Source organism: Quercus lobata, chromosome 5, assembly GCF_001633185.2.
Source record: "Quercus lobata isolate SW786 chromosome 5, ValleyOak3.0 Primary Assembly, whole genome shotgun sequence".
Lineage (NCBI taxonomy): Eukaryota > Viridiplantae > Streptophyta > Magnoliopsida > Fagales > Fagaceae > Quercus > Quercus lobata.
In genome coordinates, this window is record NC_044908.1 from 83,353,139 (window position 1) to 83,425,227 (window position 72,089).

Consider the following 72,089-nt stretch of genomic DNA (forward strand, 5'->3'; position numbering starts at 1 on the left):
TTCTTGCCCTATCGAGGAGAAGGAAGGACTTGAGCCTTTGTGTCCCTTGTCCTGACCGAGCCATTCTAAATCTTGGAGATACCCAAGGCTTCTGAATGGGATTTTGTTCCCTCACCCTCATCCCAACCATGATTATTTCGCTCCCAAAATCTCAGTCACTCTTGTATTAGGGACTTTGGGAACATTTGAGGAGATAGAAATCTGAAAATTCAAGACTCTGCAAATAAGGATGGACTATCTCTCACTGCGCGTCTTATATAGAGGACGAATCTGGAGGCAATCAATTTGCTCTGAAACCCTAGGAAGGAATTTCAAACGAGATTAATCTCATTCGAATTCCAAAGTAGCCTTCAGCCGTTGGATTTATGTCACCTCGTGAAAGAGCCCTAATTAAAGCGCGCCTCGTGTATCGAAACGACAGAGATGTAGTTGGGATAGATTAAAAGAATATCCCATAGCCAGGAACGCGCCTCGAGCAAATGAAGAGACTCTGGCATTAATGGAGGGCAAGGCTTAGGAAATCGTGACAGAGGCCCGATGTCACCAAATCCCTCCTGTCCGTCCGAGGAGCTGAACAGTAGGATTTTGAGGAGCTATTGTGGGGGGAACCCCCAACACACCGGGAGCACCAAGAAAAACTCCTCGGATTCTGCCGAAGACTAATCCTCTCTGTTAAACTTGGCCCATGGGAAATACCTTGATGGTCGTCATTCACACACCAAAACCCAGTTTTGTAACCCACCCTCTACAAATTCATTGTCTAGGTCTCCTTGGGCCGGAACCACCTACCTGTTGGGCCTGGACCCCGAGTCGAGACCTTACAAAAGTAATTTATAAATTTTAAAATACTTTGTATAAATAAATCAAAATATTAAAATTACTATCCTAAGTCTCCTAGTTAGAATTGCATTATGCTTCATGCACTCTCACACCACCACAACTCGTCTTCTTGCACCTATAAATTCACTCTTGCTCCCATTTCCCTTGTAAACATATCAAGCAACAACTCGTCTTCACCTATAAATTCACTCTTGCTCCCATCTCATATCAAGCAATTTTCATCTCTCTCTCTCTCTCTCTCTCTCTCTCTCTCTCTCTCTCTCTCTCTCTCTCTCTCTCTCTCTCTCTCTCTCTCTCTCTCTCTCTCTCTCTCTCTCTCTCTCTCAATAGCACACATTATCATCGATATGCATACAGAGATAAGAGACTTCATGGTGACTGTGAGCAAGAAAGAGGTGGTGGTGGCAGCACAACGTAACTCACTTGAAGTTAGTTATCTGAATTACATATGATGAGATAAATATCATAAAAATACATAAAGAAAATAAATTAAAAATATTTGTGCTTTTTTCTCAATTTTGAAACATAATAATAATTTTTTCTATTTTTTATTTATTAAAAGTCTTTCTTCTTTATTATTTTTAAACATTTGTTTCATTGGTTTGAATCTCTAAAAGAAACTAATATAGTAAGTGTTTTTTTCTTTTCAAATAAACTTTGATATAACATTTTAAAGACTAAAATCACTCATGAATTTATATTTAGGGAGTAATAGCTTATTTTGTATATTCACTTCTCCCAAATGAACTGAGACAAAACTGACCTTGAAATTTTTCAAAGCTCTGCCGTTAAGAGCATTAGTATTTGTGATGTTAAATTGCTAAAATGCTATTTTTAGCACCACAAACTACAAAAATTGTGCTACATTGGTGGTGCTAAAGCCAAACAAGACATCATATGCAATTTGGAAAATTATTGCAAAAGGTACCCTTCTACTCTACTCTTTTTTGCTTGCGTACCTAGCATCATGTGAAGGTAGCTTTCATCAACTTTGCAAACCAAAGCATCTTTAGTACACACATGGTGCATGTATTAGTGATATGAGGTGCATAGTCCACCCAAAATAAATACTCACATTTCATGGCTTACATATTCACTGGACTGATGTGATATGACAAACAAAAGCATCCTCAATACACGCATCCAACAGCGGAGCCACATTGGGACCAAAGGTTTTGTCCCAAGCTCTCCCAATATATATATATATATATATATATATATATAAATCTTGTAAATTATAATAACTCATCTAAATTTTTTTTAATACATTCTACATGAAATATAAACTATAATAAATCATTCTTAATTTGATAAAGACATATAATATATAAAATAATTTAGTTTATGATTGGTTACTTGATTATATTCTTTTATGCATAGAATGATTGTTTGTCTAAATATTTTGAATAGTTAACCTGTTAGTAATTTTCTAATCTTAATCATATTATACTTAATAGGTTTTTGCTAAATGGATAGTTACAATGAGTAATGAGAGATTTGAATACTAGATATTTCTATATATTGGAAACACAAAAAGATATCAACCAGTAGTAGAGTTATAAAGTTTTTGACTATTATACCAAAATAAGAAATTATAATAATAACATAAATTTCTCATAAAATTTGAAACTCGGAACACACCTCAAAACATGTGTTCTATCAATTCTTCATAGAGCTGTATGCTTTGTTTGTTTTAGCAATGATGTTTTTTAGAAAATGAGTTATTCTGCAAAATAACATTTTCTATAAAACTGTCCCATTTTCATATGTTTGCTAGCAATCTTAAATAAGTTGAAAAATAACATCTCAACCTCCCTTGTTTAGCTTGCTGTGAGATAGAATTGTTTTCCAAAAAAAAATGTGGAAAACAATCTCTAAAAATAAACCATATTTTTTATATTAAGTAAAGATAGTTTTCTTTAGACTCATTTTTTCTGATGCTACCAAACATTGGAAAATATGGAAAATTATCTTTGCACAATGTTTTTCACTGAAACAAATAGAGCGGTAATCCACTATCCAAATATGTGTTCTACCGTAGGTAGGGATAGTAGCACTCGCACACAAACAAACAAAGAATACCTCACAACTTTCCTAAGTCTGCTTTTGAACAGTTTATTTACTTGTAATATAAACTCTAAATTTAAAAAATAAACTATCTTATTCTAAATAAGCCAGTTTAATTGTTAATATGTCACTTTAAAGTCAATAAATTGAAGGCAAATAAGAAGGTTACAATTTCTTGCTAATGTTTTATTGTTGAAACTTGAAACTTAGTTAAAGTAATATATAAATTTAAAATAATTTTTATAAAAAAAAAAAATCAAAAAATTAAAATTACTATCCCAAGTTTGTTGGTTAAAATTGCATCATGCTTCATGCACTCTCACACCACCCCAACTCTTCTTCTTGCACCTATAAATTCACTCTTGTTCCCATTTCCCTTGTAAACATATCAAGCAATTTTCATTTACATGCACTCTCGCTCCCTCTCTCACACACACAATAGCACACATTTTCATGGATATGCATGCAAAGATAAGAGACTTCATGGTGACTGTGAGCAAGAAAGAGGTGGTGGTGGTAGCACAACGTAACTCACTTTAAGTTAGTTATATGCATTACATATGATGAGATAAATATCATAAAAATACATAAAAAAATAAATTAAAAATATTTGTGCTTTTTTCTCAATTTTGAAACATAATAATTATTTTTTCTATTTTTTATTTATTAAAAGTCTTTCTTCTTTGTGATTTTTAAACATTTGTTTTATTGGTTTGAATCTCTAATAACAACGTAACTCACTTTAAGTTAGCTATGTGCATTATATATGATGAGATAAATCTCATAAAAATACATAAAGAAAATAAATTAAAAATATTTGTGTTTTTTTTTCTCAATTTTGAAACATAATAATATTTTTTTCTATTTTTATTTATTCAAAGTCTTTCTTCTTTATTATTTTTAAACATTTGTTTTAATGGTTTGAATCTCTAAAAGAAACTAATATAGTAAGTGTTTTTTTCTTTTAACAAATAAACTTTGATATAACATTTTAAAGACTAAAATCACTCATGAATTTATATTTAGGGAGTAATAGCGTATTTTGTATATTCACTTCTCCCAAATGAACTGAGACAAAATTGACCTTGAAATTTTTCAAAGCTCTGCCGTTAAGAGCATTAGTATTTGTGATGTTAAATTGCTAAAGTGCTATTTTTAGCACCACAAACTACAAAAATTGTGCTACATTGGTGGTGCTAAAGCCAAACAAGACATCACATGCAATTTGGAAAATTATTGCAGAAGGTACCCTTCTACTCTACTCTTTTTTGCTTGCGTACCTAGCATCATGTGAAGGTAGCTTTCATCAACTTTGCAAACCAAAGCACCTTTAGTACACACAAGGTGCATGTATTAGTGATATGAGGTGCATCTTTAGTACACACATGGTGCATGTATTAGTGATATGAGGTGCATCTTTAGTACACACGTGGTGCATGTATTAGTGATATGAGGTGCATGTACCAGTGATATGAGGTCCATAGTCCACCCAAAATAAATACTCACATTTCATTGCTTACATGTAATCATTGGACTGATGTGATATGACAAACAAAAGCATCCTTAATACACGCACCCAACAGCGGAGTCACATTGGGACCAAAGGTTTTGTCCCAAGCTCTCCCATTATATATATCTTGTAAATTATAATAACTCATCTAAATTTTTTTTAATACATTCTACATGAAATATAAAATATGATAAATCATTCTTAATTTGATAAAGACATATATTATATAAAATAATTTAGTTAATGATTGGTTACTTGATTATATTCTTTTATGCATAGAATGATTGTTTGTCTAAATATTTTGAATAGTTAACGTATTAGTAATTTTCTAATCTTAATCATATTATACTTTATAGGTTTTTGCTAAATGGATAGTTACAATGAGTAATGAGATATTTGAATACTAGATATTTCTATTGGAAACACAAAAAGATATCAACCAGTAGTAGAGTTATAAAGTTTTGACTATTATACCAAAATAAGAAATTATAATAATAACATAAATTTCTCATAAAATTTGAAACTCTGAACACACTCCAAAACATGTGTTCTGTCAATTCTTCATAGAACTGTATGCTTTGTTTGTTTCAGCAATGATGTTATTTAGAAAATGAGTTATTTTGCGAAAAAACATTTTCTATAAAACTGTCCCATTTTCATATGTTTGCTAGCAATCTTAAATAATGCTCTGTTTGTTTTGGTATTAACGTTTTCTAAAAAATAATTCATTTTTCAGAGGGCATTTTCTGAAAAACTATCTTATTTTCTGGTGTTTGGTAACAATCTTGAAAATGAGTTTGAGAATGTTTTATGTTGTTTGGTATCTACAGTTTTTATAACATTTCTTGTATAATATGGGTATTGTGTAAAACCACCTAATGTAATCAATATAAATAAATAAATAAAACTAAGAATGAATTTGGTTTTCAAACTAAAATTTTGACAATGGATACAATTAAAATTAGCTATCCAAATTTCATGATCTCAAATACTCATCTTACTCATGTATATGAATAGTAACGTACATAATATATTTAAACCATACTTCTCATAATTCAAAATAACTATTATAACCTTAAGTTCCATTTTAAATAGTTCAAAATGCCACATAGGCCAAATAGTTTTACTGGCAAACTAATCCAATACAAATATTTTGATAAATATACAAAAATTGTTATAGAACGGTTGACTGATTTGTGAGGAGAAGAAAAAAATAAAAACCTTATTAAAGAACATTGTTATAAAGGGGAGAAGAAATAGGGATAAAAAAGAGAAGAGAGAGAAATCTATGAGAAGAGTAGAGGCCAAAGGGGGTGATAGTGAGGATGTGAGAAGAGAGAAAAAATAAAAGAAGGAGAAGAAGTGAGAGTGTTTATTATGAGAAAGGCTGAATGAGCGAAAGAAAATGTTTTTTCCTAGGTTAGAAGAAAATAACATTTATAGGAGCTATGCACTGTGTGAGAGAGAGATTGTTTTCCAATTTTTTTTTTTTTTTTGGAAAACAACATATAGAAAATATGCCTTATTTTTATAAGAGTTTTCCATTGACTAAATATAGTTTTCCGTTGACCAATATTTTTTACACTACCAAACACTGGAAAATGTGGAAAACTATCTTTATAGAAGGTTTTCCAGTGAAACAAACAGAGCGTAAGTTGAAAAATAGTCTCTTAACTTCCCTTCTTTTACTTGCTGTGAGATAAAATTGTTTTCCCAAAAAAAAAAAAAAAAGTGGAAAACAATTTCTAAAAATAAACCATATCTTTTATGTTGAGTAAAGATAGTTTTCTTTTGACTAATTTTTTTGATGCTACCAAATACTGAAAAATATGAAAAACTATCTTTGCACAATGTTTTTCATTGAAACAAACAAAGCGGTAGTCCACTATCCACATATGTGTTCTACCGTAGGTGGGGATAGTAGTGCGCACACACAAACAAACCAAGACTACCTCCCAACTTTCTTAAGTATGCTTTTGAACAGTTTATTTACTTGTACTATAAACTGTAAATTTAAAAAATGAATTATCTTATTCTAAATAAGCCAGTTTAATTGTTAATATGTCACTTTAAAGTTAATAAATTGAAGGCAAACAAGTAGGTTACAATTTCTTGCTAATGTTTTATTGTTAAAACTTGAAACTTAGTTAAGGTAATATATAAATTTAAAATAATTTTTATAAATAAAAAAATTCAAAAAATTAAAATTACTCTCCTAAGTCTATTGGTTAAAATTGCATCATGCTTCATGCACTCTCACATCACCCCAACTCTTCTTCTTGCACCTATAAATTCACTCTTGTTCCCATTTCCCTTGTAATCATATCAAGCATATTCTCATTTACACGAACTCTCTTACTTTCTCTCTCACACACAATAGCACATATTATCATAGATATGCATAAAGAGATAAGAGACTTCACGGTGACTGTGAGCAAGAAAGAGGTGGTGGTGGCAGCACAGTTTCCAAATCAAGAGCATTGGTTACCACTATCTAATCTAGACATGTGTCTTGTGCCTCCATTGGATTTTAGTCTCTACTTTTGTTATACGAAGCCAACCTGTGGAGACAACTGGACATTTGTGTCAAAGGTTGAAGTTCTAAAGAAGGCATTGGCAAAAGCTTTGGTTCCATACTACGCTCTTGCTAGTTCCAAACTCTGTGGGTGAACCTGAGATTCTTTGCAACAACCGTGGGGTAGACTTCATTGAAGGTTTTGCAGATATAGAACTTCAAAACCTCAACTTGTATAGAGCTGATGAGACCATTGGCTGCAAACTTGTACCCAAGAAGAAGAATGGCATGCTGGCTGTTCAGGTTTGTAGAAGAACACTGGCCCTGGAGATTTGAGGCTATCCTAGAATACATTAATTATTTGATCTTTTCTGATCATGGTAGTAGTTTTTTCTACTGTAACTAATGTTTGTGCTTGCAGGATGCAGGAAACTAAAAATTAAAGCAACTTTGTTTTGAATCAATTTTTAAAAAAATTTTATTTAATATATATATAGAAACTTTGTTTTGAAACAATTAATTTTTTTAACCCCCACCCCTCCTCCTCCCGCGTCTCACACATAACAAGTTATTGTAAGGAAAAATCTCTTGAAGGCAATCCCAAAATGTTAGTAAGATGTTTTGGAATTGGGATCTCATGAATATCATCATAACACCTTAGGAACCACTTACCGTTGATAGATCAAATGATATTAATCTAAAACTTAGAGGAACTCAAAAGTATTTTAGATTATAAAAAATAAATAGTAGATTTTATTTTTATTTTTTTGTTAAATCCAAATTACACCATTTAAGTTGGATAAATTGTCATTTTTGTCCTCAAAGTTTTTTATTTATTTTATTTTTTATTTTTATCATTTTAGTTCCTAAACTTTAATAGATATGTCAAGTCTATCATCTTTTTTTTTTTTTATCTTCTACATTTATGTCCATAAAATTATTATTAAGTTCAATAAAATGACGTCATAAAAACTTTAAGGATGAAAAGTCACAACTAAAGGGGTATACTGTTGATTGTAGGGTTTTCCCCCTATTTTTTTGGTTAGTCTTTTGCTAAACTTATGCCATGAAACCTCCTTGTAGGCTACTGGGTTCAAATGTGGTGAACTTATGGTGGCATGCACTTTTGGCCATAAAATAATGGACGGATACTCAGCCGGCATGTTTCTTATCTCATGGGCTGAGATTGCTCAATCTAAACCTTTCTCTTCACTACCAACATTCTGCCGATCATTGCTCAATCCTCGAAACCACGGTTCCTTTGATTCTTCGCTTGAAAACTTGTACATCCCTATCACATCGTTCCACCCAACCAAAGAGCCAAACCTCAATAACTTTGTTAGCCGCATGTACATTGTCAAAGCCAACATTATCAACCAAATCCAATCACTAGCCAGCACCAATGAATGCAAAAGGACTAAAGTTGAGTGTTTCAGTGCACTCCTATGGAAAATTATTGCCAAACGTGGTACGGCTGACAAAAATATATCCAAACTGGGCTTTCTTGTTGATGGAAGGACAAGAATTGGCTGTGGAGACAAAGAGAAAACAAAGATATTGGCTTCTTACTTTGGAAATTTGGTCCCTTCCCTATGGAAGCAAGACCGTAGATGATCTTATTGACAAACCATTGAGTTGGGTAGCAAATGAAGTTCATGGAATTGTGGAAAGTGCAATCACGTCTGAGCATTTCTTGGGTTTGTTAGATTGGGCGGCGGCTCATCGTTTAGTTCCCAGTTTGCCAAAGATATATGCCTATGGGAGCAAAGAAGGTCCTGCTCTTGTGGTTTCATCTCTTTTGAGGCTTCCATTATCAAAGGTGCAGTTTGGATGGGGAAGACCAACATGTGTGTCATGCTATTTCCCATGGGGTGGAGATGCTGGGTTTGTGGTGCCAATGCAAAGCCCTTCTGGAAATGGTGATTGGGTCGTGTACATGTACATCTTGAAAGAGGAATTGGAATTGATCGAACGTGAAGCTGGTCATATGTTTAGGCCTTTGACTTTGGGATACTTAAATGAATTTGAACAAGAACCTCTCGTTAGATCAAAAATGTGACTGTTTGATCATGTTCACTAGTTATCTTATATTATATTATGCAAACGTGTCATGTATTGATTTAGAATAAATTTATGCATTCATATGTAACAATATATAACAACTATATATGATTATGAATATGAATAAAAAATATATGATTATGAATAAAAACCAACCTAAATGATAATAATAAAAAAGACCATGAATGTTATATTATGTTCATATGTTAGAGGCTGTTTTAGATATGAATAAGTCTTTATATATATATATATATATATATATATATCAAGTTCCTGCTTCTTTTTAATAGCAAGGATAACCTCAAGTTAGCCCATGTGAATTTTGATAAGTTGGCTAATATAGATTTATAAGTTGATAAGTTGGCTATTATAGATTTATTAGTGGTGAAATTGTAATATTTTTACGGACAATGTTTGACTTCAAACATGTTTGGAGCCATGGGTTCCTTTAATAACATATAAAAAGATGACATTAATTTTTGTCATGTGCAACACATGTATGCTAAAAATCCACAGATAGAACTCACCTCGGAAAACTGCTTAAAAGGGGATGGTGTCAAGAGCTTATTAATATATGGTTAAACTTATACTTAATCTATGTGAGATACTAGGATCATAACATACCACCACGCTCCGTAGTTTATGTCCACGACAGCTCACTCTAGCGACACTGACCCGATGATAGCCCTTTCTTTTTTGGTTGGTTCCACTCACTTATTAATTATTTTGATTTAGCCTCTTGGTTGCCCCTTTTGAGATCCGACCACAAAATCAAAACTCATTTGATCCCATACTCAATGAACTATGTCCAATTACTCGACATAGTGGTTAGCACTGATAACAAATGTTAAACCTATAGACCTTTGAAAACCAGCTTGCAAAGAAAGGGTGCTCAAGAGCTTATTAACACATGATTATACTTATACTTAATCCATGGAGAACACTAGGATCGTAACAACATAACTCACTTTAAGTTTGTTATGTGCATTACATATGATGAGATAAATATCATAAAAATACATAAAGAAAATAAATTAAAAATAGTTGTTCTTTTTTCTCAATTTTGAAACATAATAATAATTTTTTCTATTTTTTTTTTATTAAAAGTCTTTCTTCTTTATTATTTTTAAACATTTATTTTAGTGGTTTGAATCTCTAAAAGAAATTAATAAAGTAATTTTTTTTTTCAAATAAACTTTGATATAACAAGGCTACATGTGTATATTCACTTCTGCCAAATGAACGAGGCTACATGTGTATTGTTCTATATTTCCATTCAAACCCTTTACTCCACTCATCCTTTTGGTAATAACAAGGTACAAACTTCCTCAATGATCGTGGGCTGGACCCATTTGACCTTCTTTAGGCACTAAAACCCAACCCACCAATGTTGTGCTATATAAGTTTTTGAGGCTACACAACTTTACACATCATTATTCTAATATATCACTATATATTAAGAGGATTTAAAAAGTTAGTTATTACTTCAAAAAATGACAAATCTAATTAGAAAATCTTATTCCTAAAAAATAAAAATAAAATGAGGTTAAAATCGTAATTTAACAAAATTAAAAAAACATAAAACTTTTAGAGAAATCTCTCTTTAACTTCCCACTAGATGAGAAAGTATATCTTGTTTCAGGAGTACTAACTCAATGTCTAGTTGGTGTTTCTAGGCCCAATTAAAAATTGACATTTGTTAAAAAAACACACCAGCATATGCTCAAAATTAAAAAGACAAAATTGACCTTGAAAATTTTCAAAGCCCCGCCATTAAGAGCATTAGTATTGGTAGTGTTAAATTGCTAAAATGCTATTTTTAGCACCAGAAACTACAAAAATTGTGCTACATTGGTGGTCCTAAAGCTAAAAATTTTAGTGACAAAGTTATAGTAAACTGCCATCTTTGGCAGTTTACTATGGTAAAAAAGGTATAATTTTTTTTTTAATTCTTCTCTCTCTCTCTCTCTCTCTCTCTCTCTCTCTCTCTCTCTCTCTCTCTCTCTCTCTCTCTCTCTCTCTCTCTCTCTCTCTCTCTCTCTCTCTCTCTCTGTGTTGCCTCTTCGTTTGGGTTTAAGGTGGTGGTGGTGGGTGGATCAGTGTTGGGTGAATTGGTGTGGATCAGTGTAGGTCATTGTGGGTTCGTGGGTGGTGGGTCAGTGTGGTTGTGTTGATGGTAGGGTTTGTGGGTTGGTGTGACTCTGTTGGTGGTGGGTCGTTGGGGGTTTTGTGGTGGTGTTTGGTCTGGTTTTGGCTTGTGGCTGCAGTAGTGGTGGATGTGGGTGGCAGTGGGTATAGGTTTATTGGTTCGTCACAAGGAGTGGGTGGTAGGGCGATGGTGGTTGTTCATAGGGAGGCGGTGGGTATGGGTTTGTTAGTTTTTGTTGGTAGGGGTTGTGGGTGTGGCAGTTCACAATGGTTGTTCACACTTCACAGATAGAGGAAGAGAGAGAAAAAGATAGAGGAAAAATAAAGAAATAATAAAAAAAAGAATATTTAAATGAATTGCTAAAAAAAATAGAACCATTAATGTTAAGTGTATTATAAAGTGTGGTGTTAAAATAGAGAAAGTAGTTTTTTGAGTTGCTAAAAGTTAAATTTTTTAAGACCAACAATGCGGATGCTCTAAGAGATTTCAACCAACCTCATGGGAGGTGCACCAAACACACTTTAAAGTTCATATTTAAAATTCCATCTATACTGTAATTAAAATAGATAAAAAAAAAATTAAAAGAGAAAAGAAAAAGGAAAAAAAAAGAAACAGAAAGATTGTCTCATTCATGGTCTGTCCGTATTAATTTCTTCTACTTGTGTTACAAAGTTTACTCTAATATTAACCTTGCAATGTGGGGAAAAGTTTGTATTCCAAAGTTTCTAACTTGTTCAACTTATATCTCATTTTTCTTCTTGGAAGGTAGGAGGAACCTACTTGGAGTTATCCTTTGTGATTTGTGCAACTATTCTCTCAAAGAATTACGATCTTAGAGTTCTTGGGATCGAGAGTTTACCCTAAGAAATCTAATTCTTGTAATTTAGATATTTTTTCAATGTTAATATGATTTTCGCCAAAATCTTTGAAAGGAATTGTCCAAACTACTATTATTTCAACTACCGTTTTTACAGCTAGCTATTATTCTAGTTTCTCTAGTTAGCCACAGTTCCCAAATGAAGGGTTGTGATTTTTACGATCCTGTTTGTGTTTGGATTAATGCCCTAATTTTTTTTTTTAGAATGATTCAAGCCCTAACTTATTTGTATTCAAAACCTAAAATGTTTCTACTGTTTCCTTAATGCAATTATTAAGGTGTAAAGGAATTTTTTTTTTTTTTTTGAGAAACAAACACAAACACAAGAGAGAGAGAAAGGGTTCTAACACAAAAAATAAAACTTTGATATAATATCTTAGGTGATGTGCTTCAGGTTCTTTGAAAAATCAATATTTTATCTTATATTTTGAGTTAGATTAAGAAATCATGTAACATTGTATCAAAGAAAAAAAAAAATCCTATTCTTGTTGCTTCCAATTCCAAAGACATAAAACAAGTTGAAGAAAGTGCAGCCAAACACTTCCCACACGTAGTTCAAAAAAAAAAAAAAATTCCACTTTTGTGTGTGCAGATTTATCCAAAGCCACCCTCCCCCTCTTTCTATGTTAAACAATTACTTAACTTAGAAGTAAGAAGTAATTTTGGCAGCTGCCAGATGAGATTTCAACCAACCTCATGGGAGGTGCAACAAACACACCTTAAAGTTCATATTTAAAATTCCATCTATACTATAAAATAGGAAAAAAAAAAAGAAAAGAAAAGAAAAGAAAGAATGACTCATTCATACCCATTATACATGTCTAATAAGACAGGTCATTAGCACCTTTGTTGTTGTTGTTGTTGTTGTTTTCTCCTATTTTTTTTTTTTTTGTTTGGGACTCATGGAATATATATTCTTGCAAACAAACTTGAGAGCAATTGACCGGAAAGCCAGCTAGATCTTAGAACATAGATATTTTCTTGATTAATAAGGCTATTATTTCTCAATCATTTGCACTCTCTATGGTCAATATATTCTAGTCTTAACACAGGTTGTTTCATTAATCAAGCCTTTTTGTTCTACACGTCTCCGTCATGTCAAAGGCAATCTATTTTTACTTTCCATGTTGTAAACTTGTAATGAGAGACGCAGACTAGGCGTTGAATTTTGTGCAATCATGTGTTATTGTCAAATTTGGTCTAAAACTGGTTCAAAGATGTGTGTTTGAAAAATTGAAAACCACAACTAGAGTTAGTTCAAAGACTTCCAAAAATATGCGCAAGAGCCCAAATGATTTAGTACTTTCTAAATTTAAAGGAATTCAATAAATGATACATTTAGTTAATAAATATTAATTTTAAGGTATATTTTAGAGGAAGCGATCGTAATTAGTAATATTTCCCCCTTTTTTTTTTGTTGGAGAGACTAATTCTTATTTTGGAATCTATGACTAATCATACCTAGTCTTGATATCTTTTAAAAGCAATTATCACAAGTTCAAGGGTAAGAATCAACATCATCAAATAAAATTTGATATATTTTTTTAATCTTTTATTACATTTTCAATTAATCTAATTATTATTTTTAGCTCATTAAGCTATTTGATAATGTCTAGCTTTCTAAAAAAAACCTCAATATTTTTGTTATTGTAAATATAATTACATTTTTTCAAAATTTATATTTATTTTTTTCCAACTATTGGTAACCAAAAAAAAAAAGTTAAATTCATAGATAAACTTAGCTAAAGTCAAAATCCCTCCATTTTAGTAAATTACAACACTTAACCGTTACTACTTGTGAATTTCAATTAACTTAATTGATAAAGTTTTTGATACTTAGATAAAAAATTTAAATTTCAATCTCCGTTTATATCAAAAATCAATTAATATTTTGATCTGATAATATCATATCACTGCGAGTAAGTTAAAACTTTTTAAAAAATAAAATAAAATCACTATTTTACTACTTAAAAAAAACAGAAAGGGAAAGACGAAAGAAAAGAGAGAAGTATGACTTTTTTTTTTTTTTTTGAAAAGGGAGAAGTAAGACTAGTAGACTAGTAGCAGAGTAGAGGAAATAAAAGGTAAAAAATCTAAAATGGATTCAGAATAGACCCAACTGGAGCCGAGTCGTGTGCTGCCTTGCTCTTCCTCCTTCTTCGCCATCTCTCTCACCTGAGCTTTTTTGCTTTTCTTCCAGATATTTTTTTTCCTTAAGTCCATATTTACCCTCGGATCCACCACCCAGTCCTTTCGTGTATATATATATATTTCTCGCCGATCCTCGATCTGATACTTTCAGTTATCCAAATCGGAGAGAGAGAGAGAGAGAGAATGTCTTCGGCGAAGACGGCGCGGCATAGAGGCTCGTCGGCGACGGCGTCGAAGGAGAACGGCGCGAAGGTTGAAGAAGGTCTCAGCGTCTTCAAGTCCGATAAATTCGACGCCGATGTTTTCGTCCAGTCTCGTTGCTCTCTCAACGAGAAGGTTCTTTTTCTTTTTCCTTTTTCCTCTTAATCTCTGTTTGCTTGATCGGATAACGAAATCGAATCGGAATTGACTTTCTCTAACAATGAAATTCTATCATTTTCCTTTTGTTTACTTCAGTTTAGGTTTCAACAGCTACAATTAGAATTGCAGTTCTGATTTTATGGATTTTAGCTTGTTAGGTTTCGATTTCAAGGCTCTGTACTTGGAAGCAAAATTATACAAGTAGAATTTAGAAGTTCATCTTTGCGAAATTTTCTCTAGCATTGGCAATTTTCATGAAAATTGTGTTTAAAAAGAGTTCTTTGGCATGTTGATTTTTGGCGTTGTTGTGAAGCTATTTGTGATTAGAGAATGGAACTGAATATGATCTTATCTTATACACACAAGATCGATATTTGTGTATCCGTCGCTGTTTTGGCCTCATCTTCACATTCCAATTCAAGTGAACAAGCTAGATGAACTTAAATTTAGTAGTCTCCCATATAGATTTTCGGCACAATCTGCATTGTTCGGTTGAAAATTTCATATTGATTGTCTTCTGCCTGTGTGTATGACTGGTACAATGCATTTGTCAAAGCATTGAGCATTTGCTTATCGCCTTTGGATTAGACATGCATTTTTTTACTTCATTTTATACATCTATCAATAAGTCTACGGAAACAACTTTGTTGACATGGTGTATTGTGATTGGTGCATAATAAAAGCAGTGTCATGGTGGACCTAGGTGAAAGTGATGTTGCTCTAACTATAACAGGCCATGTTGATAGTTATGAAAAAAAAAAATTTTAATTTTGATAAGTAAATAGTTTTGAAACAAAGTTGTGTTCCTAGCATTATGTGTTTTTTTTGGGTTTCATCATAGACTATACTAAAAGGAAAGAATGGGACCAAGCTTCTTAAAGATCTGTATTATGCTCTGTATGGAAATCTGATAATAGAACTTCCATTTTGAAATAAAATTGCTTCTTTTACGCTAGAAGGGCGTTTGATTGGCTTTTTTTTTTTTCCAAATAGGGATTGACTTGTAATTTAAGAGAACTGAATCATGTGGGATTCAACACTAGAAATTGCAATGGCACATGTTATTTTGGTAACCCTCATAGCTCTGCCCCTACTTGGATGGCTTGGGGTTTCAAAATTTATCCTTAGTTAGGTTTACCTTGGCTTTGATTTTTGGTTTGTGAAATTTAAAGAAAAATGTTATAGTAAAAAATTTTATTTTTTTCCTACACATGGTTAGACATAATATAACAACTATAGCCTATGTCTAGAAAATCTAGACAGCACCTTTAAATGTTTTTAACTTCAGAAAAATCTAAATGAAACTAATAGAACGATATAGTTATGCCAGACTTAAGTTCCAAGGTTCGCATTGTGGTTGGACTTTTTATTTATTTATTTAATTTTATATTTCTTTGTGCTTGCATTCGCTTTCTTAATTCTCTTGAAGTCTGCATTAGTTAGTGAATGGTCCATATTAATTCCTTTGTAGGTGATTAATCTAAATGATGTTTGTTACTAGGCATATACAATAATCAACATGCGCAACAAATTTTGCTGTTATTAAGCTTCTTTTTATCAAACCTGATGCCACATTCTAAGATAACTTGACTTTTTTCATTTAAGATAATAAGTGCAATCTCTTATTATAAATATCTGCTGCTATTCATAGGAATTAAAGCAATTATGTTCAAACCTTATGGATCTGAAAAAGGCTTCTGCTGAGGAAATGCGGAGAAGTGTCTATGCTAATTATGCAGCGTTTATACGGTGAGTTGTTATTTAATTGTTTTCTAGAAATCATGAAGATGTCTCTAATTGATTTCGTTAAATGCATTTTTCTGAGCTCTCTTGCTGAGTTGATTAACAATTTTTTTTTTTGTACATAGCATATTTTTTGTTTTGCACTTATCATTCTATTCACAAACATTTTCATTTCCTCAGTTAGATTTATCTTTATTTTTTAGTATTTCTCTTTTCAGTTAAGACCTTTCTCATGGTATATTTCATGTGTTTTAATTTGCAGGCGTAAACTCTCATGACTTATTTGGTGCTACCCCTAACACAAATGTACTCCATAATTGATGTCATTTCATGTAGTGGTCATTTGGATTTTCAAGTGTTATTAAATGAATCAAAAATAAGATTGAGAAACTAAGATATTTTAGAAAGAACCAGTGCACCATAAGAAATGTGGATGTTTTGAAACAAGTATCTTAAGGGGAAGGTTAGAGAATTCCAAAACTATTAAGGTTAATATTACTTTGTCTTATAGGGAGAGTTAGGATTAATGTTTTGAAATTTGTTATTTTTTTGGTTTCTTTAAGATTTTTCTTGAGTTACCCCTTGATAAATTTTCCTGTCCTTTTTGTTATGATTTAAATCTGAATCCCTAATTAGAAATCAGTAATGACTGTTTTATTATTGAGTGAGCATTTATTTGTCTGTTAATTAATCCATACTTCTTACAGCACATCAAAAGAGATATCAGATTTAGAAGGAGAGCTTTCTTCCATCAGAAATCTGCTATCTACTCAGGCTGCATTAATTCATGGTTTAGCCGAGGGAGTACACATTGATTCGTTATCTACCTCTGTTTCAGAAGGTTCTACAGTTAATGGTTTATTAATTTCTGAAGGTAGAGAACCTTCAGAACTGGAGAAATGGTTAATAGAATTTCCTGATCTCTTGGATGTTCTGTTAGCTGAGAGGAGAGTGGATGAAGCTTTGGCTGCTCTTGATGAAGGAGAGCGTGTAGCTTCTGAAGCAAAAGAAAAGAAAACTCTGACCCCAGCTGTACTCATGTCTCTACAGGCTTCTATTGTTGAACGTAGGCAAAAATTAGCTGATCAACTTGCTGAAGCTGCTTGCCAGCCTTCTACACGTGGTGGTGAACTTCGTTCAGCTATATCAGCTCTTAAAAAGCTTGGGGATGGCCCTCGTGCTCACAGTTTGCTACTTAATGCACATTTACAAAGATATCAATGTAATATGCAGAGCCTTCGCCCATCAAGCACCTCATACGGAGGAGCATATACTGCTGCTCTCTGCCAGCTGGTGTTCTCTGCTATTGCTCAAGCTGCAAGTGATTCGTCGGGCATTTTTGGTGAGGAACCAGCTTATTCTTCTGAGCTTGTGATGTGGGCTACAAAGCAAACGGAGGCTTTTGCTCGTCTTGTTAAACGACATGCATTAGCTTCATCAGCAGCTGCTGGAGGTTTAAGAGCTGCTGCAGAATGTGTTCAAATAGCATTAGGTCATTGTTCATTGTTAGAAGCTCGTGGCTTGGCACTTTGTCCTGTGCTTTTGAAACTATTTAGGCCTAGTGTTGAACAAGCACTTGATGCTAATTTAAAAAGAATTGAAGAGAGCACTGCTGCTCTGGCTGCTGCTGATGATTGGGTACTCACTTATCCTCCAACAACTACACGTCAATCTGGCAGGCCTTCAAGTGTATCCCTTGGTCCAACAGCATTTCAACATAAACTTACAAGTAGTGCTCATCGGTTCAATCTGATGGTCCAGGTGAACTAATGATTCCCAACTAGGTTCCAATTAATTTTTACATTGCATTGCTCTGTGTGTGTACATATCTGTGTGTGCATGCATAAACATGATTTTTATTTTATTTTTAGATAAGTAATTGACTTTTATTAAAACTGAAAAAAAAAAAAAAAAAAAAAAAAAAAAAAAAAAAAAAACTTGTACAAGAAGTATACATGTTTTAAGAAACGGAAAGATACAATAGAAGAAAGGAAAACTAAAGAAAAGAGTTAGCAAGATTTTTAATGTGCTATCTTTTTTTTGGGGGCGGGGGAGCAAGAATTTCATTGATCCTATGGTTTTATATATATATATTTTTAATAATTTGATGGAGGGATGGGGCTTCAATTTTATGGATTTAAGTTTTACTGTATCATCCACATGCTCTTACAGGATTTCTTCGAGGATGTTGGACCACTGCTAAGTATGCAGTTAGGAGGTCAAACATTGGAAGGTTTGTTTCAAGTGTTTAACTCATATGTGAGCATGCTCATAAAAGCATTACCAGGTTCAATGGAGGAAGAGGCAAACTATGAAGGTTCTGGAAATAAAATTGTCCGAATGGCTGAGACTGAAGCTCAGCAAATTGCATTGCTAGCAAATGCATCATTATTAGCAGATGAACTGCTCCCACGTGCGGCCATGAAACTTTCTCCACTTAGTCAGGCTACTTACAAGGATGATGCACGTAGAAGACCTTTAGATAGACAAAACCGTCAGCCTGAGCAAAGAGAATGGAAGAGGCGGCTTGTGAGCTCAGTTGACAGATTAAAAGATACATTTTGCCGTCAACATGCTCTAGATCTCATTTTTACAGAGGAAGGAGATAGCCATCTCACTGCAGACATGTACATAACTATGGATGTAAATGCGGATGAATTCGAGTGGTCTCCATCTCTAATATTCCAGGTGCTTTATTTGTGTTCTCTCAACCTCTTATCTCTGCTAGTCAACTGAAAGATAAATTTATATGGAAAAACTATAATTTTAAAGTCAGTAACCTCCTTTCTGATTTATTTCTCACTTATTGGGGCTGAACTGGGCCACTGGATCCTGATTAGGCTATGTCTTTGAAATTGGTAACATATACTACACTCTCTACTTGCAATCATATTTATGTTGTCCTTCTGTAAGTTCTTTTTCTATTTTTTGATAAGTCCTTCTCTAAGTTCTTATTTCCTATGATGTTAATATTTTATAACTTAAGTTTCAAAATCTTCAAATCTAAAATATAGGAATTTGCTAGAGTAACAACCTTCTCAATAAGTTGAACGGATTTATAGTGTCACAGTGATTGGTAATCATCTTTAAATTTATTTCTTGGCATGAAGAAATAGTTCATATTTTTGTTACCTACAGAGAAAAAGAAGGTGATTTGCATACCTTGAAACTTGAATCTTTATTTGTTCAGTTTTTAGGTTCTTTCATCATTAATTATGATCATACTGGTAATAAAAGTAACACTGTAGTACATCAACAGAAGGGCTTAGTTCCAGATTCAGAGTGATCGTATTTCTAATAAATCTTGTAACGCAATAACATTCCTGGGGAAAAAAAAAAAAAAATGAGCTTTCTTGCTTTGCTCTTGTAGTTGATTCTCATTTGGTAAAAGTTCTATTCAAGTTCTGCATTTGGGATTATGTTAGTGAAGGTCTGTGCGCATTTTGGTGGCGTGTAAGGTCTAGTTTGCTACATATGGAAAATATGTATATTAATATTAGTGAACCAACAGCTCCTTAACCCAAGTGTTTACTCATAATATGATAATAATTACCTACTCTAAAGGAGAACCATTATTATTTGATATACCTAAATTTTTGAGTTTATGCTTTGAATGTCTATGTAAATTGAGAAGTCTTCTAGTCTCTACTTGGTTTTTGGATTGAAAAATTTCTGATGTTACTTTGTTACAACCAGGAACTCTTTGCAAAATTGAATAGAATGGCTACCATAGCAGCAGATATGTTTGTTGGCAGGGAAAGATTTGCCACATTGCTATTAATGAGACTTACGGAAACTGTCATCTTGTGGCTTTCAGAAGACCAAAGCTTTTGGGATGATATTGAAGAAGGGCCAAAGCCTTTAGGTCCTCTTGGTTTACAACAGGTATATAAATCCCATGCCCATCCATGCCCTTTCAAACTTTCAATGTAAATGACTGTCTACATTTGATTAGGGGGGTCAATGTCCTCTACTCAAATGCATGTCCTCTCCTCTGAGAATAGAATGTTGGGTGACGTTGTGGGTTCAAGACCCACTGGTTATATGTTTAATTTACCCCCAAAAAAATGACATTTTATTAGGGGGACATAACTTAATTTGTAAAAAATGATATCTTCTGGGCTGTTCCTTTTCTTCCAGTGATTTAAGAGCTATTTCATACAAGTAAAGATGAAGATCTATTGTGTAAAAGAAACAAAGAAATCGGAAGAAAGCAGAGAAAAAAAGGGGCAGGGGTGGAAGAGAGAGAGAGAGAGAGAGAGAGAGAGAGAGGGTGTACATGCTGCTCCCTTGTGGCTGCTCCCCTTGTCCTCAGTCCCAATTTGAGCTCTTGGTGTGAGTTAACATGCACAGAACTAACTACTTTGTAAAGTGTGTATTTTGTTATACTGTCTCCACCTTTTTTATTAACAGTTTTCACAGCCTACTACTGCTTAGAATCCTTGCGGAATTACCAAATTTGTCAAATATTAACTGAAACGAGAAATCAGACCTCAATATTATTGCATTGTTTATGTTATACAAGGAAATGTTTCAATAATGAAAATGGGCAATTAAAATTTAGAGACTAATCATCATAAAATACACTAATAAAAAAAAAATCATAAATCACATGTTTGCAGTTTTATAGCCATGTCCTCTTGTCTTGATTTTGGGGAACTGCTTTGTACAGCACTCAACACTTGAATAATTAGCCTTCTATTTACTTGTTGTATCATGTGCAGTTCTATTTGGACATGAAGTTTGTCATATGTTTTGCTTCCCAAGGCCGCTACTTATCTCGGAATTTACATCGAGTCGTCAATGAGATCATATCAAAAGCCATGGCAGCATTTGCTGCAACAGGAATGGATCCATATAGGTAGGCTTAGACACATATATTACATACTCAAAATTTAGGGTAAAATTTCTATACCCCTTGGGGTTTTATCGTGTTGTATTGACTATTGAGCCCCGTTGGTTTTCAACTTCTTTTAGTCACATCCCTTGTAGTCCTTAATTATTGATAAAGTAATTAGCATTTGCTTATATTTCTGAAGAATATGTTGGTTACAGCCATTTCAATTTGTGGACCAGTAAAGGCATGTCATAATTGAGTTTTTTAAATAATATATATATTTACAAAAATTCCTTCCTCCATGGCCATGTTGTCATTGACTCCATGCATCCTTCTCAGCCACTTGCTAATCCTCTCAATCTCAACCATCTCAGCCAATGCCAGTCCCTATAGGACCTTCACCCTCTTCAACTCCTCATAATCCTTTTCCTTCAATCTACCTAATCATTCGTTATCATCTTCACTGAGATCAGCCAGTTCAACTCAAGACCGGCCAATGAACAAGCCTTCCCGTTAGAGATTTTTGTCTTCCCAGCCAATGAAACCCAGATTGAGTGGCACTGAAATGGAGTCCCTTTATTGTCTTCATCTGCTCTTTACAAACACCATTTTTGCCACTTCTTTTAGTGGAACCAGGACATTTGTTGAATGTTTTAATGTTGTGCTGTGGGCTGCAGTTTGATAAAGTTGCATTAGAGTATTTGACTTTCCTGAGGCTGATTGATTTTGTTGGCAGTGTGCTTCCGGAAGATGATTGGTTTAATGAAATCTGTCAAGACACAATTGAAAGATTGAGTGGAAAACCAAAAGTCGTCAATGGAGATCGGGATCTTAGCAGCCCAACTGCATCAGTTTCGGCACATTCAATTTCATCTGTGAGATCTCATGGGAGTTCCTAAAGTGCAGTCTTCTCATCTCCCCCTTGTAAATTAGACAGCAACAGATTCCATGGTGGATATGTTGGCAGGTACTTGTATTCATAGTAAGCTTTCTTCATTTACCTTCTTCCCCTGATTTTTGTTTGTCTTCTTTTTGTTCTCTTTTTTTTCAACTTTCTTTAGGTTGATGTTTGCATGGTAATGAGTCTAGTAATTCTTTTCATTGTCTTACTGAGCAAACATTTGAGTTTGTAAATGTTCATTCCATCATTTGATCCTGGATCCAAATTTTATATTATTCTTTTACAAATATGGGTGGAGTTCTTGTTCGTCCAAGCATTCAAGGTTGATGCATGCACAATATGAAGCATTTGTAATTAGCCTGAAGCCAATTCAATTTCCTTGTTGTCTACTGATCACTGAGGCCAGCAAGCTTTGCTAGCGAAATGAGCTTGAAAAATTCATTAAACCATTGCCTATAAGGTTAAAGGCCATCCTGCATGCACTATTAGACTCATGCAAAAAGTTGACAATGTTTATGAATCAGGCTAGTTGTTGAGCAGAATCTTTTGGTTCCCTTTCTAGCAAATTATTCTGTTAGAGAAGAAGAGATAATTCTATAGGGACTTGGAAATGATGGGAAAGATTGCTTACATTTTTGCTAGCTGGGTAGGATGTAGAGAAAGCTACTACTAGCTGATTCAGAGGAAAAGTTTCCACTAGATAAACGTGCTTTAAGTCCTTACACATAATTGAAAAAAAACCAGTGATATGACATGAACATTGGATCATAATTTTTAATACTAGGCATTCTCAGATAAAAGATGATTATAATTTATATGGAATGTGCAGAAACCTCAACTGCACAGGTCCATACAATAAACCTCTCTGTTGTGTGGTTAAGGTGTATCCTCTGAACTTCTGATCACTGGACCAAGGAAGGTCAGACCTTGGTGTGATGACCAATCAGCATCTCTCTTAGACTTTGTAGAAGTGGAAGTTTAGTTAATGGACAAAGTTTCTCTCCAGAGAACCCTTCAAACTCCCACAAAAAAATTAACATGTTCTTTACGTTCTTAACATACATGTCAAATTTTGTTCAAATCAGGTGTTAATTACCATTTGATTTATAAACATATTTTTTATACATAATTTAAGGTTACAAAAACCTGGAATTTAAACATTTAATTGATTATGTAATTATTGATCTTTGATTTTCTTGAAATTTTGCAAGCATGGAAAATATGATAAGAAAATGCAATTTTAACGGTGAATTTGTCAAATTCACATTCAATGAAAAGATAAAAAGAGTGTTTCAAAAAAAAAAAAAAAAAGATATAAAGAGAATTTGAAGGGTTTCTCTTCAAACTAATTTGGAAAGAACTTTGTTTTATGGTAATTAATGCTTGAATTAAATAAATAAAAACTTACAATGATACTCATATCTGCATGTGAGTTGTGGCTGGCCAGAATTCAGATTTTCTGCCAATATAGATCGTCTGGATGAATTGGGAAGAGAGTGGTCATCCTCAATAAAGCATCATTTCTGAAAGATGAACACCTTCTGTTGAAACCACACATGCACTGCTACCTGCTTAAATTGATGTAGGTTTTCTAACTCTCTAAGAAATTGTTAGATCATCAAATGAAGTAGTACCTCTGATATCACTTTTAAGAGCATACACAAATAAAAACCTTTCATGTTCCGCTGGAGAAAAGTTGTTGTTAATAGATGTATTTGCTAACCAATAACCTTTTGTTGACCTGTTCTTGCTCCCAAGTTTCGCCCTCTCTATCCATGCCTTTGCTTCGTGGCAACATTTTTCATGGCAAAAATATTGGCCATATTGGATTAGACTAGAGATTCCAATGTCCTACCGATCAGACATCGTTGATATTTTCCATCGATTATTCTATTAGTTATTTTTTCAAGAATTTTCGATATATCAACTGATAAATCTAATATATCACGATTATATATATTAGTTTTTTCTTCTTTAACTATTTTTGGCAAGATTTCTAATATTTTCTGATATATTAAGTATAAACCAATATATTCTGCACGATATAAAAAAATAATTTCCCATTTTCGATACCGTAATCTTGCCAAGATTTAAAACCGTACTTCCTCAACATTCCATTAAGTCATCAGTCATCAATGATCAATGATCTCAGTCAGACTATTTCAATCACCTGATCCAATCCGCTTTTGAAAACATTAAGAAAAAATTTAATCTTCGACATATCCTACCTACAAACTATTTTTTTTTTTTTTTAAAGAAATAATTACAACATGCTGTTAATTTCATAATTCGAACCATTTTCCTCCTAGATCTCAAGCATTTTGTACATGAAAGGTGCAAATTCAGCCACACCAACAAACTAATTCAGTGTTTTTTTTAAAAAAAAACTTTGCTAATATTAGGATAAGTTAAATTTATTTGAAAAAACAAATTTCCTTAGTCAACTAACGTGCAAATGCCAATGTCGGTTTGTATTTTTTTAAAACGACTTTTCCAACAGAAAAATTTAAAGTAAAACCGTTGAAGGGCCTTTTAACTAAAGGACAAGGTAGGATAATACCGCGTGCAATGAAATAATTATTGAGCTTACACAAGCCGACACCGTGATTAGATTTGCATATCCGGCCGCCGCAGGCACTAAAATAGAGCTTTATAATTTTATCTTTCTAACACAAGTGTCATCCACTCATCCCCACACTAGAAAAAATATCATGGAGCCCAAAAGGTCGATTTTGCACAGAACCCCGGTTGTGTTGATTAATTTCTTTTCTTCTTTTTTTGCCAAAAATATTAATTTCTTTTTTAGGGGTGTAAAGCAAAGGACAGGTGCAAGGGAATTGGACTTTTTAACCGAGAAAAAAAAAAAAAAAAAAAGCGGAAGTGGAGATATTAAACCATTTTCTTCGTTAGATATCTAGACAATAAACACTAAACTACAAAACTCTTAAATTTTAATAAGAAAATTAGACTTGAGTAGACAGAGAACTAGATCACTTCCTCTCAAAAAAAAAAAAAAAAAAGAACTAGATCACTTGTTATAAGATTAAACACCACCCAACATATGATTTGCGTAGCGAATTTAGCGCTCATTATTACGAGATTGCAGTCAAACAACACGATGTTGATCGATTTTCAACTTGCCAATCTCAACCATTTCCGATCCAATTAGCTATATAAAGGGAGATCTCGTCAATTCATACTTCATAGACTAGTTCAAAGTTCATACAGCTTTATTAAAGGGATAGACTCAATTTGAACGACTCAAAAGGACCCCCCACTCCACTCCCTTTCTATCTGTCACGCGTGCACACAAAAGCATAAAGGATATGTTACAAAAATAAGATTTACAGGTCAGACATTAAGAGAACGAATGATAAAAAAAAGCACCGAGTTCTAATCTTTAGAAAATGGAACACCACAACTAAACTATACCTTTCTCTCTGAAATGCTTATTTGGTCTCAACCTATATTCATTTGTTACACCAAAATGAAGGTTTCCTCCCAAAAAAAGGTAATAAATAACGCTTGTAAACTTGTAGACACAGAAATATTGGCAACCAGTAAGAAACAGGTAGAATAAAAGCTTTGTCCTAACGACTCTAAAAGCCTCAACCAGGTGTGTGTTTGACAGTAGTCCAGCCTAGTGATGTTACCTGATATAAGAGCAGCTGCAACACTTGACCTCCTCAAATGTTTGGAAGCTTTGTCATTTTGTACGCAAAATCCTGTATATAAATCACAGCATATAATTCCCAACATTCTTTTGAATAGTTATGCTTTTGAGTTGCTTGAATGTTGAATGTTAAGCATCATGAATAGATCTTCGCTTTAGCCAATGAACTAAGGACTGATTGAATATGTAGCAAAAGGTTAAAAAATGTGGTGGTGCTGGCGGTGATGGCAAATGGTAAAGGTGATGTAAGGGGAAACATGATTGATGGCATGAAGTTCCTAGATATTCCACATGTTCCATGAAATGATTCTCTGGTCACCTTTGATGGCAGGTTAAGTTAAATCAGTGAACCTAATATAGAAAAAATAGATAACACTGCTAGATGTCTATTTAGACAAGCATTCCTATTGTTGATGTACACAAAAGTTAATATGTGGAAAAGCACATAAATCCCACAAAAACACAGACAAATGCACCACTTCTACAAATGACAACAGTATCTGAGCCCCCCTATTACGTAATCCAGGCTTTTAAATGTGCTGCTGACAAATGCATGTCTTGGATAAGTTATAACATGGCCAAATGGTATGTTCATGATGCCACTACGTGCATTCATTCACATGAGGAGAGATGCTAATGTGATGACTTGATTATGAAATGGATGCATGCAACAGCTGCAAGATGCATCCTATCATGTAGTAGTTGTATTTGTCGGTGCATAAAGAACAGAGTACATCCCCTTCATGCTACTGGTAATTCATAGCTGGTGGAGCTCCGTTGGTGCCAGGTGCAGCCAGAGGGTAGCCAGAATCCTTCCTTTTCCCAAATGGGTTCTTCGAATATGTATATAGAAGTCAAGAAAATCACATACTTTTACATAATATATGCAGCAGCAGCAAAAAGTAACAGGCAAATGTGTAATCTACACCCGACGATAGCTTTTAAATTTTGTTACCTGTATTCTTTACTTATAAAGCTTTTAACATTAACCATATTAAGTCAAAGTACCTTTCAACCACATTAACTCCATTTTTTTTTTTTTGTCCCTAACAAGCAAACCAAATATAGTAATTTAAACTTAATTTATTGAGATTCAAATCTAGTTGCCTTCATTTTTCCTTAGATCTCTCTTTGGATGAAGGCAACTAATGGAAAAAAAAATGATAAAATAATTAAAAGGATGGAAAATAAAAAGGAATAAAGAAACATCAAATGCGGTAACAAGATGCTAAAAGGATATTGTATCCGCATGCCAACTGAACCAGAACTGGGGATAACAGCACCCTGCAAACTATGGTGTACATTGCTTGCACTATTTACATCCTGCATGAGTAATGTAGAACATCTTTTAAGCAAATATCATGCAACAACACAATGTGACTAAATATGGTTCTAGAAAATAACAAGAGGATCGATGCACAGAAGATAAAATTACTTACTTCAAACTCAATAAAGCAAACAGTATGTCTTTCCTGTCTCAGGACCTTCATTTGCTTAAAACCAGGTTGTCTACATGACCAAAAATAATGAAATTAAGCAGAAGATTCCAATGATTAAAATGGCAACTGTGATGTTATAGATACATTTCAACAGCTAATGGAATTGATGGGGATAAGTGATACATACGCACTAAAAAGTCCCCTCAATTCTTCCTCATTTATGTTCTCTCCCAAATTTCCAATGAATAGGGTATTGCATGGAGGGTTATCTTTTGCATTCTGTGGGAAAAATAAGAAATTAACAAATTAAAGTAGAAAGTTTAGGCCTCCTACAACATTTACTTACGACAAACACCCAAGTAAGGAAGCTATCATCAAAAGTAAATAGATCTAATGTGTGCGTGCATGTGTGCAGGTGCAGCCTTTAAAGAAAACATGTAAAACATGAAACTTTTTAAAAAGAAATTCACTGATAACATTACTGATTCTGCAACCAAATTCATTGAAAACTGAGTAAATGTAAATATGGAAGTTCCTTCCATTAGTTAACTTCATGAGTAGCCATTTGTTGTCTTTTTTTCCTTTTTTTGATAAGTAGTAGTCATTTGTTGTCTTGATACTAAATTAGTTTGGTTTTGTTTCCCTTCTAACATACAGCTGCAGATTTTGTTTTTCTACACGCACATGCACATAACATACAACTCTCATTGTATGAAACTCAAACTCTGAAAAATCCATGTTTTTTATATTCAAAAGTATGATACAACATCTTATACTTCTCACAAGAGAAAAAAGGGTTCCTGAATAGTTTCTATATATACTTGTATAAAAATACTTCAATTTTACTGAATTTGTTAATACTTTTCTTGCACTATAATCATTTATTATGTCAGCATCTACTACAAAGTTAAAAAATTTAAAATCCATGTATTGCTATTTATATTAAACATCAACATTTCATATTTTTATTTATATACTTGATTATTTTTTTTCCCTTTGGTCTACTAAGGTTTTTTTTTTTTTGGCTACAATTTAAATGAGTTAGATCCCATTATCAAACATATATATTGAAGTATGCATGCATGCGTGCACACACATGTTGATAGATAGATGGCACATTAAAAAATTCCAAGGGTCTTTTTTTTGGGGATAGATTCATGCACTGGGTTTTCAACCCATGACCTCACCCTCTATCTCATTATTGTGGAGGAGAAAGTGCCAATTGAGCTAGAGCTCATTTGTCAGTTACACCACTTAAAGATACAAATACTAGATTTTTCAATCAAAGAAAATCAAAATAATTTAAACTATGAAAGTATGGAAAAACTATTAATATATGGCCAATAAGATCTAGCTAAACTGGAACCTCCTCCACCACCCAGCACAAAAGGAGATTATTTTACCCAACACATGCCTGCAGGGGTGCCCATGCCATGCCCATGATGTGGCCTTGGCTGCCTGCTGCTGGCATGGCATCACTTGCTGCATTATACGGACGCACGTGTGACCAGCCATGGGCTGCTGATCAGGCTTGTATGGTTTAGGTTAAAGGGGAGAAATAAGTAAATCAAGTGCCTAGATAGATTGTCATCTCCTTTTTCTCACAGCCATCACAAAATGCTTCACCTAGAGAGAGCCTCTAGCCAACCTCAACAACCAGCAAACCACTCTCAAACCCAACATCACCTATGAGAGATCCTAGCAACTATAGTTTACGCCTGTGATCTAAACACAAACTAATTATTCATTAGTAGAACCATAAAATGCGGGAGTAATACCAATGAATCATCACATATAATACACAACGTAAGCAACAACTAAGATGGTGGAACTTAAAATCTAAAATTGCATCCATGATTTTACAATCACTTTAATAAGATACCATTTTTTGTTTTTTTTTTTTTTTTTTTTTTTTTTTTGTATAGGTAATTAGAGAACTATTATTAATGAGAAAAAATGGCAAGTACAAATTGTTCATGATGATGAACAACAAGAAACAGAAAAAAAAAACAGCAAAACAAAAGAGAGGGAAATCAGAAATATAATCTAAGGAAAAACATAAACTTTGAAAGAGACGGAATCAATAAAGCCCCAACAATGAGACCACTCAAAAAGACTACGCTGGAATAAAACCTTTAACTCATCCAACGTCTTCTCCATATTCTCAAAGGAGTGACGATTTCATTTCAACCAAACAATCCACATTAAGCACCCTAGAAACAAATTCCAAATATTCGAGTTATGCTTCCCATGCCACTAATGCCAACAAGATAACAATCCCGCCACCGATCTTGACATAACCCAATGAATACCAAAAGCATGAAGCATGAAGGTCCATAAGGTATGTGTAACAGGACAATGAAGTAGAAGATGGTCTACCGACTCCCCATCACAACAACACATACAACACCAATTTACCAAAGGGCGACCCCTAAGCATGAGATTATCCAACGTGAGAATCCGATTGTGAGCAGCTGTCCACAAGAAGAAAGCCACTCGCTTAGGAATCTTTGGTTTCCAAACACCCTTCCAAGGAAACAAAATATTCGGAGTACCCTGAATTGCTTGGTAATAAGATCGGGTGTCAAACTTACCATTACCTTTGAGCCGCCAACAAAGAATATCCCTCCTATCACCCTAAGGAATATGAGGTTGGATAAACTGAGGTAAAGAATAAGATGCAGCTAGTTCCCAATCTTCAAAAGCTCTATAAAACCTTAAATCCCACACTCTAAAATTACCTCCTTCCGGAATCCACAAAACCTCAGAGATGCAAGCATCTTTGGCAGCTGAACACACAGAGAGCTCAGGATAGAGGTCAAGGTAGAAATTCAGTTGATCTTCTAAATCAAAGATAAGCTGTAATAACCAATAGCCCTATTAGTGCCATATAGCTCCAGTCACCTTTTCCCCCAGGAAAAAATTTAGATCCTCACTAGAGTAACGCCTCTTTTTGGTAACCCCTAAGATTCAAAGAGAAATCAAAGGTCAAGGTAGCAATTCAGTTGATCTTCTAAATCAAAGATAAGCTGTAATAACCAATAGCCCTATCAGTGCCATATAGCTCCAGTCACCTTTTCCCCCAAGAAAAAAATTTAGATCCTCACTAGAGTAACGCCTCTTTTTGGTAACCCCTAAGATTCAAAGTCACTACCTTTAAAATTTTTTCCTACAGCCAGATGAACTTCATTCCAAGTGACTTTTTCTAACTTATGTTTACTTCAGAATGTCTTGCAAGTCTATGGTTTCAAGACTAATCATGTACAGAAGGAACATAACATTTCAGTCAAGACACAAGCAAACAATCACAACATATATGTTCAATGATTATTGACACTAAGTTCAGATATATCAGTATATTGCTAAGCATCAAGAGCACCCACAACAACTTATCAAATATCTGTACTGTAAAAACTCATCAAATTACAACCTGAAATGATTGTGTTGTGAGATACATATAGCAAGTTGAGGGCATCGATCATACATAAGTAGGGTATATGGAGAATAATTAGTTTACAAAAAATACTTAAAAACAGCAACTTCTCAAACAGAGGTGCAATTACAGAAACCAGGCACATAGGCATTACCTGAACAGGTACATAACTACTAGGTGCTGGCACAGGAGCAGGAGCAGGCATTGGTACTGGAGGAACAGGGTAGCCTCCATACGGATCATATGGAGGAGGAGGAGGTGGTGGAGCCATATATCTATGCCATAGGAGCAACATCAAGATGTGATCAAAAAAAGTAATATAAAAATTCTCAATGTAGCTTAAACCACATGCACAACTAGACTCTTCTCTAGAGCATATAACTTCCCTATGTTGTTAAATCTTTAGATACCTGATACTAAAGAAGATACAGAAGAGGAAGAAATGATTTTTTCTTACCCATGTGGCCCCCAAACATGTGCTGGAGGAGGAGGATGGAAAGGAGATGGACTTGTATAACCAGTGTGTGTATAATCACCCCCAGTTCGCAAGCGTTTACTTTGATCATATGGGCTTGAATCCGCAACTATTCCTACATAACAGTTCAGATTAGCATAGGGCATCACAATAAATGATAGAACCAAACTCTCAGCAGCCATTCCAAAACAAATTGAACCATTCAAACCCATTGATAGTCACAAGCAAGCTATTCAAGCAATACTAATACTTTATTTTATTTTCTTATTTCCTTTCTTCTTTCTCTCTTTTTTCTTTTCCAACTGATGCCAAAATAGCACACTAGTGACTCAACTCAACTCTTTTTCTAGATGCAAACGTGACACACTTGAAGAGGTCCTAATCACTGGAACATAATGTAGAAATTTTACGTAGTTCAGCAGCCACAAACAAGTCACAACCTATCATTAATCTTTACAGTTCTGTTCTAAAGGGATAAGTAAAGAAACCCTCTTTAAGAATTAGCCCTTTCAAATAATATCATTAATCTTCCATACCAAAAAAAAAATAGTTAATGCAATTTTCCCAGAGATGGTGTTGCAACCAAAAAAGATAATACATTGGAAATGGACACATCACCCCATCCTGTTGATTGTCGCGATTTGTTTGAAGCCATAATCAAAACGAGGAGGAATTTGATAGGCAAGCAGAGTCGCGAAGAAAATTTATATTGCCAACTTTCAATGCAATTTGAGTCACTTTTATTATAGACACCCTTGCTCTGCGAGTTGGCTTGTTATATTTTTTAAAATTTTTTTTTTTTCTCACATTTATCTCTCAAAAAATTTTGAAACATAAACCAAATAACAAAACAAAAAGAACGAAACTCTACTCGTATTTGATAGAAACCTAGGCCATTGGAAACCAAAGATTTCGAGTAGTGCCACAAACAAGCCACAACCTATCACTAATCTTTACAGCACTGTTCTAAAGGGATAAGTAAAGAAACCCTCTTTAAGAATTAGCCCTTTCAAATAATATCATTAATCTTCCATACCAAAAAAAAAAATAGTTAATGCAATTTTCCCAGAGATGGTGTTGCAACCAAAAAAGATAATACATTGAAAATGGACACACCGCCCCATCCTGTTGATTGTCACGATTTGTTCAAAGCCATAATCAAAACGAGGAGGAATTTGATAGGCAGGAAGAGTCGCGAAGAAAATTTATATTGCCAACTTTCAAAGCAATTTGCATCACTTTTATTATAGACACCCTTGCCTTGCGAGTTGGCTTTTTATATTTTTTAAAAATTTTTTTTTTTTTTCTCACATTTATCTCTCAAAAAATTTTGAAACATAAACCAAAAACAAAACAAAAAGAACAAAACTCTACTCGTATTTGATAGAAACCTAGGCCATTGGAAACCAAAGATTTCGAGTAGTGCCACAAACAAGTCACAACGTATCATTAATCTTTACAGAACTGTTCTAAAGGAATAAGTAAAGAAACCCTCTTTACGAATTAGCCCTTTCAAATAATATCATTTATCTTCCATACCAAGAAAAAATAGTTAATGCAATTTTCCCAGAGATGGTGTTGCAACCCAAAAAGATAATACATTGAAAATGGACACATCACCCCATCCTGTCGATTGTCGCGATTTTTTGTTCGAAGCCATAATCAAAACAAGGAGGAATTTGATAGGCAGGCCGAGTCGCGAAGAAAATTTATATTGCCAACTTTCAATGCAATTTGCGTCACTTTTATTATAGACACCCTTGCCTTGCGAGTTGGCTTTTTATATATATATATATATATATATATTTTTTTAATTCCATTTTTTTTTTCTCTCACATTTATCTCTCAAAAAAAAATTTGAAACATAAACCAAAAACAAAACAAAAAGAACAAAACTCTACTTGTATTTGATAGAAACCTAGACCATTGGAAACCAAAGATTTCGAGTAGGAGATGCAAAAGTGTTTTGTCCTCACACACACACACACACTATTTTGACTTTACCAGCTTCTAATCAAAACTCCTACACACACTTTCGAATTTCGATTTTACTGGTTCCAAGAAAAAATTCCTACACAAAATCACTCACACACACACACACACATTCGATATTACTAGTTTCCAATCAAAATTCCTAAACTCACTCACTCACTCACACACACAAAACTTCGATTTTATTAGTTTCCAATCAAAATTCCTACACACACAAATTCGATTCTACTAGTTTCCAATCAAAATTCCTACACACACACATATATATATGTAAAGATCCAACAATTCTTATACTCTCTATCCTCTAATCTAAGCTAATTTCACATATAACTGCAATAAAATAAAAGGCAAAAAATTAAGAAAAATCAAAGTGAGTTTGAGTTTCAATTTTCACCACCTCTTTTCACAAACAGATTCTTCTTCGCCATCTCCGTGTGCAACACCGACTTCGACTCCGCATCAAAAACCATCTCCTACACCATAAAAAATCAATCAAAATCCATAAATTCAATTCAAAATCCAAAAATTAAATTGAGATCAAACGGTCCAGACCTGAAGAGCATCTTTGGCGGCGAGAGCGAACTGAGCGTTGGAGAAGAGAGCGAATCCCATAGGCTTCTCGCCTTTGAAGTTAACCTGAGAAGCTTCGTAGCCAGGTAGCCATCTTAGAAGGTTTTGCAGCTCCCTCTCCTTCACGTCTTCGGGCAATCCCGTTATGAAGATCGTGCGGACCTCGTCTGAGGGAGCGATTGGCGGAGCGTGCGGAGGAGGAGCAGCGGCGGCCACCGCTGGAGGAGGCGGAGGAGGAGCTGCGGCGGCTGCCGGAGGCCATTGCTGGTGGTACGGATGGATGCCTGCACCTGCCATCTAGAAAGATCGCTAGATTTGGTTGCGAAAGTAAGATAAGGAGAGTATCAAATGCCCTACTACACAGTCACAGCCAACCAGATATAACAGATTTTTATTTATTACAGCAAATAAAAACAACCTCTATTGGTTTTTCCCTCGGTTTATTTATTTATTTATTTTTATGGATTTATTATTTATTGTTTTTTTTTTTTTTGCTTTGAATTTTATTTTATACAAATAATTATTAGGTGTTTTGGGAGTATTAATTTAGTTTTTATTGACAAATTTAAAAGTGTAATTTGTATTTTTGTGAAAATGAAATCAAATTTATGGAGTTTGTTACATAATTGCTTCAATTTTTTAACTTATTACACACTTATTTTTATTTTAAAAATAATAAATTATTACAAAACAAATTAACAACTTAAAACATTAAAAGATTTTTTTTTCTTATTTTTAGGTAACTTTTTTTTTTTTTTTTGGCTGAGCATAAGGTAATTTTTTTTTTAAGAAACAAACACAAGGGAAAATAGTGAATAAATTATTTTTCAAGTTGCTGAAAGTTTTTAACACTGAGATTTCATTTATGATTCACAAGGAAGGATTTTTGGTAGCTAGATAGATTACGGTATAGCTTATACAAATTAATGTTATATATTTTGGTTAATATATATTCAAAAAATGTTCTACTAAAAATTTTTAAACTATATCATTTACAATTTTAAAATTATATCACGCATGAAAAGTCGAAATTTAATCTAAAACAATAAAATATGGAATTTTATATAATTATATCTCCATAACTAATTGCTATAAACAAACATTTTGGAAGAAGAATTAATTATTACAACACTAAATTCTTTTCTTAACTTACCAAATTGATAACATGATACCAATTTTCTACCCTTTACTGCTGCTCTTGGATCATTGAGCATTAGCATTGATGGTGCTAAAAAGTTATATTGCTATTTTTAGCACTACCAAATGCAAAAGTAAGAATCCATTGGTGAAGCTATAGCCAAAATTTTTGACTTCTTTGCTATAGCTATTATTAGCTGTGCACTATAGCTCAAAGGTATAATGAAATAATGATATTTTATTTGCCTCTTCAATTAAATAATGTTTCATTGTTTCCTTCTTTTTTTCTTTCGTATAGTCTTCAACCTCTCCCCTTTTGTTTTTCCTCTCTTCCTCCAACCAATCCAAATCTTCCATAGAAGCTCACTCTCTCCTTTTTATTTTTTTCCCTCTCTTCCTTCGCTCGCCGCCGACCCATCAAATTTGCCCAGCCACCGACCCATCAAAGCTCTATGCTTGGTCAAGGCGACAGTAAAATGGTGCCATGATTGGCGATGGCAGGAAACTAGGTTCATGGGTTTTGGATTGCTAGGTTTGTGGGTTTCCAATATATATATATATATATATATATGTTGGTGTTTTTGGTTCTTCTTTGCATGGGTTTTCTGGTGTTTGATTTTTTTTGTGGGTTTGGTTGTGATTGTGGATTGTGGTTGAAATAGCAGTTTGGTGGCTGTGTTGGTGGTATTGGCTGTGTTGGGTTATGGTTGTGGCTGTGTTGGTGGTGTTTTGATTTTTTTTTTTTCTTGTCGTGGGTTGTGGTTGTCACATGGAGGTTGTTGCTGGTAAGTGGTGGTGGAGGTGGATGTGGCTGTCTGAAAGGTTTTTGTGGTTGATATATATATATATATATATATATATAATGAGTTCTTTATATTATTTTAATCAAACAGCTACATATATAGATCTATTGATGTTGAGTGTGTAAAGTTGAATTTATTCAACTATGTGTTGGCTTTATTCTGTGCCAAATTTGCTTGTAATTCAGCATTTAGAAATCCTGTATTTAGGTGGAAATAATGTAAGGGTTCTGTGTGAGAGAGTGTGAAGGATTGATCAAGTGTGTGCATCAAGAAACTTCTCACAACTGGACCTCGTGAATGACTCACAAGTGGTGACTTGCCAGAATCCAGCACACGTGTGGAGCATGCAGGAAGTTGAAGGGTCAGGACAACTGGATCATTATAGGATAAAAAGTACAGTCTGGTCATTTTGTTATCTAGTGACTGGAACTTGCGACTTGTCCCAGTCGCAAGTGACTCGCCAATACCCCCTGTTTTGCTGAAAAATTACTTTTCACATTCCTTCTCATACCCTACTATAAATACTCTTATACCCACGAAATGTAAAGAGCTTCTAGAGAGAATTTTGAGAGATAAACCCTAGAGAAAAATAAGACTGACTCATCCACAATCTTATACCTTTGAATCTCCAAATTCCTCTACTCTCATCCTCTCCATTGTCATACCCATGAGATGATCTTAAGTCAAACCCTTACCTCACCACATTTAGAGCGGTGAGAAGGTTCTTGGTGTATTGGGAAGTAGTTCAAGAGAGAACAAATTCATTTTGGTTGATGCAATGGTCTTATTGCGGGATCCGGTATGCTAAAAAAGACAAAGTTAGGCGTAACCCTGTTGGAGTAAGAAGCTTAGAGGGTTTAGGTGCATTGGGTAGATTAGGCTTGAATGGTCTATTGCTATTCATGTATCCCAATTAATTTTCTAGTGAATCATTTCACTGCTTGGAGGGTGGCGAAGGGGTTTTTTGTCAAGTTCTTCAATTTCCTCTTCAATAACACGTGCTGGTGTTATCTTGTATTTGCTTCTTTTTAACCCTTACTCTTTGCTTTTAAATACTGCTGCATTGTGATGAAATTATGGCTTAGAGTTAGTTGCTTGTTTGGGTATAGCTTATATTTATCATTCCACACATATATTATTTGGGTATAAGCTTGTGTTGGTATTTTTGTAATTGGGGGTCTAAACATTCACTAGTGTTTTACACGCTAGGTGAGCTTTCACTTGGTATCAGAGTGGGTACATTTTGACAGATTTTTATATCGTAAGTGTGATCCTTGACCCCTAGGATGGATAAGTCTCAATCCCTCGATGCACCTCACTTCTTTGATAGGAGTAATTACGCATTTTGGAAAGTGCGCATGCGTTCATTTTTGTGCTCTATTGATGAGAGTATGTGGATGTGAGAGACCGCCAAAATTGGGGGTGTCTCTCAAAAAATAGATTTAGGTACTTTTTAGGGCACCTCTCTTTTTGGAAGAAAAAAATATATATACAAATACATGATTGAATTGTTCCTTTTCATTGATTGAATAAAAAATTACATAATTAAAAATTGAAAATTACATGGCTTTGGGTCCTAGTTACATTCTACCCAAAATAAAAAATAAAAAATAAAGACAAGGCCTAGATCTACTTATCCAAAAACCTAAATTCGAAGGCTAGGTTATGGAATGGGAAGGCGTTAGACACCCATTTCGCCTAGACAGAGTCTGGTCTTCTAGACTCTTGTGACTAATGTACCTTTTTTATGCATGCTATGGATGATATGTTGAACATATGAAACAAAACTAAATCACACAAATTTTTTATGAATGAATCGTCTTCTCTTTTTTATTTTTTTTTTTATTTTTTAATTCAGATCTGTTTTAGTGATGATAAAAAAAAAAAATTGATTTTATTTTGGTTTAGAAAAAAATCAGACCTGTTTTTAAGAATCTAGAAAAATGGTTTTTGGAGATAAATATTCAGATCTATGTTTAAGAACTAAAAAAAAATGGTTTAAAAAAAAAAAATTTATGACAGAAAAACTAGATTTGTGTTTATATGTTAAAAAAAAAAATGGACAAGATTGTTTTAAGAAGAGAGTTTCACTCATAACATAAATTTATGCTATATGAATTAAAGAAAACAAAACAACCATAAACACAATCATGCTTAATCTTTTTCTTTGTTTCAAAATCTGCATATGTTAAAAAAATCAGATCTGTATCTAAAAAAGATACAAATCAGTTTTTGATTTGAGAAAAATTCATATCTGCATCTAATGAAGATGCAGGTCCATTTTTTATTGAAGAAAAATTCAGATCTACATTTAAGAAAGATGCAGATCCGTTTTTAATTAAGAAAAATTCAAATCTACATCTAAGAAAGATGCAGATCTATTTTTATTTCAAGAAAAATTCAAATCTACATCTAAGAAAGATGCAGATCTATTTTTATTTTAAGAAAAATAATTGGTTATGTGCAGATTATTGAATTTAAGAAAGAGATTATAACAATTACACATAAAAAATCAAGATAATCTAAGCAATGATTAACAATTCATATTATGGATAAAAAAAAGCATGCATTCACATAAAAAGAAAGGCATAAAGAAAAGGAATAGAGTGATTGAAAACAACCTCTTGCATAGAGCACTTCTTGTTCTTGAGAGGATGTTTTAGGGTTCAAAGAAATTTATTCAATTATCTTTGAAACCTAAAAACCCTAATTTTAGCAGCAAATATTAGAGAGGATCAGCAAATATCCGCAATTTGAGAGCTTCAAAACGTATGCCTCTCAGAATGAAAAAAAAAAAAGGTTGCTGGATTATGAGATCCAATCTCTATTTATAGAGGCTAGAAGACTCTAAAAAATAGCCCCAACATGTAGAATGTGAATCGAGACTCATCCTTCTGCGAAAAGATCGAAAAGGGTGTGCCTTATCGTCACCCGAAGGGAGTTGGGCCAAAACCCAAAAGAAAAGTTCCATTTGGCACTCCAAAAGTGCCGAATGGTGCTCTTGAATGCCGAACATACTTTTGTGTTTGAGTATGTTTTGGACTCTCTTTCTAGGGTTTTTTAATCCAGTCCTTGTACCTAAACGTGTTTTCATCCTTAGTCCACGATTTTTTTTTTTATCTCTTTTCTAGATAATTCAGACCTTATTAGGAACAATTATCTTGTGGATAAATTCTTTAAAATAAATCTTGATAAAGTTCAAATCATCCACAATATTATTGTTATCCAATCATCCCTTTTATTCCTATGCATGCACCCTTATTTTAAATACTAATTATCAACCAATCACAAAATTATTTAATTAATTTTAATTGTTTAACCAATCAAAATTAATTTAAACTAATCATGCGTGGTTGACTCTACTTAGACACAATACATGTTGAAAATGCAAACTTGATCATGCGATATCTTTCGATTTGATGGTCTGATTTGGAAACCAAGCACACCGTTGTGACCGTTAGAATCTCAAGATCATTTTTATGATATGCAATGAATGAACTGATGCATGTAATGCCAAAACAAACTAATGCATGTAATGCAAGGACAAATTAATGCATGTAATGCAATCATGAATTCTGGGGTACACAGATGGTTACTCTAGTTATTCTCCTTGATTAATGGCCTGTTTGGAAGTTAAAAAAGGGAGGGGGAGTAGAGTAGAGGGAGGGAGAATAATTCAATTACCTTGTTTGGAAATTTTTTAAGGAATGAGGGGGTGGGGTTTGGAGGGGTTTCAACCACCTCTAACCCCTCATTTTTAATTCCCCCAAATTGGAGAGATTTGGAGGGAGAGTAGAGTAGATAAATTATTGACTAGATAAATTTTCCAATTTACCCTTTCTAAATTAATAAAATTACAAACCGAGTATATAAAATAAATTCACATATTATTCACGTTATTTTCTCTTCAGTCTCAAATTTCTCTCAACTCTCTCAGCCTTGAAGACCCCTTTGCCTCTCTCTCACACGATTTCTTCCACACTTCACGCTGTCTCTCTCTCACACAACTTCTTCACAATCAATCGTCTCTCACACCTGGGTTTTTCTTTTAAAGGTAAACTCTGTTTTTCTTTTTGTTTCATGGGTTTCTTTTGAGTTGGATCAAATAACTATGTTCTTAAAATTGTGATTTTATTGGATAATTTCTTATTAATTGTGATTTTATGGGGTTAATAACATGTTATTTGTGGGTGGGTTTCGGATCTGATTGCTTTTTTTTTTTCCCCTTAAATTTTAAAGTTTCAAAGTATTGCTCATAAAGTGTTTGATAAAGTGCTTGAGTGAGTCTAGATTGTGAACTTGCATAAATTTGTATATTGTAGCTATATATGGATCGGTGTTTCTTGTTTATTTTTATCGGGTAATTTCTTGTGTTTTGTGAATGGGTTTCTGATTTGGGTAATTTATTGTTTTTTTGTGAATGGGTTTCTGATTTGGCTCCTCCTAAGCCCCAACCAAAATGGTACTCTCTTAGCTTTGTGATGTTCAAGTTTGAACTGGAAAATAGATCTGATTTATGTTTTTGGCATTTGGGTTTTTGGCATTCATGTTTGCTTTCATTTTTTCTTGTTGTTTGGTTGATGAGAAAATAATAAAGGAGATTTTTTTTTTTTTTTTTTTTGTTTATTTGTTGTTTATATGATGTTATTATGCTTACCCACATGCTGGTTTAGCTTGAATCTGATAATTTTTTCCTGTTTGGATATTATTATATCGTTTTTTTTTTTTGAAAATATTTGATTTGAAATCAGCTTAAGCAAACCAATTGAAACAGATGGTTTAAGTAGCTTAGAGGCTTTGAATCTATTAAAGATTTTCTGGGTTGTTTATATTTTGTTGGAATTTTTAATTTCTGAAGTAATATTAAAAGAAAATAGCTCAATCCTATTTGAACAATAGTATTATAGATGATTGTCTTCTTTTTACCCAGAAGACAATGGTTTAAGGTTTATATGTTTTGATGTGCGGTGATAGTGTGTATTGGAGTATAGGGCGGTTCTGTTTGTAATTGTATGGAGATCCTATAATTTTGGTCATGCTATGTTGGGTGGTAACTAAAGTTGTGATTCCGATTGGGTTGATATGAATAGGTTTAACCGATTTTTTGGGATGTGTACTTACTCAATTGGGAAACCATTGATTGAACAGACACAAAATGTGGCTTCAGAGATACTTAACAACAAAACTCCTCAGCAGAAATCCAGCAATGCGAACTGTGATTTATAGTTAATTCTGGATCGCCTTATTGATGGGAATTCTAATCTGAGTCAAAATAGTTCTTGCCCTGTGATTCAAGCCACTGACAAGGTGGTTATGCAGCCGCATTTGGATTTCTGAGAGCGCCGAGAAAGGGAGCTCAAGTTTACAGCTGCAGGTTGGAAGCGTGATTGTCAGGGGAAGTGATTTAGAGATGAAAATGTGAGCCAAAATTTTTTTTTTTTGGCATCGTTCTTGATACTGCTTGCTAGTACTAAATTTGACAAGGTGTATTGAGATTCTGAAGTTAACAAATAATTTTATTTTGGATTATACTATTTTGATTAAAGCAATTAATTAATTCTTTTTTTAATGATATTATTTTTCATGATGTCAAATGTAGTGATTTATGATATTATTGCTTGCAGGTTGAGTTTGACTCTGATGAAGATGATCCAAATGTATGCCTTGGATAAAAAATGGTCCTTAGAGATTGCATTTGGTTATTGCAGCAGACAAGGCCAGCCACTTAGGGTTAGCTATGTGTTTTAGGCAAAAAATGGTAGAGCAAAAAGGTTGGACCACAGTCACCCAGAGCATAAAAGCTGTTTTGGGGTGGAAATTTTGGATACAAGACCTCCTCCATGAGCCTGAGGTGCTACCAGTGTCCCTTGCCCACTTGATAGCACGCATGGGCTAGGCTCATGCAAAAGGTTTGAAAGGAACCGACCCATACCCTTCAAGCCACACTTCCTCAATTTCCCCCAATATATTGCATGGGCTTGGGCCATACTTAAAAGAATAAAATATAACATAATACATGAATTGAGTCCACAAGAAAGTTGGGCTTGTACAAAAATGTGTCGCAAAAATGGGTATCAACAACTATTAGCAAGATGAGTGCCAAAAAAGAAAGAAAAAGAAGAGAAAGGGAGAAGGGATAGGGGGCAATGAGAGAGATGCAGCTATAATTTTGTTCATAAGCATTGTAAAGCATAGTTACTAGAATAAAAACATAAGAAGAATTACAGATGGGAACCCCTCCATCCACAAGAAGGAAGCTCATCCAGTTGCTGAACAAAACTAGAATTACACACCCCCAGCAAAATCATTCCTACAACCCCCAGCAAGAATGAGGAGTACAAAAACAACGACAAAGAAACGTCCCCATATCGCTACAAGTAATAACAAACACCCTTGTCTTCTAGTCTTGCTGGGTGACATAATATTATACAATCTAAGACTAAACCCAAATTCACAATCTTGGATGGCCAATGCTGAATGCTTTATTTGTTAAGCAGCCAGCTTTTATTCTCATCTCACCAATGTAAAACCTCTTTGGGAGTCCCTGAAGAAGACGTCATTCTAACCAGAGAATCTCTTCTCTATCTAAGCATCATTGCTAATATCATTTATAGTTTGAGGAACACGAACTCTTCAATAGCAGGAATCTCCCCTATTTTTTTGAGGGCCTCTTTATCTGGTTTTTCATCCACACCAATTGCCATAATAGCCTTTTTCCTCCGGACTGTCCTTCCCACGCTCATAAAGCTCACATTCACATTATGCTCCCCTAGAATGTTTCCAACCTGGCCAATCATGCCGGGTTGATCCACCTGCCTGCATAAAATGAGGTTTCCTTCCAGGCTCACATCCACAGCAAAGGATCCTACACTTGTCAAGTGTGGTGTTCCATATTTCACTTTCCCCTCAATGCTTATATCTCCATTATCTGAAATACCACTTGCAAATTTAGACTCCACATTGGATATTTGCACCTGAATTGAATCAATAGGGAATTCGGGAGATGAGTCAACAACTATCCTTTCCTCACTTATGCGGAGGCCTTTCTCTTTGGCAGTAAAATCTGCATTGACCAAGTTAACAAAGGAGGATGATATTGGTTCAATTATGCCTTTTGTGATCATAGCCCGGAGAAGTCTTGTGTCCAGGTCATCAGGATCACGAGCAGATTTATAGACCACCTTTACAGATTTGATTCCACTCCCTCCAGCCACTAACTGTACAGCTAGCCTACCAAGCTTCTCAGCTAGCGCTACATAAGGTGACAACTCTGACAGAACCTGAGAACATGATATATTTAAGCTACCTTCCTTTGTGGGATACAATAATTTATTTGATCATGGAGACAATGTATAGATGATTGTTTACCTCAGGAGGGACCATGGGAGCATTTACAGCAGTAGCAGAAAGTTCCCCTTTCAATGCTCCCACTACAGCCTCTGCTATTTCAATAGCTACACCTTCCTGAATAATTGATGCAGACGATTTAATATATTGATGAATATTAGGTATTTAAGAAAGCAAGAATCAAAAGGGTTTGTGGATCATAAAGAAATAAAGTAAAAATAACATGCCTGTGCTTCCTTCGTGCTAGCTCCTAGGTGAGGTGTGACAGTGACATTCTCATGCTGCACTAACCTGCTATCCTTGGGTGGGGGCTCCTTTGTGAACACATCAAGTGCAGCCTGTTCCAAACCATTATAAAACTCAATATTTGATGCATACATCAAACAGACACCCAAAAACTTCACAAGTACCAATCTGTATATCTCTTGAATGTTGACATCCACAATAATAATCAAGAACTTAGCTGAGGCAATACAGCAACCCCATTGTCCCTTTAGAAAAGTTTAGTAATTGAAAGAGCATAGTGGTGGATGAGTACGACAAGCCTTGAGACAACATGATATTTGTACCTTGAGCTTATGGCAGAGATGCAGATTATGCTACTTTAAATTTAGAATGAGTGATTAAGTCTCCTTGATATGAATTGAACAAGCATACCTGAGCAACAATGCCACTATCAAGGGCCTTCACTAATGCATCTTCATCAATAACTCCACCTCTAGCAACATTAATGATGCGAACACCCTTCTTCATCTTCGCAAATGTTTCATCATTGAATACCTTTGAAGTAGCAGGAGTGAGAGGCATATGGAGAGAAATGAAATCTGCGGTGCCAATGGCCTGATCAAAAGACACCAACTCCACACCTAGAGCGCGTGCTCTGTCAGCTGGGGCGTATGGATCATGTGCAATAACATTCATACCCAACCCTTTAGCACGCCTTGCAACTTCAGACCCAACTTTCCCAAATCCCATTACAGCTAATGTCTTTCCAACTAAGGACACCCCAACATACTTGTTTCTTTGCCATTTTCCTGTTAAATCAAATTGCATCTAAGCCTTATGCTCATATTTTTTAACTCGAGGCAATAGCTAGCAATACAACATCAAAAGGAAATGGTAATGCATACTAAAATTATAAAGCACCAGTTAAAATTCATATTACGGGAACAACCATATCTTATGCATCTCAAATTCGCAGTTAAAACCATAAAGAATTCTATAAAAAGCCATAAATTCTCAGTCAAATTCTTTATCTTGACTATCAAATATGATTTTTGTTTTTTTACAGAATTATGTTTTGATTTTTTATCGCATTGTATCCAACAACTAAGTGGTTTCTCGAGTACAATTCCATTGTTTATGCATAACTTCTTACTGGAAAATTATAAAGAACCTTGTACTTTTCTTTGATATAAAAATAAATCAATGGTTGCATATAATCTGAGTGATGGGGCCAGAATAAGATACCCAATCTTTTTTTATTTTATATTTATTTTTTCAATAGTTGGATTCGAAAGTATATAATACCAAAACATGAGATCACTTGTCATTAACCTAAACTACAAATTTTTATATTTCTAGTTCAATTTTATATTATAATTTCAAATGCTGTAACCATGTTTTGCATGTGAGTCCACTTATTTGTGTGGTGGTCCAAAAAAGCATCCAATTAGTGACCAATTCTACTCTAGAAAGTGACGGATGAGAAAATTCATGTCACCAACTACCAATATTAAAGAGACTTGAAAAATACGAAAGCGGAAATTCGACCCAGCAAGTTGTGGTACTGTATTAGCCAATTCTTCAAACACAGACTAGTCTTTTACCCCATGGCCCATGTATATATAGTTCAGATTTCAGATCCATCCTATCACAGATACAAACACAGACATTTTACCTCGTGGATATTGAAAGTGATGGACCTCAATTATTCAGATCAATTATTGGTAAATTCAATTTTGGTCCTTTTAATTTTAAAAATTAAAACTTGGTCCCTGAAATTTGGAATAAATTCAATTTTGGTCCGTTAGTTAAATATGTTTGATTAGACGCTAGTCATATGAACTAAAAATGGAACTTTTCCCAAACTTTCATAAACCAAATTACCAAAAGCGTGACTTACCCAAAATAAAATCATACGATATTCTAAGTTCTTATCAACAGATCTGAGACAAATGATCAAAAATATGACCAATACAATTAATGATTCAAAGCTCCAATTTTAAACCTCAAAAGTATGAACCAAAAAGCAGGAAAAGACACCACTTATCTTATCAAAAAGCAGTTGGTGAAAATCATTAAAACATTTTTTTTAATTATAAAAAGTTTAAGCAGTTAAGAAATGATGAATATCGTACCAACTTTGATGGACGCATCAGCTTGTGCAACATTCCGTGCCATAGCGGCGAGCAAAGCGATGCCATGCTCAGCCGCGGCCACGGTGTTGGCAGTGGGAGCATTAACCACGAGACAGCCGAATTCCGTGGCGGCCTGCAGGTCCACATTGTCAATACCAACACCTGCACGTCCCACCACCTTCAACCGCCCATTCGACGCCTCGAAAACCTGTCTAGTCACCTTCGTACCACTCCTCACGATCAACGCGTCACATGAAGAGATCTTGGAGCAGAGCTGATCAGGAGAGAGGTCATACAAACATTCAACGTGGCCAAACTCACGTAAAACTTCGAGACCCTTTTCTCCAAGTTTCTCGGAGACCAATATTGTCGGTTTTGTCAAAGGGGGACCAAGATCTTGGGAGTAGTTCGAGGGGGCCGAGGTTGTTTCGGGAGACGTGTCTGTTTTGAGAACAACGTTGGTGACAGCAAAGGATTTGGAACGAGGATGAGAATTATTATGAGGTGGGTTTGATGAGAGTTTTAAGGAGATGGGTGTGGAGGTTGTGCTGTGGAGGAAGGAAAGAAGGGAAGATGGTTTTTGTGTTGAGTGTGGAGAAGGAGAGGAGGTGAGGGGAGAAGAGAAATTGGGTTTGAGAGAAGAAGAGGAAGCCATGGGAATTTGCTTTTGGCTCCTTGCCTTGTTCTCTCTCTGTGGGTTTGTATGTGTGTTAGTGACAAAGGGAGAGAGGTTCTACTGTCTGAAAGGGCCTTAGGATCTTATAATAGGATTTGACTGGCAATTTTGGATGGTTTTATCTGCAGTCACAAATAATTGAAAAAGAGGAGCTTTGCTTCTCAAAAAAAGAGAAAAAGTAAAAAGAAGAAGCGCTTTAACTAACTGAGTAAAGTTGTTTTTTTTTTTTTTTTTTTTTCACACGTTAGTAATCACCTACCTACCGAGTTATCATATTAACCGTGTGTAAAAATTGCTGTTAAATAATTTATAATTTTAGAGTTTTCCTAACTAGAATTAGATAGTGAGTAATATTCGGGAGACAATACATCTCAACATTTCTTTCCAAAATTGTAAACATTATTAACATTGTTTTTATATGGGTGAATCTATCACTAATATCATTTTTATGACGTATTAATGTCAATTTTTATGAAAATAATTATGTCTTTTTTTTTAAGATAATTTCAATTCATAGTGTCCACTTCTAATAATTAATCTTTGTTATCAAATCAAGATACTAATTGATTTTTTAATATAAGTAAAAATTGAACCCAGATTTTTTACTAAACGAAAAGTGACTTTAATTCTAGTATCCTAAACTTATCGATAAATAATTTGTGAGGTGTGCATTATTACCTAGGAAACTTTTATGGTTGTGTTTAACTTTTAAGGTTTAGCCCCAATGTTATAGTATCACTATTTTTTTGTTATTATTATTTTGAGTAAAGATGCAGGTATGATTATTAAGAGGCCATAGATGTGACGACTGAGTAGTCATCATGAATTTGCCTTTCGGGGATGCAAAATTATGCACCTGCCATGATAACATGTACAGAAATAAAGCAAATAAAAGGAATAATAAAAGTAAAAAAGAATGGGACAAACCATATCAAACTACAATATTAATTCTTAACATAATAATATGTTTATTTTCTTTGACTTGAGGTACAAAGGCAGTAACGAGTCTTGCACGTTTTCTTGCTTGACAAGGAGCCTAATCTTTAAATTCTTTGCTTGATTGAAAATTGGGTTGAAAAAAATTTCTCATATCTTATCAACAACTTATTCAATTGGAATTTTTCAACAAAATAAAACCATCTAATGTTAACAACAATAGAAATACAATGTTCATAATATTTTCATAACAATTTCGTAAGTTCGTAACTAATTCTAGATGGCAATAAGCTGTTATGGTGTGTTACTGGTAGGCAAAATAATAGTCTCAATGCTAGATCCAGATTAGAACCAGTCCGTATAACAGTAGTCAAACAATAATTCATTCAGCTTATTTAGTAATTAATTAATATTTCAACTATCTAGATACATGCTTATCCCCTACATATGTTATTCTCAGAGCAAATGAATGAAGTCCACAAATATGTATGCGGAAAAATGCTAGGGACCTGCCCCATCAGCTACAGAAAAATCACATTTATTTGCTCGCTGTGAAGTCTTATCATTATTGTTTGTGTGGAACCTATAGTCCTATATACTAATTAATACAGTGGTTGGACAAAAATGACTTATTGTGCTTCCTTTCACATGTCATGCCAGAATATTAATAACAGAGATAGTTACACTTCACTGTAGATTTTGTATGATGATCCTCATTAAAATATAGTCAAAGTTTTATTTATTTATTTATTTTTACATTCTAATAACATCTATGATTAAGTATAGTTATTTATAGATTAAGTACATTTATTTATTTTTTTAATACTTGTAAGTATACGAGTCAAAAAAAAAAAAAAAACTTGTAAGTATGAAGTATCTATTAGCTGACTATCTTCATCAATAATTTTGATCAATAAAATTATTAATAAATATTGTGGATACCCTGAAGGTTAATTTTTTTAAATAATTGGAAATCATAAAATATAAAATGGCATAACTTTTTTTTTAAAACGTTTCTTTTGTTTTTTTTCATAAAAAAAAAAAAAATTAAAAACAACAACAAAAAACAGCATGGGCCATTTTTTACCACATGTTCACATCGTGTTAGCTCTAGTGGATTGAAGACCTAGACCTAACCCTTACCCAAAACAAATTCTCCCATAAACTCAATTTTGTTTTGTTTTGTTTTTGTTTTTTTTTTTTTTTTTTTTTTTTTTTTTTTTTTTTTTTTTTTTTTTTAATGAATCCTATTAGCTCCATGAAACATGGAAGTCCTATTGGTTGCGAAAATTGGTAAATGTCATGTCGATGTGGACCATATCCAAGTCTGCTTGCCTTTTCCAAGTAGTTTCCTGGTCCAAATTGGATCCGAACTCGTTATTTGCCACTCTGGCACTGTGGGTTAATACCGGTACTTTCAAGTAATAATGAGGCAAACTAGAAGGTGATGGGCTCTTTTCAAGAAATAAAAATTTTATTATTATTATTTTTACAATAATAATAATAATAATAATAATAAATTCTTAAAATTATTTTGTAATTATAAAAACAAGGTCCAAATTTGGGGAAAAAGGTTTGCTCAAATTTACAGTTAATATAAAAAATTAGATTGATAAACATTTTTTATTCTTAGCAGGAGACAGAAAAAAATGGTAGGACCAACTTAATATATCATTGCTATGATTAGGGGTGTGCAGAAAACCCACCGACCCATCAAATCCGACCCAACTCAACCCGACCCGCCTGATTGGGTCGGTTTTTAAGGCTTGGTGGGTTGGGTTGGGTTACAAAAAAAATTTTTATGGCGGGTTGGGTTGGGTTTGGGTCATAAAATTACAAACCCGTCAAACCCAACCCGACCCACCCATATTTAATATATATTTAAAATATATTTTTATATTTAATAATTTTTTTTAAAATCAATTGTAGGACACTTTTATATATATATATATATATATTTAAATATATATTATATATTTAATAATTAAAAAAAAACAGTTGTAGAACAGCATTTCCTTAGTTTCTCCTACTAATACTAATTTAATATATATATATAAAATATATTATATAATTAATAAATTTTTTTAAATAGCCAGTTCTTCCTATCCTATATAAAAGCCAATTAGTTCACACAAATCCTAATAAATTACTATTGTTGTTTAGTCATTAATGTTGTTTGCCTTTAAGGAGTTATATTGATACTAATCTTTAGGTTTTTTTAATATTTTAATATATTTTTTTCTACTCAATTTAATAATAATAAAAAAAATTTTCAAACCCATGGGTTCAACCCGACCCAACCCGACCCATGTGGGTTGGGTTGGGTTTTTTTTGACCCACCATGGTGGGTTGGGTCAAAAACTCCCCTCAATCCGACCCAACCCGACCCATGCACACCCCTAGCTATGATCATAGTTGTCAAAACGTGAATCGTATTGTGAATCGATTTTTGATTTTTTTGCATCGTGTATCGTATCGTATCGTATATCGTAAGATACACAAACACTTAAATTATAGATATACATATATAAATGGTATATTCATTATAAATTTTAAATATATTTAACTAATGACTAATTTATTCATCACTTATGTAATAATATTTAACAGGCTAACTAAATAAATCAACCTAGCATGTGTTTATAACATACACATTCAAATGGTTTAAATTTAAAAGTGATAATATATTACCAGTGATCAAAAAATAATAATTTATTTTCATCACATTGCCTAATAAACCCCATCTAAGTCAATGTTGTCATCATGTTTATCATTTTGCAAACTTATCTCTTCATGAAAATTTTCTTCATTGTCATTAACATTTACTATCTCTCCTTGTTCTTTTTATTTTAATAATTAAAAAAAAATTCTTCTTGGCATTCTAGTTTCTTGGACTTATAACAATAATGAAAAAAAAAAAAAAATATATATATATATATATATATATATATTGTCAATTAATATCTTATTCATAGTATAGAAAATAAATTTGCAAATATTAAAGTGAAGTATAAGTGGATACTGTGTAGTCTAAATTTTATAGGAAAAAGAAAGGGGAAAAAAACTTATGAATATGTTATTTTATTAGGCCAAATTAAGTAAACTAATAATTTTGTGTTAAAAACAAGTCTAACAACTTGTTAGATTCAAATAAAAGTACAAATTTTAACAAAAAATCTCATTTTAAAGCATTTTTCTATATATCGTACGATACGTTTGATTTTATGATACGATACGATTCATACGATACGCACATTGTATCGTACGATTCATAAACATTTACAATACGCCAATACGATACGTATCGTACGTATGATACTGACAACTATGGCTATGATACTATCCCAAAGTAATCGGAGAATCTAGTCAATCTACATTTAAATAAATAAATAAAAGATTGAATTGGTAAATGATATATGTTTATTCAAAATAATAACTTTGGCCATGTGCACCCCTAGTTTTATTGTGTTGCACCTATCTTTGTCCAGACTGTCCTAGAACTTGAAAAGTTTTTATTATCATTCTCTCCAAAATCTTCCACCCATCTTATTTCACTCCAAAACAAATACACCTTTAGGCTTTCTTGGGGCCATTCATGATTTAGGAATGGAAATTTTTATTATCATTTTTGAAATAATAATACAATGCGAAATCAATCATGCATATAATGCACATTCTAATCAATATGTGATTTACATGAAGAAATTAAACCCCCAAAATTGCTTTTATTTTCAGATTACTTATTGGATTTATGATGTGTGTTAAGTCATAATGGGCTGAAACTGAAATTTTAGTTCAGGATTTTTGTAGCTCGATCAATCGAGATGGATCTAGCCAGGAGTTGAAGATCATTAAATCTCGATTGATCGAGTAGAGTCGAGCAGGAGACGAGACCACTAGATCTTCATTGTTTTGAGAAAAAAATCTTGACGAGTCTTCTTGTATCTTCAACAAAGGTTTTCAACCCTATTCCAAACACTAAAAATTAAGACTCAAATAAATGAAAAAGGTGAGGTTTAGCTCAAATTTGCTAACACAACAACATTTGAACCTAATATGAAATATGAAAGCGCATCCCTTAAGGCCTAAAGCTGCAGTACCACCCTTATGGCCATTCCAATGTGTCACGAGAAACCATAGATCCACTATCCACAGTGATCTGGAAGAATCACCCCACCACCAACCTATCTTCGAATACCAAAACTTTTAGTTAGCATTGTGAACTTTAAAACCATAACTAAGGTGTAAAGCTCGACCAAATGGTCCCACTGTAAGCTTCCCAAAGCAAGTCCATATTCCCAAAGGCACATAATTAACTAAGGTTGGAAGTGTTCATCATCAGGAAATTGAAGTAAGCTCTAAAATAGGTCACTAGCCTTAAGCATGTTTCTAAAACCCATTTCTTTAAGCAAAAGCATTGCACAAGGATAAATATTACACCCCCGCAAATTGCAGGGCCCTGGCAAATCCAAAACACCAAAACATGATAGGATGCTCCCTAGATAGCTGATCCCATCACACTTTAAATTCCTAATGTAATCGAACAAGTAGGAATAATATCAATTAGATAAACCATTTTAATGCGGATTTTTGCAGATTCCTAACACCTTTGCACAAAAAAGAATCCCCGAATCTATGTCAAATTGTCAATAGTTCACAGATATTTTATTACTTAACTTAAAATATGAGATTTGATATTCTCTTAACCCTAGATTGATGATAATATCGATTAAACATTGGGTAGTCAATCATAGCTATAAAATCCTAGCTATATTTGTGTCAACTCAACATACTCAACCCATCATGAAATAATTTGCCAGAAATGTTGAGTGAACTAAAACCGGTATCGAATCTATCGATAGAATGCGAGAGAGAATTGTGAAAGTGTGATGACTTTAGGGGCTAACTGTTAGGATCTTATGTATTGTCATAGTTGTGGGTGTCATTTAATAATTGCTTTATTATAGCGGTTATAAGTGTAAGCTTGGATGTGCTTGTTATAGAGAAATTATTCGGTTATTTTTAAATATAGTTATTTAAAAATGAGTTGTTTAAAAAACTATTCATACACAAACAAAGTAAAAGGAATAATATTAATAAAAAAAAAAAGTAAAAGGAATAATAAAAATAAATAAATCCAAACTCACCTACCTACATACATAAGGTTGTGGATGACGACTTTGTTTTTTTTTTTTTTTTTTTCAATTAAATTCAGTTTTATTTGTTTAATAAAATGTCAAATACTGATAATTTTTGACAAAGCATCATCGTTTTAGATATTCAACATGCACAATATTATCGGACTTTGATGGAAGAGTCGTATGGATTTCATAGATGAAAATTTAATCTATAAAATTTATTACTTAAAAATGAAAATAACCATTAAAACCTAGTGGAATAAAACTATTTAAACCTAATTATGAATAACTGGACTAAAAGATTAAGATATCATATCAAATTAGTCGAATTAATAAAGTGCCGACAAGAAGCAAAGTTGGACAATTATAATAGTTGTGAAAGATTCGTGTTCATTTGCATGAAGGAATGAACGTAGACGGAAATCTGAGAAAAGGACAAGGCCACAACCCATAGGAAAAAAAAAAAAAAAAAAAAAAAATTTTAGTTTTTCTTGGTAAGAGGTATCGTATTTTCTTTCTTCTCTCACTTGGTAGGTTTTTTATTTTTTATTTTTTGTGGGGTTCACTACCACCTGATGGAATCAATAGGCCAAGTTAATAATAATTATTATAACAAAATAATTTTTAAAAAAAACCTGAGCCAAGGAACATGCCAATGCCTTGCTTTTCAAAAAATAAAGGACATTTTTTATTTTATTTTTAAAAATTTTTAGGACAGTAAGACCATATAGCTTTTAAATAATATGATTTGAGGTAATCAAACACCCTATAAAGTCTAGCCACAAACTTGGGATTTAATATTTTTCTGTACCATTGTAGTAATATTTAAAGGATAAGATCTAATAGAGTTAATATATTAAGAGTATTTGGGAAACATCCAAGAAGTAAGATGTGCTAAGAAATCATGCAATTTATATGCCTATATTAGTCCAGCATCATGTGGAAATGATTCAAAGTTTAAACAACAAAATATGTTTTGATTACATTTAGCTTAATTAATATAATCTCTTATAATCGAATAAGAGCAAGGACGGAGCCACGTTGGGGTTTGGGGGGGTCATGGCCGCCCCAACTTTTTGAATTCTCCATTGGAGCTAGTAAAAAAAAACTATAAATTGCTAAAATTACATGTAAATTTATTCACTGCACCACCCCCCCCCCCCAATTTTAAAATTGACTCTCTCAAAATTTAAAATTGGCATCTAAATTTTTTGAACTAGTCCTATAAATGTAAAATATTGGGAAAGTAATGTGAAAATATTGTGGATGTACCACTTTTCAAATTAAAGTGGTAAAAAAAAAACCAAAGAAAAAAAAAATGAATGAATCTGGTACAAAAAGCCTAACAAAAAAAAAAAAAAATCTCCATTGGCACATTGGTCAGCCCATAGCTCTCCAAATATTAGCAAAGCCCCAAATCTCCTTTTAACATATTCCAAATCCAAAAACAAAAAACAAAAACAAAACAAATTTGTATCATACAGTTATTTTGTCATTTTTGTGTGCATCCACGAATGTCGTTTCCTCGGCTCCAGGCTCCTGCTCCTGCTAAAATTAATTCCAATGGCAACCATTAGTATCTTTCTTTGTTTTTGCTATTATGTACTGTCATTCTTTTTTATTGCAAGTTATGTTTTGGGGGAAGATATAATAAAGCTACTGGCTAAATGTGTGGTTAAAAAGAAAGTAGCTTTTTATATGCTGTACAACACTTAAAAAATGTGGCGGAAGGTGAATTGATGTTTGTGTATTTGTTTATAATATATTATTATGTTATATATAAAAATGGTGTGGTTGAGTTTATAACTTAAATTATATATAATAATAATAATAATATAGTGTTGTATATACTGAGTGACGTATTTATATTTTGTATTATTATCTTGCTTCAAACTTTATTTGGTTAGCATTTTTTGATGTGTCTATTATATCTGAAGTTCGAATTTTTCTTTTCCCATTTTAAGTATCAAAATTATAAATAAATTAAAAAAAAACACTTGAATGACTCGTTTATAATTTATAAATGACTTGTTTTTAATTTTTATGACATAAATTACTTGCTTGGGGTCTTCCATTTAAATTAAAAATAAAAAAAATAAAAACTTTAAGAATTTTGTTACATTTAGCTTGGCCCTCCTACAAAGAGTTCCTGGCTCCGCTACTGAATAAGAAATTTAGAATTTAAATCCTACCTATACTAAAGGTCTTTTGACTTATAATAAAAAGTTATCATCATGAAACGGATGTAATAAGTTAAAATTTTATTGTATTTAATAAAACAGAAAAAGAGAGCAAAATACAAAAAATAAGAAGCTGATTGGTGACCTAATTTAAAAACAATATTTTTCAACTCAAAGGGAATAAAAAAATGGGTCCGTACAAATGGTTAATGTACTTCAATATGGTTAAGTATTAATGAAGTGGTTGATTCTTGAATTCCTATGTTGCTGACTTATATTTTAAATAAAGTAGTCAAGTATCATGATATTCCAAAGCCTATCACATCTAGAGATAAAATTTCCTAGTCATATTTGGAGGTGCTTATGGAAGAGAAATGGTACTAGGTTGCTTTACGGTAGTGGTTATCATCCACAAATTGATGAACAAACAAAAGTAGCTTTATTGTAAAATTTGTTTTCTAAGTAACTTTATTGGAAATATATATATATATATTTATTTATTTATTTATATTACACAAACTTATATACAATTGAAGAATCTGTTTGTATTTATCTCACGCCAATTCAAATGTCTTATTTTACCCTAAAAGACATACCTACTTCCTCAATTTGTAAGTTTATTTGTTTAAATTACCCTATTTTTAATAAATCAAAAAAGATTCTTGTTAGAAATCATGTCACCTATGTCTCCAACTCTTCATTCATAGCTAGTGGTCTTGTTCCTTTCAGTCCTCACCTTGGCTTACAACAAAAGTGGTTTTTGTAATGACCTACCAACCAAGCTTGAGATGGGTTTAACAGCATTTTGCATGTCTATAGCTTCTACTACGCTAGACATTACTTCATTCTTAGGGATAAGCTCAAATTATTAATAGTCAGGACAGGACATGATGGTATGTCTGCTGGTAATATTCTTTGCTATAACAGAGTTCTCAGTCTACTTTCAATTGGCATGGGCTACGTTCAAGAAGATGCCATAACATAAATACATGGTGATTTAAGGTTAGTTTTGATCTTAGAGATTGCTAATTAATTCCTCTCCTTCATTATTTAAGATCCAGATGGATCAGATACTTAGTTTAATAAACTCTTTTACACAATATTTGTCATTACATTTGTAATAAACGATTCATAATTCTGTTATTGGATTTTACGTTCTCTGCCAATCTTAAGTCATATATACAAAATAACATCATGTAACACTCCTTGTGTCCTGACTATTAATAACTTGGAAAATGACATTTGGAGTCAAGATAGGTTTAATACTAGAGTTTCTCCTATTTTTTTCTATTGAAGGATGTTCAAATTACTGTGTTGGTTTTGCAAAATGGTATGTATTCGAACTTAATATCATAAAGTTCATTCTTAATGGCTTGTTTGGAAGTTTAGAGAGTGAGGAGAGTAGAGGAGAGGAGAGTAGTGGGGAGGAGAGTAGAGGGGAATGATTCCCCTTCACCTTGTTTGGATGTTTTTAAAATTAGTAAGGGGGAAGGAAGTAATTAGTCTTTCCCCTTATTTTGATGTTTTAAAAATTAGGATAGAGAGGAGAGAAAATGATTAAAATAGACAAATTTACCCCTATTTGAAAATGGACTTACAACATTGGTCTATTACTAATTTAGAAAGCGTAAATTGGGAAATTTATCTAGTCAATAATTTATTTGCTCTACTCTCCCTCCAAATCTCTCCAATTTGGAGGAATTAAAAATGAGGGGTTAGAGGTGGTTGAAACCCCTCCAAACTCCTTCCTCTCATTCCTTAAAAAACTTCCAAACAAAGTAATTAAATTTCTCTCCCTCCCTCTACTCTACTCCCCATTCTTTTTTAAACTTCCAAACATGCCATAAATGTTTTCCGTTTGACTTCGCAAATGAAATTTCTAATAAAAAATATAATTTGTATCAAAAATTAAAATTCCATAATTATAAATCTTTTTTTTTGCTTAAATGTGTTTTATTCTTTTATATTTAAGTTTTTTTTTTTTTCCTTTTATTAGTAGTTTGATGAACTATTACTTACTATTTATTTTTATATATAATATAAAAGAGACCCAATAAAAAAAATGTCACGGGTATATAAAATTTTGAATTAATTTTTAAACATATTCTTTAAATAATGTTAACATAAACATAACTGTAGGTGCCTAATTTGTTACGATCCCAAGATAGTGTTGGGCTCGCACGAAAAGAGGCCCTCACAATATCATTTGTAGAGAGTGGGTTTCAAAGGTATGATCTTGGGCATAGATCAGCTGTTTAGTAGTAGTTCCTACGGGAAAATACTGCATGGGCGGGCTTGGTTTTTTCTAGCTAAACCCCTTTTCTTTTTTCTTTAAAGAGCCGTCCCCCCACCCCTAGAGCCTTCTTTTCTTCTCATTTTATACTGGTGTTCCATACCCCTTTTTTGCATCCACGTGTTGATTTTACTTTTGGGGTGCAGGCCTGTCCAGTCGACCCATACCTAGAGTGGTTGGGAGTTACTAAAAAAGCGCATGGGCATGGACATGGGCTTGTCAGACGCCGAATTTCGTATTACTGTGTTGGCTGCTTTTTCCCTGGCCCTGCCCCTACACTCAGTTTGCTCCTTTCTTTGGGCGTTTAGTGAAGTGCCGAGCAGAAGGTTGTCCTCGGCAATGGCTCTCCTCGGCTTGGGCCGCGGACCTTAAGATAGACTGGGCCTGGGCCGGGGCCACACTTTCTTCGGCCCCACAATAGTCCCTAAAAAGCCTGCTGCCCGACTTTTAGTTGGGGAGGAGGGTTTTGATAATGTTGGGCCTACATCATAGCCTACTCTGATTCTACACTCCATTAATATTTGCATTTTTCCATTTACACGGGGGACGTGTCAAATTAAGAGGCATTCCTTCACCCACTCACGCGGGGTCCTTTGACACCCCTACGCTCGAGGTGCTCCTTCACGAGGATCTTTAGATCCTACGGTCACGAATGGCGTTGGAACTTGAGCCCACTATTCCTTGTCTGTAGCATTCTTTGGAACTCTGTGTAAATTAAATATCTCCTCTTTTCCCTTTAAATAAGTAGGACAGTAGGTCACTCCTCTTACATACAAACCCATCAATTTTCTTCACAACCGTAACCCTTCAGCCATAATCACAGTCTCCATATTTAGCGCTTCCCACCCTTGGTGCAATATGCTTAAAGCACGTGTAGGGGTGAAGAAACTACGCCCTCCGCAGAGGCGCCGGGTCCCTCCGAGGCTCAAGGTGATGTGGTCTGGACAAGGTAGACACAGACTCAAGATGATCTTCCATTTTGGTAAGATGGGGATGATAACTCTCCCTCTTTTAGCCAAAATCCGAAGCAGGTACTGGCCGCGTCAGATTCTTGATGCGTCAGAAGTAAGGTTTTCCGCCATCAGCGCCGTCTGCTTTATTGCAGACGTGGTTATACGGAGGCTCCTCCACCTCCGGCTCTCTGCACCGTTTCTTCAAACGGTGTTAGCCTGAGGTCAGGTTCCTTGCACCTTTTCTTCAACGGTGTAGGCCCCAAATTGGGTTCTTTGGCTGCTTGAGTTATGGGCATGTAAAAGTGTCGAGGAATAGTTTTCTTAGACGACATCTTGGAACAGCAGCCAACCCCTCCTCTGTGCTTCTTCCTCGGCTTTCTCTTTATTCTCTTGTATATTTTCTTTTCGCTTACGTAGTTAGCTTTAGTATAAGCTTATTCCAGCTTTTCATTGTACATTGTACTGTTCCTTTGTCTTAATAAAAGATGAGTTTATTTCTTTCTAAATACTTTTCCTTTCGGCAGCCATTACTTTGTGAACAAGTACGCTTATGTATGTATTTTCCTTTAGTGATGTTTAAGGCAGGAAATTTTGAAACAGAACCTTACCAATCTGAACTTATCGGCATTATTAGGTATTATCAAATATAATAACGATAACTCCTAGTAAGTAAAACTCAGAAAACTAACCAAGAGAATGGCTTAATACCCCGTAACACAGGCACGGCGATCGTCCGAGAACGATAAATACAAAATATACCCTCCGAGGGGCTGCCGAGCAGCGAGGGGCTTTGACCATGTTTTAATAACACCTGGCCCTATAACAGTTGCACCAATTCCTTTGATATCGAGGATCCGAGGGTAGGCTGCGGATTTCAGTCGATCTAGGAATTAACCCATCTATCAATGGATAGCTTTCATCTGGGGTAGACTCTTAGGGCCGTATAACGTCCAGGCCGTGTCTACTCCCTGCAATTTTCATCTTAAGTAGTTGGTCTTCCCAGAGGCTCGAGTCCGAGGACCATCCAAGGCTTTGGTTCTGTCCAAAACTTGTACTTTTGCGTTCAAGTAGTTGGTTTCCCCAGAGGCTTGGGTCCGAGGACCATACAAGGCCTTGGTTCTGTCCAAAACTTGTACTTTTGCTTTTAAGTAGTTGGTTTCCCCAGAGGCTTAGGTCCGAGGACCATACAAGGCCTTAGTTCTGTCCAAAACTTGTACTTTTTCGTTCAAGTAGTTGGTTTCCCCAGAGGCTTGGGTCCGAGGACCATACAAGGCCTTGGTTCTGTCCAAAACTTGTACTTTTTCGCTCAAGTAGTTGGTTTCCCCAGAGGCTTGGGTCCGAGGACCATACAAGGCCTTGGTTCTGTCCAAAACTTGTACTTTTACTTCTAAGTAGTTGGTTTCCCCAGAGGCTTGGGTCCGAGGACCATACAAGGTCTTAGTTCTGTCCAAAACTTGTACTTTTTCGTTCAAGTAGTTGGTTTCCCCAGAGGCTTGGGTCCGAGGACCATACAAAGCCTTGGTTCTGTCCAAAACTTGTACTTTTTCGCTCAAGTAGTTGGTTTCCCCAGAGGCTTGGGTCCGAGGACCATACAAGGTCTTGGTTTTGTCCAAAACATATACTTTTGCTTCTAAGTAGTTGGTTTCCCCAGAGGTTTGGGTCCGAGGACCATACAAGGCCTTGGTTCTGTCCAAAACTTGTACTTTTTCGCTCAAGTAGTTGGTTTCCCCAGAGGCTTGGGTCTGAGGACCATACAAGGCCTTGGTTTTGTCCAAAACTTGTACTTTTGCTTCTAAGTAGTTGGTTTCTCCAGAGGCTTGGGTCCGAGGACTATACAAGACCTTGGTTCTGTCCAAAACTTGTACTTTTTACTTTTCTCATCTATGGGGCCTTGGCTTTAAGGGAATGAAATCCTCGACCGAGCCCCTTGAACCATCTGCATGGCTGACGCTATAAGTGTAGCCCCTAGTCAAGAATTATAGCCCCTATCGAAGCCTTACGCTAGAGCACTGTAAGTGGCTAGTAGAAACGACACGGGTACTGTCTCAAACCATCATCTATGCCAAGACACAAACCTCCCCACAGACGGCGCCAATTGTAGGTGCCCAATTTGTTATGATCCCAAGACAGCGTTGGGCTCGCACGAAAAGAGGCCTTCACAATATCATTTGTAGAGAGTGGGCTTCAAAGGTATGATCTTGGGCATAGATCAGCTGTTTAGTAGTAGTTCCTACGGGAAAATACTGCATGGGCGGGCTTGGTTTTTTCTAGCTAAACCCCTTTTCTTTTTTCTTTAAAGAGTCGTCCCCCCCCCCCCCTTAAAGCCTTCTTTCCTTCTCATTTTATACTGGTGTTCCATACCCCTTTTTTGCGTCCACGTGTTGATTTTACTTTTAGGGTGCAGGCCTGTCCAGTCGACCCATACCTAGAGTGGTTGGGAGTTGCTGGAAAAGCGCATGGGCATGGGCATGGGCATGGGCTTGTCAGACGCCGAATTCCGTATTACTGTGTTGGCTGCTTTTTCCCTGACCCTGCCCCTACACTCAGTTTGCTCCTTTCTTTGGGCGTTTAGTGAAGTGCCGAGCAGGAGGTCGTCCTCGGCAATGGCTCTCCTCGGCTTGGGCCGCGGACCTTAAGATATACTGGGTCTGGGCTGGGGCCACACTTTCTTCGGCCCCACAATAACCATAAACAAATGAAAATAAGCTTTTGACTTTTTTTTACCACTATATATATATATATATATATATATAAACATGAAAATAATTTTGTCAATATTTGAGATAATTAGGCTATTTATAAATTCAACTGTTAAGTATATAGCTAGCTAGCTAGAGATGTCTTCTCCTTTCTTTACAGGACACATATTTTTATTTTTTTATTTATAATTAATTAATTATTATTCTTTTTTTTTATTACAGAATATTATTAGAATGTTATAATTACTTTATTGTTACAAAATAAAGGTTAATTTTTGAAAAAGTCCTCTATTTGTCATAATGCAAAGAAATAAAATACCACAATTTAATAGTCCTAACACTATCTTTCTCAGGGACCTTTCGATTATTTTGGGCTCAACAACAATGCTATTTTTTTCTATCATGTTCTCTATTATTAGAATTGGTATGAGTTTCAATTGCATTTGCCTTGATAATTTAATAGTGTTTCGTATGCAGACCCACATTAATCCCAGAGATATTCTTAGAAGCGCACGCTTAGAGAATTGGTCTATATTTGCCGTTCTTAAACTTTTCATATGATCCATGTTCTCCTTATTAAAAATCTCTCTCTCTCTCTCTCTCTCTCTTAAAAAGACCGAAGAAAGGTTTAGCAATTAATTTTGGACAACATATTTCTTACACGAAGCCAATCCATCCAGAATCTAATTGTGCTAAAGAAGGCATCCAAAAAGCAAACATATGGGATCATTTTACATTTCATCCTCAAGAGGAAACAGTAAAGAATTGTTCTATACGATTAGGAATTTCATTAATTAAGGATATTAGAAAATTGCTTACTTGATTTAATCACAACGAATGACATGTCAAGCCTAAACTTTGCAATTAATTTAGCATATGCTTCTTAAATAATCAAACCTAAAGCAACACCTGAATTGATTAGCTGAGAATTTGTTGGAGAGCTAATCTTAGCTACATTGAAACTGACCAAAAAACAATTCTTCAAGACTTTAAAGCTTGAATGTCTGACTATGAGGCTGATAACATTAAACGAAAATATCATAAATATAAGCATAAATTTAAACAAGAACATACATGTTTTATCTTATTTTGTATAAACAAAAATTCATTATTTTTTTATTCAAATACAAGCATGAGAATATATGAAAATTATTCCATCAATATTTTTATTAACTAGGCTATTTACAAATCAATTTTAACCATAAGTTCAAGAGACACTTAAGTTTTAGTCTTTAATTACACTCTAAAAAATTTCAGTGTCTCACCAAATCATAGTGAACTATTATTTTATTAAAAAAAAAAAAAAAAAAAAGGAGGAGGGACGAAATTCAATGTTCTACTTACCGGTCACAAGACTTATAAAATGCTATTATTTTTGCTATTATATATTATTCGGTTCACATAAAGATTAAGATTCTCCTATAGATCAAGCAAAATCAACAAAATAATTCGTAATTCGATAATACTTCCTTTCCTTTTTCATTTACCCTCTCACTTGTGCCAATGGTAGTGCTTGTATATTTAGCATGGAAGGAATGACAAACCTTCCTACTATACAATTCATAATTTCATTATTAAATTTTAAGTTTTCTGCCAATCCTAGGGCATATAAACAAAATGACATATTATAGCGCTCCTTGTGCCATGGCTACTAGTAGTAGTAACTTGGAAAATGGCGTGAATTCTTATGATAGGATCAATATCAGTGTTTCTCCTAATTTTTTCTATTGAAGAGATATTCATAATTATCATGGTGGTTTTGCAAAATAGTACGTAGCTTAATATCATAAAATTTATTATTAAATGTTTGTTTTTTACTTCACAAATTAAATTTCTAATAAAATATACTTTGTATCACAAATTGAAATTCCATAGTTTCCAAGCCTTTGCGGGCTTATATGTGTTTTATTTTTTTACATTCAAATTTTAATTTTTACTAGTATTCTAATGAACTATTACTTACTATATAAATTTATATATAATTAAAAATCTGATAGTGTCACAAGTATATAAAATTTTGAATTATTTTCTGACCATATTATTTAAATAAAAATAATGTTAACATAAACAAAAGAAGATGCGTTTTGGAATTTTTTTTTTACCATTGAAAATATATTATTTTTTATTCAAAATTAAACATGAGAATAAGAAAATTATTCCATCAATATTTGAGTTACTTAGGCTATTTACGAATTAATTTTTTACCATAATTGTAAGAGATGCTTAAGGTTTTAGAGCTTTTAATCACTAAGAACGTGTTGCATCTCTTCTAAGTATATTGAAAGAGAAATGATCTGTCCATAATATTTTTACAACAAATCTTAAGTGGCAAGTTGTTACTGGCTATTATTGTTGGGGCAAAAAAATAATCTAAGTATTAAGTTTAAATTTGAACCAATAACAACTAACCACCTATGATTTGTTGTAAAAATGTTGTAGACGTAGCACCTCTCGTATTGAAACTATCATTTTTGAAGATGAATTAGTGTGTTAATTAATTATGTTTGTATGTATTTTGAATTTCTCTTGAGTTGTAAATTAATACACAACTAGCTTGTAACCCCATGCATATGTAAGGGTACTGTGCACATCGGAAATGAGGCTATTGGGCTTGACCTCACTTGGGCTCACAACTTACTTATAAGATGGGCTTAGGATTTCCTACTTTGAGTCATTCTCGGCATAAAGACTCAACGTAGTTTATCCTTTCTCTTTTTGGATCGATGTTTTGTTCTACTCTCTAACTTCTTCTTTTTTTGTGAACCTCTCAACCCCCTTTTTCCTCCCCCAACTTCTCATATTTATAGCTCTAAATTAGTGGAGAGATCATGATTACTGCCATAGTTAGTGCAATTGAAGGTCCAATATCATCTGTCGTAAGTGGATGTTTAGGTGAGAGTGGAGTGTGGCGAATGTGGCCTTGAAACTTGGTTCCAACTCAAGTGAATATACTCGGTAGTGATGTTTCCTGGAAACTGCCGAGCATGCTATGGTGTGTTCGGATTTCAGTCTTTCTTTATTATTCGGGCATTTCACGCCGAGCAATGATTAGGTGATGAGACTTGGACTTGTAGTTTGTGAGGGTAGAGTAAAAGGGATTGAGAGTGTAGGTCGTGTTGCTGGGCCTGAATCCAAGGCCCAATTGGGTTCAGGAACCTCGGTGCTGTATAATAGCCTCTCTTTGATTCATACCCAGCTACTAGGAAGAATCAAGGAACCGAAAAAGCATTCTCGTTTTGGGAGATGAACAAGTAGAAACTTGGGCGGTTATGGCGTCCCATTAATGCTCTCTCAAAAGATGTGCTATTCCGGGGCGCCAAGTTTAGTTGTCATTATTACCTGACGATTCATGAACCGAGGTGACGCGCGTGTCGGTTACCATTGGCATTCGTAGAGTTTTTTGTTAATCGTGCCTATTTATTACTGATTAATCGTCTCTCTATCCTCTTTGGCCTCTATAAATAGTTCTTCTCAGAACGTTCTTTCACTTTTTTACTCTCCTCTTCCTGAGCTTACTCTCTACCGAGCATCCATTTAAGCGCTTACTCACCAGTCTAGAGACCCTTCCTTCCTTAGAGTCCAAAGTAAGTTTTCTACCCCTTCCTTTTACTTCAGTTTCCTTCTTCGAGTTTCTTCCTACAATATTAGGCTTTGAAATGGGTTTCGCTTTTCTTCTAGATATCCCGGCATCTTTAGCCACCTTTAGGCAAAAGTTTGAGATTCCCAATGATGTGGAAGTAGCATATTGCCATGAGAGCGAAATTGCTCTCCACAGAGGGCACGGTACTGCTTTCTTCCCCTTTATGGCAATTCTAGAGGGTGGGGTCAGGTTTTCCGTAGACCCTCTTTTAGTCAACACACTTAGGTATTATGTGGAAGTGGCACAGCCCATAATACCTAAGTGTGTTGACTAAAAGAGGGTCTATTTGGATTTAGTTGAAGTTCTAAATTTCTTGTCTTGGAGGATATTTTGATTTTGCTTTCATAGGTCTCTTAATGATGTAGAGTAAATTTTATGGAAGTTAGTCATAATGTTGGAAATGATATTAGATGGGTTAACTTTATAATTGGAGTTTATGCCTTATGAATCAATTTGTTGAGAAAGTTTGGAAGTGGAAATATTATTATTGATGAGGTTAAATACTAGGCTTGCCTAATTAAGTGTTTATTTGGCAATTCCTAAATTTTTGCTAGATGCAATTTTAAACTTTATACTTATTGTGTTAGGTTTGCTTGATATTGTTGAGGTTCTAGCTAATCTCCTTTAGAGCTTGGAGAATTTAGGCTTTTTGCAGGTTGTAAGGTAAGTAGCTTTTAATGAGATTTTTGGAAAATAAATGTTGTTTTTGGGTCAAACACATTTTGGAAAATTATATATGGATATATGTTTTCTTAAAAGTATTGTGTTGTGACCCTATTATATATGAAAAGTGCATCATATTTGGTATTGCATTTAGGGAAATACAAGAATTGTTGATATGAAAAAATGAGCATCTTTTATTTAATCTTAGATAAAGAAATCATGGATTTTATGGTACATTATAAAATTTAAAGACGTTTATCTTGTCTTGTTTCGTGGGAAATTGATAGAAAATCTCTTGACAAGAATGAAGTTGAAAACCTTACAAACTTTGTGGAAGTTAGATTATTTAAGGTTTTTCTGAAATTACCTAGACATAAATTATGTGTTTCAAAGTATATGTAACCTATGAGTTTTATGTGGTTTTAACATCATGCCACGTGTGATTTCCCTGTGATCACCCGATTTGGTCTTCGTAGTCTTTTTGACAATGGAATCAAATCCAAGTCAGTGCCCTTTCACTTTGGATGACGCGTTCTTCCCCGCTGCCGATGGGGGGAAGAGGTTCCTTGATTGTGTGTAGGTGAGGTTGCTGCCCATGGGGCGAAGAGACCACATGCAAAAGAGGTCCTATTTGATGTGCTCTCTCTGCTACCTGTGGGGGGAGAGAAAAACCTTGAGGATATGGGTGAGGCTGCTGTCCATAGGGCCAAGAGTTTGCATACCAGAGAGGACAATATCATGCCAGTTGTGAATGAGTAGATCCCCTGACTGGTCTATGTGGTAGTATGGTATATTTGTGATAATTTATCTTATGTTAGATAGTAGGGCTTTGGAAATTATATTGTTAGTGCTCACAGATTATAGTATATTATTTCAAGGTATTTACTTTAAGAAACTTTGTGTTTCATTATTTAATCATTTTTGTCATATTATTATTATTGAAGATGAAACTTGCATTTCCCCCACCCCCATTAATTATGCTACTTACTGGGCTTTAACTCATTCCACCCTCTAACAGTTTTTTAGAGTAATTAGCTATACCTTGGATATGAAGCTTACTTCGTTGGTGATGATTGAAGTGCTATGTTAAATTTAGAGACTTTTGCGTTAAATGGTTGGTGACTCGATTTTGCTATGTCCAACGAGACTTTAATTAATTCTATTGGAGGTTGGTCACTTAAGGTTTGTTAGCCTTAGATGTGGTAGGCCTAGACTCGATATTAAGATTTCTTATTCTTGATAAGATTGTGACTTTGTGTAATCCAAGAGTTTTGTATTATATATTCATGTATTATGTGGAGGCATATGATTTTTAGCTATTGTTTGTAAATGTGTTATAGAGCTCTGACTTGTAATGTGGAGATTTATGGTTATATATTCTTATCCTGTGGAAATGAAAGGAAAATAAAGATCTCTTATAGTTTGATTTTCCAAAAAGGAAAAATCTACAAGTATCTTTGGGATGTGTTTCTCATGCTTTGGACCCCTTTGGGTTTGGGGCATGACACGTGGTCCAATTTGGCGTGTTTCAATCATGGCATTTCGTCTTTCAAGAAGGATGCCACGTGGTCTTTCCTGGCTGATCACGTCATTTCAGATGCCAACCTTCATTGCCTATAAATAGTAGAATTCCCCTTCTGCCCTTCGCATTTCAAAAATTTTCTTCCTTGACATTTGTCGTCTAGAGCCTCGTTTAAAAGTTCTTTTGCGTCTATAGACCTCTTCCGTCTAGAGCCAGGTATTCTCTTCATTCTCGTCTTTAGGTTTTCCTTTTAAGTTTTCTTCAAGATGTTTGAAACTGTCATCTCTTTGTCTAGTAATAGTATAGATAAGGCTATAAACAATTATCATGATTCAACTAGCTATAGTGGCTCCAGTAATAGCACTAGCAATAGTAGTAGTGGGGGGAACACCATGGATGAGGAGTACACGTCTAGTGTTCCTGGAGTTCCTATAGAAGTACTTCAGGAACAACTCAGGACAAGGGCATCTTCTGGGTCTTGAGCTGGCACTTCGACGAGTGTCCCTCCATCTAGTCCTTTAGACGAGATAGAAATAGTTTATAGTTGCGCTGTAGGTATCCCTTAAAAAACAAATGAACAGAGGCTCACCTCACTTAGGACTTGGTACCAGATTCCAAATGACCTTAACCCTAGGTTAGTCGTCCATAGGGAGTGGTGCTGCAACCCTCATTTTGGGATAGGCGTCTATGAGGCTTATCTTTAGGGAGACTTAGGTTACCCTTAAATGCCTTTGCTAGGGAATTACTTGTTAGGTTAGGTTTAGGGGTATGTCAATTTAACCCTAATACATGGAAACTGAATGTCTCTATGCAAGTTTTGTGAAGGGAAGTATTTGGAGGGGACTGTCCTCTTATTATGGATGAGTTCTTCTTCTGCTACAAACCCTCAAAAATTAACCAGTCCCTTGAGTTTTATCAATTTACAGCTAGGGGTACAGATTGTAGATTAATAAAATCCATTATCTCGTCTGATAGAAACGGAAAAACGGAGTTCTTCTTCATCTCTAGTTTTTGGGCTGGGAACCCAGTTAAGATTAGCAGGGATAAATTTACCCCTTACACTAGGGAATTAGGGAACCTTCGTCCTAAAGGTATGTTATTTTTATTTTTTATTTTTTTTAAAATTTTTTAGGTATTATTTTTATCTTTTGTTTGTAATTGTCTAATCCTTCTCTCTCTCTCTCTCTCTTTTTAGCTGTTGGATGACCATTTGTAAGCAAATTTTATCGTAATCGTGTCCACAAAGCTCGTATTTACGTCGACAAGAGTTTCCATTCATTGGTCACCCTTCAACGTCTTGCCGTGTAGGGACTCGGCCTTGAACCAATTGCTGAAGCCATTGCTCACGAGCTCATTATTCGTAGATGTGAGTTTTCTTTTTACTTGGAATTTATTTGAGTATTATTTGTGTTATACTTCTTGGCTTAACTTTAATCATCATTTAAAAAAAATAAAAAAATTTTGGGATGGCAACTATGAAAGAAAATAAGGGAAAAGAGGTGGTGAACGAGGCAAACAGGCCTGAAACTCAATCCCAACTTTGTCCTTCTGTTGGGGACAAAATGAAAACTTTATCCAAGATGCTTGACTTGGGAAACCTTCCCAGTCATCGAGGAAAGAAGGCGAAGCATGGGTCGTCCAAACCAGGAGTTGTCAAGCCTAGTCTCCCTACGACTCAACCGTCCGTCCAAATTTTTGATGTAGACTCGTCTACCCCCGTTGAGATTACTCCGTCCAAGGCCACTGCGCCTGCCTCGTCCCAGCCTTCTCAAAGGATTCCTATGAATCTTGTTGAAAACGAGTATTTGGCTTGGGAACACTCTGAGAAGGTTGCGTCTGATGAAGACATAGCTGCCTATTATGACATGTCTTTAAAAGATTTTGAACATTTTGGTGTTCATAATCTTTTTAAGGTATGCAATTTCATTCTTGCCTCGTCTTTGTCATTTCACGCTTTTCTTGTCTAAAACCATTATTTTTATCACTTCTTATAGGCAATGTCAAAGTTCATCGCAACGTCCAAGCAAGCCACAGAATTGGACAAGACAAGGATTTTGCTTGAGACGAGGATTCAAGAGGTGAAGGATGACTGCAAGGGCTAGGTTGAAGTGGCAGCCAAGGCTACAAACGAGGCCAAAGAAACGCAAAACCTTGTCGAAGAGCTGAAGGCTGACATCGTCGAAAAGGACCCTTGTCTTGATCATCTTCAAAAGAAAAATGATGAGCTGAGCACCCTTCTTCAGAAAGCCAAAGAGGATGTTGTTATGGAGTTCAAAGCTTCCAAACAGTATACTGATCTTTTAGATGCAAATTATGCTGCTGGCTTCGAAGATTTTCGTATGGACGTTGAGGAACGCTTCCCAAAAGTTGACTTCAGTTCCATCAAGCTCAATATTGGTGCTACTAGCTCCCTCCTCCAAACAAGCTTTGAAGATGTCAACATTGAAGACGATGCCACTACCCACCCTACTCAGGACGATCCCACCTCTGGAGATAACCCTTAATGAAGGATGTTTGAAATATATCATCTTTGTAATATTTTTTTTATGAGGTCCATTATTTTGGACCATTTAGATTTATCAAAGTACATTTCTCTCGGGTATATAAAATTTTGAATTTTTAAACATATTCCTTAAATAATGTTAATATAAACATAAACATAAAAAAATGGAAATATATTTTTGACTTTTTTTTACCTGTGTGTGTATGTATATTTTTTTTTTTTTTTTTTTTTTTTTTTTTTTTTTTTTTTGAGAAGGTGTGTATTTATATTCAAATTTAAACATGAAAATATGAAAATTATTTTTCAATATTAGAGACACTTAGCTTTTTTATAAATTCAACCATTAAGCATAGCTAGCTAGAGATGCCCTCTTCTTCTTTTTTCAAAACAAGTATTTTTATATATTTATATTTAATTAATTAATTAGTAGTCATTTATAATTAATTATAGAATATTATTGGAATATTATAATGACTTTATTGTTACCAAATCAGGGTTAATTTCTGAAAATGTCATCTCTTTGACATAAAGCACAAAAATAAAATATCACAATTTGAGGGTATGTACTGACACTATCATTCTCAAAGACCTTTCAATTATTTTGGATTCAACAACAATGTTGTATTTTACTATCATGTTCTCTGTAATTAAAATTGGAAGGGGGTTTAGTTGTGTTTAATTTAATAGTTTAATAGTTTTTTGTGTGTAGACCTGCATTAGTTATAAAGAAATTTCCAGTGAAGGAGCTTATCAGATGCTTGTTGAAGATTGTGTGCTTTCACATATAGTCTTCTTATAATTAAAATTCTCTCACTCTCTCTTTCTCTCACTCTCTCTAGAAAGATTGAAAGAAGGTTTTGCAACTCATTTAGTGCTCGTTTGTTTCCACATTTTGAGCCCAAAAAGGGCTTTTTGAAAAAAGCCAAACCTAAAATTGTGTTTGGTTAAGCCCAAAAACGCGGACAAACGCGGAAATTTTTATGGACCTCTAAGGGTCCATAAATGAAAACGCGCACTGCGCGTTTTGGATGGGTTACCGTTGCTATAATAGAATTATGGAAATACCCATTCAATTATTCAGTTCTCTCACGCCCCTCATCTCATCTCTGCTCTCCCTTTGCACGACGCCTCCCATCTCTTCTTTCTACTTTGCTCTACCCTCTTCGTAAGTCTCTCTGCTCTGTCTTTTTTCTTCGTCTTCCTTTTCTTCTTCCTCTTCTTCTTCTTTCTTTCTGTCTTTCCGCGTGTTTATGGTTGTTTGGCCGTGGGTTTGGGTATCGCTATTTCTGTAGTTTTGGATTGCGGTTTGTGTTATGGGTAATGATTTTTCTGTGTGTTCTTTGGGTTGATTTCTCATGGGTATGGGTTGTTTTGATTTGGACCGAACCTGGGTTGATTCTCATGGGTCTGGGTTGGTTTTGATTTCTCTATTCTTTGGTTGATTTCTCATGGATCTGGGTTTTGATTTCTCAGGTACCAAAAACACTGATCTGCTACCAAAAACCACCAGGTACCAACACTGATCTGATTTTTTTTTTTTTTTTTTTAGCAAGTGTGGGAAATTTTTTTTCAGATCTTGCTATGAATGGGTATTGTTCCTTTAATTGTTTAGTTATTTGTTTTTGTTGATTGGAATTTACGGTGGTTTGAATCTTGCTATGAATGGTTTGTAGACTTGTAGCTCATAATTCTAATAGAAAAAAGAAAAAAGTTTGGGTTTGGGGTCTGAAAATTAGAGGAGAAAATTATCGTTGAAAGCTTCAGTTTTTCCATCATCATTGTGAAAATTATCTTAGCTATTATAGTATAATTTATGTATAAGCCTATTTGTTTAGGAAACTAGATACTTTTGATGTAAAAAACTAAGGTTGTGATTGTTTAGTTTAGAGCTAGAATTGCGAACCTAGTTTGATATGCTGCATCCTTGCACAGACTTAAGTGATTCACTCTTAAGAAATGTTTTGAAAGTTATGCTTGGATTTGTTTTATGTGTTATAGCAAAGCAGCACTGCTTTGAACTGTATGATATGGATGCGTGCTTCGATGACTCTTAGGTTAATTGCTGTATTGCAAGGGTTGCTTTTGTTGCAGTTGAAGTTCCAGTGGTTTCTGTTATTAAGGTTTAGAAAGGCCAATTTAATGAAGAAATGTCACATCCAACACTTATATTTAATTTGTTTATTTTCATGAATTTCAATTAGCTTAATTAATATAGAATTTTTTTGCCTTTGAATAAAGGACAAGAAATTGAGTTCAATCCGACCTTACCCGCTGCTTCCATGGATTAGATCCGGGTTCAATAGTTTTCTTCACAAGTACGTCAGAGACATTTTCGAAAACTTTTTCATTTAATTATTTGTCGTTCCAACGAGAGAAGGCCTGGTTACTAGATTTTGAAGGATTGACGCTGTGATTGGTCTTTTTGAGTAAGTGAGTGTGAGAGATAATTAACTTATAAATATATTTTGGACAAAACAAATAATCTAAGGTAAAGTCTCCTTTAAGGCCTTTTAAATTTTAATTCTCTAATGAAATAGTATGTATGTTTAATGTGGCAGATAACCGAACCTAACCTAGAGCTGGGTAAGGGTATAGCCTAATCCTTGTGCACTAGTGCAAATTTGGCCGGCTAAATTTAATCTATAGGTTTATAGAAATGAATTTGATTGGGCAGTTCAAATTCCAATCTCTTGTTCTCACTGTCACCTGGCTTTATTTGTTTCATGTTTGTGTAAAAATTTCACCTTAATTACTTGAGTTTTGATAAATGAAATAATTAAGGAGTTATATCTTGACCCATTTTCTAATCCAAGCAATATCTAGCTAGCAAGCACCTATCTCCAATTGTCATGTCTCAGAGAGAACAAAGCCTAGTGTGGCAATGAATTGAAGACAGAACTCAGCTTTAACAACCAAGTTACAACTGGCTATTATTATTATTATTATTATTATTATTATACATATCTCAACAGATGTTTATTACATTTGCCTACTTCTCATATTGCCTTTAATTATGTCACGAACTATGGTTTGAGCAAGTCTCTGCATCTCCTAATTATATATCTTGTGCTTCATATCTTGTGCTTCATAGTTGAAGTTCCAGTGGATCTATTTGGACAATGTTGGGTGTTATATGCAAGGAAAGGCAATCATGTAACTTTATTTTGTTACTAACATGAATAAATAGTGAAGCCAGCCATCTAGGATTGAGCTCTTTACAGTCTTTTCATATCTTTTTTCTCCTTAGCTTGTCAACAATTTATGTTTGGAATTTGCATTTTGTATGAGCCCTGAAGTTTATAAGATCTATTAATTTATCTTTTCTAGTCTGTCATAACCTGAATTTCCATAGTTTTCTTATTTTTCAAGTTTTATGGCTCTCTAAGTGTGCTGCTATTTGTCATGGTGCTTGAGTACAAGAGTGCATCATGTATGTGGCTGCTTTTGCTAGTTTAGCAATTCTAGGTTCGCAATTCTAGCTCAAATAGATACTTTTGCTAAGAAAATGTGTCCTTGGCCCTGTTCTAGTGTTTCTCAGCAACCAAATAGTGGCAGTGATTGGTTAGGATTGTAGAGACAAAGTTTAATAATGATTAGTTTTTTTGTTTGCTTGATTTTGTTCAATATTGGAAAGAAAATGATTGTT

General features: G+C 34.2%; 4 protein-coding genes, 3 non-coding genes and 1 pseudogene across 10 annotated transcripts in view; 3 read left to right on the forward strand and 5 right to left on the reverse strand.

Annotated features, from left to right (window-relative positions):
• Positions 1-6,715: 6,715 nt before the first annotated feature.
• LOC115988816 lies at positions 6,716-9,086 on the forward strand (annotated as a pseudogene).
• Positions 9,087-14,088: 5,002 nt separating this feature from the next.
• On the forward strand, positions 14,089-22,317 carry LOC115989654 (exocyst complex component EXO84B). Of its 2 annotated transcripts, XM_031113457.1 has the most exons (7): positions 14,094-14,506; positions 16,182-16,279; positions 16,981-18,034; positions 18,446-18,961; positions 19,970-20,158; positions 20,998-21,134; positions 21,847-22,317. In XM_031113457.1, exons 1-7 carry the CDS (start codon positions 14,354-14,356, stop codon positions 22,007-22,009), a joined length of 2,310 nt encoding a protein of 769 aa, XP_030969317.1. In that variant the 5' UTR covers positions 14,094-14,353; the 3' UTR covers positions 22,010-22,317. The 2 variants fall into 2 exon arrangements, with proteins under 2 accessions (XP_030969318.1, XP_030969317.1); XM_031113458.1 differs by lacking the exons at positions 20,998-21,134; positions 21,847-22,317 and adding an exon at positions 20,414-20,506 and having other exon boundaries at positions 14,089-14,506.
• Positions 22,318-25,194: 2,877 nt separating this feature from the next.
• On the reverse strand, positions 25,195-33,973 carry LOC115991705 (U1 small nuclear ribonucleoprotein A). Of its 3 annotated transcripts, XR_004092295.1 has the most exons (9): positions 33,576-33,972; positions 33,421-33,496; positions 31,014-31,146; positions 30,711-30,831; positions 27,311-27,402; positions 27,124-27,193; positions 26,925-27,007; positions 25,665-26,527; positions 25,195-25,305 (listed from the first exon to the last, which is right to left on the reverse strand). XR_004092295.1 is itself a non-coding variant. In XM_031115561.1 (8 exons), exons 1-8 carry the CDS (start codon positions 33,888-33,890, stop codon positions 26,431-26,433), a joined length of 981 nt encoding a protein of 326 aa, XP_030971421.1. In that variant the 5' UTR covers positions 33,891-33,973; the 3' UTR covers positions 25,195-26,430. The 3 variants fall into 3 exon arrangements, 2 of the variants coding, with proteins under 2 accessions (XP_030971421.1, XP_030971420.1); XM_031115561.1 differs by having other exon boundaries at positions 25,195-26,527; positions 31,014-31,140; positions 33,576-33,973; XM_031115560.1 differs by having other exon boundaries at positions 25,195-26,527.
• LOC115993421 lies at positions 31,662-31,792 on the reverse strand. The gene has a single exon (XR_004092961.1). It is a non-coding gene; the product is annotated as a small nucleolar RNA snoR86 (small nucleolar RNA).
• LOC115993422 lies at positions 32,163-32,293 on the reverse strand. The gene has a single exon (XR_004092962.1). It is a non-coding gene; the product is annotated as a small nucleolar RNA snoR86 (small nucleolar RNA).
• On the reverse strand, positions 32,664-32,797 carry LOC115993423. The gene has a single exon (XR_004092963.1). It is a non-coding gene; the product is annotated as a small nucleolar RNA snoR86 (small nucleolar RNA).
• Positions 33,974-41,689: 7,716 nt separating the features above from the next.
• Positions 41,690-46,009, reverse strand: LOC115989704 (D-3-phosphoglycerate dehydrogenase 2, chloroplastic-like). The gene is made up of 5 exons (XM_031113523.1): positions 45,241-46,009; positions 43,538-43,914; positions 43,108-43,218; positions 42,902-42,997; positions 41,690-42,813 (listed from the first exon to the last, which is right to left on the reverse strand). The coding sequence occupies exons 1-5, from the start codon at positions 45,893-45,895 to the stop codon at positions 42,142-42,144; spliced, it is 1,911 nt and encodes a 636-aa protein (XP_030969383.1). The 5' UTR covers positions 45,896-46,009; the 3' UTR covers positions 41,690-42,141.
• A 23,436-nt stretch (positions 46,010-69,445) lies between these two features.
• The window catches only part of LOC115991317, a 3,169-nt gene continuing 525 nt past the window's right edge, over positions 69,446-72,089 (forward strand). The window contains exons 1-2 of the mRNA XM_031115024.1: positions 69,446-69,608; positions 69,917-69,953. Of these exons, the coding sequence (XP_030970884.1) occupies positions 69,446-69,608; positions 69,917-69,953 (200 nt within the window). The remainder of the gene's footprint in view (positions 69,609-69,916; positions 69,954-72,089) is intronic.

Coding starts and splice junctions, on each gene's coding strand:
- LOC115989654 (XM_031113457.1), top strand. CDS start 14,354: ATGTCTTCGGCGAAGACGGCGCGGCATAGAGGCTCGTCGGCGACGGCG. Junction 16,280..16,980: donor AATTATGCAGCGTTTATACG/GTGAGTTGTTAT, acceptor TACTTCTTACAG/CACATCAAAAGAGATATCAG. Junction 21,135..21,846: donor ACAGGAATGGATCCATATAG/GTAGGCTTAGAC, acceptor TTTTGTTGGCAG/TGTGCTTCCGGAAGATGATT.
- LOC115991705 (XM_031115560.1), bottom strand. CDS start 33,890: ATGGCAGGTGCAGGCATCCATCCGTACCACCAGCAATGGCCTCCGGCA. Junction 33,497..33,575: donor CCGCCAAAGATGCTCTTCAG/GTCTGGACCGTT, acceptor TTTATGGTGTAG/GAGATGGTTTTTGATGCGGA. Junction 27,008..27,123: donor TTTGCTTTATTGAGTTTGAA/GTAAGTAATTTT, acceptor TTACTCATGCAG/GATGTAAATAGTGCAAGCAA.
- LOC115989704 (XM_031113523.1), bottom strand. CDS start 45,895: ATGGCTTCCTCTTCTTCTCTCAAACCCAATTTCTCTTCTCCCCTCACC. Junction 43,915..45,240: donor TGATGCGTCCATCAAAGTTG/GTACGATATTCA, acceptor TTGATTTAACAG/GAAAATGGCAAAGAAACAAG. Junction 42,998..43,107: donor CTAGCACGAAGGAAGCACAG/GCATGTTATTTT, acceptor TCAATTATTCAG/GAAGGTGTAGCTATTGAAAT.